At 37.8% G+C, this 72,089-nt stretch overlaps 6 protein-coding genes and 1 pseudogene across 6 annotated transcripts in view; 1 reads left to right on the top strand and 6 right to left on the bottom strand.

The window, feature by feature from the left end:
• Positions 1-390, top strand: part of LOC101103853 (putative olfactory receptor 10D4) — a 936-nt gene extending 546 nt beyond the window's left edge. The window contains exon 1 of the mRNA XM_004019797.4: positions 1-390. This exon is cut by the window's left edge and continues 546 nt beyond it. Within this exon, the coding sequence (XP_004019846.2) occupies positions 1-390 (390 nt within the window).
• A 21,667-nt stretch (positions 391-22,057) lies between these two features.
• On the bottom strand, positions 22,058-22,987 carry LOC101103605 (putative olfactory receptor 10D4). Its single transcript, XM_004019796.5, has one exon. It carries the CDS (start codon positions 22,985-22,987, stop codon positions 22,058-22,060), a length of 930 nt encoding a protein of 309 aa, XP_004019845.2.
• A 9,272-nt stretch (positions 22,988-32,259) lies between these two features.
• Positions 32,260-33,192, bottom strand: LOC101103358 (putative olfactory receptor 10D4). The gene has a single exon (XM_004019795.2). It carries the CDS (start codon positions 33,190-33,192, stop codon positions 32,260-32,262), a length of 933 nt encoding a protein of 310 aa, XP_004019844.2.
• Positions 33,193-39,116: 5,924 nt separating this feature from the next.
• LOC101103104 (putative olfactory receptor 10D4) lies at positions 39,117-40,040 on the bottom strand. Its single transcript, XM_004019794.5, has one exon. It carries the CDS (start codon positions 40,038-40,040, stop codon positions 39,117-39,119), a length of 924 nt encoding a protein of 307 aa, XP_004019843.3.
• An 11,162-nt stretch (positions 40,041-51,202) lies between these two features.
• Positions 51,203-52,126, bottom strand: LOC101102853 (putative olfactory receptor 10D4). Its single transcript, XM_004019793.5, has one exon. The coding sequence runs from the start codon at positions 52,124-52,126 to the stop codon at positions 51,203-51,205; it is 924 nt and encodes a 307-aa protein (XP_004019842.2).
• Positions 52,127-56,944: 4,818 nt separating this feature from the next.
• On the bottom strand, positions 56,945-57,943 carry LOC101102601 (olfactory receptor 10D3-like; annotated as a pseudogene).
• A 10,475-nt stretch (positions 57,944-68,418) lies between these two features.
• Positions 68,419-72,089, bottom strand: part of LOC101102350 (olfactory receptor 10N1-like) — a 4,726-nt gene continuing 1,055 nt past the window's right edge. The window contains exon 1 of the mRNA XM_060404182.1: positions 68,419-72,089. This exon is cut by the window's right edge and continues 1,055 nt beyond it. Coding sequence (XP_060260165.1) covers positions 70,674-71,666 — 993 coding nt within the window. The 5' untranslated portion in view covers positions 71,667-72,089 and the 3' untranslated portion in view covers positions 68,419-70,673.

Raw genomic sequence — 72,089 nt, 5'->3', positions numbered from 1 at the left:
TTACCTCTAGCCTGTGGGGATACATCTCTAGCCCAGAGGGTAGGTTTTACAAATGTTGGCCTTTTGTCTCTCATTTGCTTTTTTCTCATTCTTGTTTCCTACACCCGCATTGGGATTGCCATATCAAAAATTCGCTCAGCAGAGGGCAGGAAGCGAGCATTCTCCACCTGCAGTGCACACGTGACTGCAATTCTCTGCGCTTATGGGCCAGTCATCATCATCTATCTACAGCCCAATCCCAGTGCCTTACTTGGTGCTATAATCCAGATATTGAATAACCATGTAACCCCCATGCTGAACCCATTGATCTACAGCCTGAGAAATCAGGATGTTAAATCAGCTCTGAGGAATGCATTTCCCAAGAGAAGCTTCACTCTGAGGAAAAACTGAGAAAAGCTCAAGCTTTGCTGGACAAAGTTGGAGTCTCCATTTCTCAGGACTAATTCTCTTCCGTAGCTTCCAAGGCATGTTGAAATCAAATGTGCTCTGAATGGATCTACCACTTAACCTCACCAAGTTTTAAAGCCATATCTGCTTTCATATTTTCCTGTGTTTATAATGAAATATAATTACTAGAGGAACTACTGACATCAATCTTATTCTTGGGCTGCCTGGATTCTCTGCCAGAACTGCCATTCTTCCCCAAACATTTCCTCCCTCGTTAAATCTTTGAAAGAGTTCAGAGAACATATTTTGTTTCTCATAATCTCAGTTAAAAGTATTTCCGTATATATCTAAAAGGAAGGGAGAATGGAAAAAAAATTTTAAGCAAGCCCAGCTTAATACAGAGTATCAGAACTCAATATCCTTTCTGTAGAGTATAACCTCCAATTTACTTCCACTCAACACCAAAACTCTAACTTGAGTAATATTTAAGGTAAGATCTATCTCATGCGTAGTCTGGTTTGATTTTAATATTTTCCTTGTGTACACATTCCTTTGGAATCCAGACATTCTTGTATTATTAGAGGACTGGGAGGCTATGAATTTGAATCATGTCTCATTAGCCCCTACAAAAATCAGCTTTAGTTTTTAAAGAAAAAAGGAAACAAAAAGACAGTAAGACAAAAACAATCAAGTTTAAATGTGGTACTACATGTTTTTCTAAAACAACAACATTGATTGATTTGTCTGTTATAAAAAGCAAGCTGGTTAGAATTTTCATTTAAATTCAGGTAGCAATAAACTTGCCTTTCCATTGGAAATAATAAGGTATATATAACTTATTTTGATTCTGCTAATCTCTAGATTTCCTAATGATAAGGGAAAAAATAGGTAAATTTATTATAGAAACTGTGTTAAATTTTATAACATAGTTTCATTCTTCTTTTGCTGATTTTATTTTGTTTCCTTTTATGTTTTACCTATCAGATGTTTATGATTTTTCTTGTAAGCCACCTTATGTCCTTTTGGTAAGAACCAGAGAATAAATAATGCACTAAAACAAATAATAATAATGCTATTAATAAAGCTGTATTTCAGAAGTTAAGTAGTATTTTTCATAATGGATTTATTATTTTCTTCCTTCTCTGGCCTTCACTTCCTGCCTATCAATACAAATGATTGAAAATAAGTTCTCCAAGTAGAAACTGTAAGCATTCACAATGAATGTGGAATGAGCTGTTAGAAAATATTAAATGGGCTCCCATGGCAGGAGATGCCAGTCACCAGTGCTCTGAATTTGCTGTAAAAGAATCTCTAATGTGAGATACTGTAATTGCACCTGACAAGCAATTCTGGAGTCACTAGACATTTCTGGCTAGAAATCCAGAAGACATTAACCAAGTAACCTTAATTACACGGAAGTTGTTTCCAGGTTAGCAAAGATTGAATTGAAATATTAAACATATCAAGTATTAAAGGATGAAATGTAAATAATGGTTTGATTTTCACTCACTATTTTCATATAAACATCAAAAACTCAGTATCTCCCATTACAGCAAGGTTGTTTTTTTCCAATGTTCTCTTAACCGAGAGAGAACTACAGTAGTTCCCCCCTTATCTACAGTTTCATTTTCAGTGGATTCAGTTCTGTGGTTTCAGTCACCCACAGGCCAAGCTTGGTCTGAAACTATTAAATGAAAAATTCCAGAAACAGATCATTCCTAAGTTTTAAACAGCCAGCCTTTCTGAGTAGTGTGATGAAATCTCGAGCTCTGTCTGGCCACATACATGAATCACTGTCCCAAGAATACAGTGTTTATGTTCAAGAAAACTTTCTTTTACTCAGTAAGGACCCAAAGCTCAAGAGAAGTGATGTTGCCAATACAGATAAGCCATAGTGAAGCCATAAAGTGCTTCCTTTAAATGATAAAGTTAAAGTTCTCAACTTAAGAAAAAAATCAGTTCTGTATTGAGGTTACTGATAATGAATCGTATACGCAAGAAACTATGAAGAAAGAAAAATAAATTTATACTCGTTTTGTTGCCACACCTCAAACTACAAAAGCTATGACCATAGTGTGTGATAAGTGTTTAATTAGGATGGAAAAGTCATTAAATTGTGCAGTAAAATATTTTAAGAGCAAGAGGGTGACCACATTCATATAACGTTTGTTACAGCATATTGTTATTATTGTTCTATTTTATTATTAGTTATTGTTGATCTCTTACTGTGACTAGTTTATAAGTTAAACTTTATCATAGGTTTGTATGTATAGGAAAAAAACATATATAAAGTGTTAGTCGCTCAGTTGTGTCCAACTCTTTGTGACCCCGTGGACTGTAGCCCTCCAGGGTCCTCTGTCCACAGGATTTCCCAGGCAAGAACACTGGAGTGGATTGTCATTTCCTTCTGCAGGGGATCTTCCCAACCCAGGGATCAAACCGGGGTCTTCTGCATTGGAGGCAGATTCTTTACACTCTGAGCCACCAGATTCAGGTTTGACACTGTTTGCCGTTCCAGACACCCACTGGGGGTCTTGGAAGATATACCCCAGGATAATGGGCATCTACTGTAGTCACTTCTGTTCTTTAAGCCTTGTCTTGATGCTGTCAGCTGCATTCATACCCTTCCCATTCATTTCATTCTTCCTCTAGAGTCCAGGGATTTATACTAATTGCTTTCCATTTCCCTAAACATAAATACCCATATTTTCTTTCCTGATCTCCCACTTTGATGGGCAGATGCTGAAATAGGTTTATGTTTTACAGCCTCCACTCTTCTGTTCTTTAAACACATGCACACTTTTTTGTTTTAAGGATTTTACTACTTGTCACTACAAAGAAACACATGACGATACTAAAAAAAATAAACATTTGAAAAATTACAATGGTTTAGAACATTTCTTTGTGTTTTATCCTAACAGTTTTCCTCTAATATGTATTTTAAAATGTAATTTTAACTATTCATATCTTTCTACTTACTTCCAAGTCCTTCACCTTTCATTGAAGGGCCAGATTCACAGGCTAAGAGCCTCGATACGTAAATTTCCTTAGTTAATGGTAGAACCAAAAATAGAATCCTGGTCTTCTGGTTTGCAGATCAGTTCTTTTCCTGTTGCACAGACATAAATTCCAACTGAGGAATTTATGAGTGATCTTGATGCTGTAGAACTTTTTATTAATTTCCAGACAAGTCATCATAGCAATAAGAACACTTAAGTAGAAAAATAATTCAGTATTTTATTGTAAGAGGTCACCTCTGATTCAGAAATTTTACCGCTTCTGACACAAAACATATAAAAGCTTTTAAACATTAAAAAAAAATGAAAAAATAATGTCTAGCTTTTACATTCTCTTGATACATTCCTAAAGCTTCATCAGACTTTATAAATTTAGAGATAATTTGAAACTTCCAGAAGAGTTACAAAAGTAGTATTAAAAATCCATGTATACCCTTTATTCAGATTCCAAAAATGTTATCATTATATTTATTACAATTCTTCCTCTCTCTCTCTCCCCATACACATACACACCAACACACACATTTTTTTTTCTAAATCAGAATACGTTGTTGCCATGAGGAGTTGCAGACATAATTCCCCTTTTCCTCACACTCCTTATTTAGAGTGCATTTTTCTGAAAATAAGAAACCTCCTTAAAGTGAAGTGAAGTCACTCAGTCGTGTCCAACTCTTTGCAACCCCATGGACTGTAGCCTAACAGGCTCCTCCATCCAAGGGATTTTCCAGGCAAGAGTGCTGGAGTGGATTGCCATTTCCTTCTCCAGGGGATCTTCCCGATCCAGGAATCGAACCAGGTCTCCCTCATTGCAGGCAGACACTTTGCTGTCTGAGCCACCAGGGAAGCTTAAGGAACCTCCTTATATAACTGTAATAAAGTTATCAAAACTAAGAAGTTAACATCGATACAATACTTTTACCTGATCTGTAGCCTTACTTTAAGTTTTAGTAATTATTTCAATAATATCATTTATAGCAAGAAAAAAAATGTCCAGGATCATGCATTGCATAAAGTCATTTCTGTTCGGTTCTATTCATCTACTATGTTTCCTAAGTCATGCTTTATAATCTAGGATAGTAGAGTTTTTGAAGATTTTATTCTGAGTATTTTGTGGAACATCCATTAATTTGAGTTTGCCTGATATTTCCTTCTCATTAGATCCAGGTTATGCATTTTGGGCAGGACAATCTCAGAAATGATGTTTTGTTCTTCCTAGTATATCATATCAGGAGGTATTTACTATACATTTGTCCCTTTAGTAGTGAGGGCAATACCAATCATTTCTGCCAGATTACTCAAGGATAAAGTTATAATTTTACTTTCAGATTTAATTGTGATCTTTGTGGGGAAGAGGGGTCCTTTGTGATTATGTAAATATCCTGTTACTCCTCAAAGTTTAAACTGATAGTTGTAACCTTCATGGATGATTCCTGTAAGAATTGATTATTATGGTAGTTGCCAAATAATGTTTTTCTAATTTAATCATTCCTACTATATAAGGGAAAGCTTTCCTTTCTCTTTTTAATATAAAATTATATTTAAATGTATACAAAATGACATTTATATTAAAATGTCACTCTAACGAACTGAATAAAATATATGATCTTATCTTGTTGAGAATGTGACAAAGGCTGTTAGCTGAAATCACATGGGGTAAGATAACCATACTAAGACCTTATCTTATTAGGAAGGAGAACTGCTTTTTAGTAGAGGAAATGCAAAAGATAGCAAAACTGAACTAGGTCACGTCGAAGTTCCCTTCCAACTCTGAAATACTAATTCTGTGTCTCTATAGAGCTGCCTCATAACTGTGGACCAACCCTTCTGGTTGGGGAGATGGGAGTATGGGTAGAGGAAAAAATGCAAATGGGAGATGATATGGGACAGAAAAAAAGGCATTTTATTCTTGCCATGAAATCCTTGCTGAATTACCCAACAAATAAAAACAAATAATAACTTCTTGCTGTGTAACACAGGGAGCTCAGCTCAGTGCTATGTGACAACCTAGGGGGTGGGATACAGTGGGAGTGGGAGGGAGGTAGAAGATGGAGGGGACATATGTATACTTATGGCTGATTCACTTTGTTGTATGGCAGATACCAACATAACATTGTAAGGCAATTATCCTTCAATTAAAAACAAATTTAAAAATACAAAGTATTTTTTCTCAGCTAGTTGCTTGATCTCAGCTAGCTGCCAACACTAGATATGAATCAACAGACAAGGACACCAGTCCTCCGAATAACAGGATGTACTGATTGTAAGGATATAGAAGAAAAATGGACCATTAGGATAGACATATTACAGAAACAACAGCAACTTTTTTCAAGACAGAACGCACAAGGTTCTTGGACCTAAATTTCACCATTGAACACAGGGTTGTTTATGATATTATGGGAATGGATAAGTTTACCTGTGGAAACATTATTGATGACCTTCAGACCCAGACTGGTGGGCATTAGAACACAAGACTAGACCATCCCTGTGTATATAAGTGTCATCAACAACCTCAGTCTGGGGCAGAAATATGTCATCAATCTCAGTACTACACAAATACACAATATGATTACAAGACAGAGGACACAGTCAACTCAGACCTCTGAAAAGTCCTCAACAATTGCTCTCAGACTCTGCAGTCCACGGAGTCTCCTATGAGTACATTCCTGAACAAGATGCAGCAGAATTAGAAAGAAACTCTTTCCCAGAATTCTTAGGGGACCACATCAAAATTTTCTTTCTCCATCTCATTCGCCACTTAGTCTCAGTCTACACTCTTACAGCACCTGGGCTGTTTTGGGATTTCACATCTTCTGCAACACCAGATTTTCTGTACTCTGTACTAGCCAGAGGTCCTGAAGACAAATGACCTAGGCCCAGAAGAATTCTAAACATGGTGGCTTTGCCCAATAACATATTAATATTAACTTCATAATTCTCTTTAAACTGTCACCTGTGAGCACATGATAGGAAATAAGTTTGCCTTAAGCTCACTTAAATAAGCAAGGAACAATTAAATAGCAAACCCTTAACAGAGTGGGGAGATTTGTAGTGGGTATGCATGGAGGAGTGTGTTGTACAATCAAATTTAGAGCAATTTAGAGGATGAGATGGTTAAACAGTGTCAGTGAATCAACAGACATGAATTTGAGCAAACTCCTAGAGATAGTGAAGGACGGAGGAGCCTGGTATGCAGTCTAAGGACTGCAGTCTTTGGGGTTGCAAAGAGTAGGATACAACTTAGTGACTGAATAACAGCACCTGTGCAGAGGAGAGGATATGGCTTACAGTTCTCAGGGGAGACATGGCTTAGAGTTATTCATGTGGGTACTCTGTTGGTAAGGTGAGGTAGGAAGACTGTACTTCAACACAAACCTCAAAAGAAATAGAATTTAATAGGTTAAGCATATGCTGGTGTATGTGTTATTAAGTTAACACATATTTACTGATCATAGGTAAATAGTTAAGATCTGTACAATAGTTGGGGCTTCTCTGGTGGCTCAGTGGTAAAGAACATGCCTGCCAATGCAAGAGACATAGGATATGCGGGTTCAGTCCCTGGGTCAGGAATATCCCCTGGAGGAAGAAATGGCAACACACTCCAGTATTCTTGCCTGGAAAATCCCAAGGACAAAGGAGCCTGGCAGGCTATAGCCCATGGAGTCATAAAGAATATAATAGTTAGGAAGTGAATAAAATGCACGTGGTTTCTCTCTTTAAATAAAACCTGGAGACACTGAGGTCACCATAGTAAATTTCTGAATACTGAAAAAAAATACCCAGTAAGGAAAGTCAAAATTAATTAAAAGATTTCATGTTAGGGCAATTAAAATTGGGAAGTACTAAAGGAAGCTCACTCCATTCCATCAGGAGAAAGCCCAGACATTAGGCATGGAAGAAAAAACATGACCCCAAATGAAGTCCCTCAGCCTTAGAATAAGATGGGTATGAAATAATGAAAGAGAGAATTTTGGACCTGCAATTCTTTGGACTTTAACATACAATGAAAAGATATTTCATATTTATATCTAATTCTTTATGAAATTTTAATAAGAAAATTCATATTCAGAATTGGTATTCATATACAATTTAATTTTGTTGGCAGTATATTATTTGGCACTTTTCCACACTATTGTGAGTGCTTACTTTAGAGCTTCTTCTGTTGAGCTATATTGAAAAATGTAGACATAATCTGTGATGAGAAATTGAACAGAAAAGGCATTTGGGGCTGCGAGTACAGTGTGTCCTTGATATTAAATTAATTTATGTTTTGTGCTGAAGAGAGACCAGTGAGATGGGCTGCTGGATGATGCAGGCAGATCTCCCTGGGTTGCCTGGCAACCAGCTGCCTGAACTGAATGTTCTGCTTTCCTCCAGACCTCAGCGGATGGGGGAGGGCAAATCAAGATGCCACTGGTTCCAAGGTTTTGGAGGGAGAAAATTAGGATATTCTCCTGCATTTTTATTCCATCTTTATTAGTGATAAAACCAACATTTTATTTTGACCCTGTTTATTCATCAGTTTTTAGTATCCAGAGACAGGGAAATGGGCAGAAAGGTGATTGTTGAGGCTTCTTCAACATTATTTTATCCTCAGGTTGTTATGATATTTCACAAACCCAAGTTGCTTATAGATGAAATGATGGTTTATGAAATATAGTTCAGTAACTTCTCTTAAAATTCTTCTCAACTTCAGCCTAATAATATGTACAAAAAAGCATCATAAATTCTTTCCAAGTGTATATCAAGCTAAGCTTTCTATAGAGCACAAGACAAACAAGGTAATTCTTCATCAATTATCAGAGCCTTTTTAAGTGATTAAGATATTACCCAAAGGAAATTACAATCTCCCCCGCCTTCCATCTTTTGATTAGTGACTTTGCTACATAATCAGATGCCCTCATCAGCAACCAAGAGCACTCTTTTTTTTTCTCACACTCCACTCGATAGATCATCCATGAAGATCCACTACTCTATTTTTATATATTTTCCCTAATTATCCTTCCTAATGGCCACCACCTTTTTTCACGCCTCAATCACACACTGATAGCCTTCTAAATGGAATCCCAGTCACCACTGCAGCCGAGGACATCTCCCTGTTTACAATGGTTCATATCACATTTTCAGAACAGCATCTGATCCCCACATCTGCAATATGAATGGGTGTATGTGTGTGTGAGCATGCTCAGTCATGTCCACCTCTTTGCAACTCCATGGATGGACTGTAGTCTGCCAGGCTCCTCTGTCCATGGGATTTTCCAGGATGAATACAAAAGGACATATCATAAAAGGCCCTTCCCAGCCTGTCTTTTGCAGACCTTTCTATTCATGGGTCTACATATGAAACTGCTGTGCTGTGGGTCCAGGAATGTTGGTTTAAACCACTTCTAAGCTCTTCTGTCAGATGTCTCCCAAATAGTGCCTCTTCCATGAGGCCATTCTGGGAAGGCTGATTTCTCCTCCTTTAGCTTGCATGCATTTTTTCTGACCGGCCTCTTTCAACAGCGCACTTTGGACATACAATAGTAGTAAGAAATAGACCTGAGTTGAATTCCTACAAATAATACTTTGTTGCCTGTGACATTGGGTGTGTTGAACTTCTTAGACTGCCGTTTCCTCCACTTCAGTTCTGAATAATACCTCCTTCCTGTGGATACTGGCAGCATGAGATAATACTCGTTAAGCAGCCATCATTATTCTGGCTTTTAGAGCTAAAACAGGAATTTTTAATTCTTCCCCCCACCATCCCTGTCCTTTCCACACAGGTTGTAAGGATGGGCTACCTTTGCCTGAACTTTCCTGAAGTTAACCTACTACCTATTCAAATGTGTACTAAGCCCAGAGAGTAGGTTTTCCTAATGTTGGTCTTTTTTCCTCTCTCTTCTTTTTCCATTATTCTTACATTTGCAATGTTATTGTCACACAAAGAATTCTCTCAGCAGAAGGCATGCACTGAGCTTTCTCAGCCTACCTCGCCGGAAGCCTGCTATTCTTTGTGGCCAAGAACAGAACCCCAGGATCAGAGCCTTCTTTGATTCTTTGACTCAGCTACTGAATTTGAATGACCCTGTCATTAAACTCCCTGATCTCCAGCTTGAGAAGCAAAAGTGTTCCAAATAAAAGATTTAAATAACAAACAATTCAAAAAATAAATGAGAATACTCTGAACTTCTAGAGGAAACATGACTATTGTTCCTTTAACCACTTTCAAGGGACTGTGTTTTAATCTAGTACTATGTCTTTAACTTCATTCTTAAGTCCTATGCCCACATGTAGAAATTTGCTACTAATCACACCTTAAAACTAGAGTTTATTATGTAAGTAACCGAATTTAATTGCTGTTTATCATTTGATTTGCCCCTGACCTAAATAATTTTTCATTCTTTTCTTATCTCTATGGAAAAAAACATGGGAAGGGAGACTTCATCACTGCAAAAACATTCACCAAAAAGGATATTTCCCTTATCTAAAAATAGCGATTTTCAATAAATTATAGAAGAAACTCTGCTTACAATTAAATCTTTTCAATTCCTATTCATGAAGTAAAAATAGATGACAGTTTCTAGATAAAAGGTTTTTTTTTTTTTTTTGGAATAAAGCCAAACTACACATAGAAAAACAGGAAATTGGCATAATAGGGTAGTCTTTTGTGTTTACACGGTGAAAATTATCTTACATTATCTTCTATCCAGATGTTTTTTATTAAAAAAGAACAAAATTCAAGCAATATTTTTGTATATTTACTTAAACAATATTTATTGTTTAAATGCTACCTTTTCATGCACACTGACTCTACTATTAAAATAATTTAGCTACTGGTACCAGGGGGTTTAATCTTATATTTTCAAAGCAGCCATATGAGGCAACTGAAAATTTTATGACTCACTGTTAATCATGTTGCTTACCTTCATGGAAAATGAAGAGGCAGAATTTATAGGGAGAAAGCAGGTGGGGGGGGTGCGGAGGAAGGACTAGTGTTCTGCTTGATCATGAAAATACTAACTCTGTTGTGAGAGAGAAAATCTGGCAAATGATCATAGTTTAAAATACCTTTTTTCCTTGTTATCAGTTGGTTCTGAGTAATATTTCTCAGAGCAACCAGAATCTGGTTATTGAGATTCTTTATTGTACAACATAATTAATGTGATCCAGCTGCATAAAACCAACAACAATGAAAAGAAAACAAAACTGAGAGCAAATCACACACCCACAAAGTTTCCACATGACTGACGGGGGAATCCCAGCTTCTTTGTGATAGTTTGGTTTGTGTCTTAAAGACAAGCGTGGCCGTGCAGTGGTGGAGACTGGAAGCCTGTGCTCGGGTTGTCTGATGAATTCTCACTAGGGATGCATGAGCTGTGAATGCTGTACCTCCTCTAATGTGTCAACGTTTAAAGCTAGATCAGCTCAGTACTGAATTCATGGTTTCCTGCAAGTCTGCTTGTCAAACTGTGAAGTCCTAACTAGTGACATCACTCACCCTCTCTCCTCATGGATACCCACCGAGAAACAGCCCCTCTAGGGGGCTCTGCCCAGGAGTTCCAGGTGTTGAAATGATCAGACAGCTCAGGAGCAGCAGGAAGTACATAGCACTAGACTGGCGAGGATGGGCGACAACTCCCAGGGAGATAACTGAGAAGGGATATTTGATAAAACCTGTCCTTCCTAGTACATTCTGGGGAGTGTGTGCTCAGTCACTAAGTCATGTTTGACTCTTTGTGAACCCAAGGACTGTAGCCCTCCAGGCTCCTCTGTCCATGGGGTTTCCTAGGCAAGAATACTGGAATTGTCATTTCCTCCTCCAGGGGATCTTCCTGACCAAGGGATCAAATCTGCATCTCTTATGTCTCCTGCAACACCTGGGAAGCCAATATTCTAGGGAAGATGACCGGAACAGGGAGTGAGAGGGTTGATGCATAAGGTAGGCTGTGGCCTGAGGAACGCAGAGCACAGCACAGTGAAAGAACATTGAAATGAGACTTTCTAGGTCCTTAATTGTCCCTTTTTTCTCTTCTTATCACTTAGTCAACAGATTTTCAATTGAGTTTCTCATTGGAAACCGGATTGCCTCCACTGAAGGAATGGTGAAAACTCAGACACTGTTAATAACAGTCACTGGGCCAACAGGAGCAAATCAACAAGAACTCAGTCACTGTAGCAAAAACTAAAGAGGAACAAATAAACAGAGAGATGATCAGTTCAGTTCAGTCACTCAGTCATGTCTGACTCTTTGCGACCCCATGAATCACAGCACGCCAGGCCTCCCTGTCCATCACCAACTCTCAGAGTTCACTCAGACTCATGTCCATCGAGTCAGTGCTGCCATCCAGCCATCTCATCCTCTGTCGTCCCCTTCTCCTCTTGCCCTCAATCCCTCCCAGCATCAAAGTCTTTTTCAATGAGTCAACTCTTTGCATGAGGTGGCCAAAGTACTGGAGTTTCAGCTTTAGCATCATTCCTTCCAAAGAAATCCCAGGGCTGATCTCCTTCAGAATGGACTGGATGGATCTCCTTGTAGACCAAGGGACTCTCAAGAGTCTCCAACACCACAGTTCAAAAGCATCAATTCTTCAGCTCTCAGCTTTCTTCCCAATCCAACTCTCACATCCATACATGACCACTGCAAAAACCATAGCCTTGACTAGATGGACCTTAGTCGGCAAAGTAATGTCTCAGCTTTTGAATATGCTCTCCAGGTTGGTCATAACTTTCCTTCCAAGGAGTAAACGTCTTTTAATTTCATGGCTGCAGTCACCATCTGCAGTGATTTTGGAGCCCAAAAAATAAAGTCTGACACTGATTCCACTGTTTCCCCATCTATTTCCCGTGAAGTGATGGGACCAGATGCCATGATCTTCATTCTCTGAATGTTGAGCTTTAAGCCAACTTTTTCACTCTCCTCTTTCACTTTCATCAAGAGGCTTTTTAGTTCCTCTTCACTTTCTACCATAAGGGTGGTGTCATCTGCATATCTGAGGTGATTGATGTTTCTCCCAGCAATCTTTGATTCCAGCTTGTGTTTCTTCCAGCCCAGCGTTTCTCATTATGTACTCTGCATATAAGTTAACTAAGTAGGGTGACAGTATACAGCCTCGACATACTCCTTTTCCTATTTGGAACCAGTCTGTTGTTCCATGTCCAGTTCTAACTTTTGCTTCCTGACCTGCATATAGGTTTCTCAAGATGCAGATTAGGTGGTCTGGTATTCCCATCTCTTTCAAAATTTTCCACAGTTTTTTGTGATCCACACAGTCAAGGGCTTTGGCATAGTCAATAAAGCAGAAATAGATGTTTTTCTGGAACTCTCTTGCTTTTTCCATGATCCAACGGATGTTGGCTAGTAAAGTCATGCTCAAAATTCTCCAATCCAGGCTTCAGCACTACGTGAACCGTGAACTTCCAGATGTTCAAGCTGGGTTTAGAAAAGGCAGAAGAACCAGAGATCAAATTGCCAACATCCACTGGATCATGGAAAAAGCAAGAGAGATGATCAGAAATGAAAATTCACCTCATTTAAGTGACATTAAAGGCATTAAAATGTCCTCAGAGATAAAAGATAATATGAAGGAAAGTGAGATATCTTGTCAAACAGTGAATTTTGAAATGAGGGCCGGTTTGCTCTTATCTCTTTAAGATACAGTCAGATGATCTCACAGCCGTGTGATTAGAGCACAGTCATTATGCTTTCCTGTGATCTGCTCTCCGGGACATGTGCTGGCTTCTGACTCATTGGTACTGTCTTGTGTCCAGTTCCAGATCTTGACATTAATTACTGTGTACCCTTTTAAAATTATTTAGAAGTCCTATAGAGTCATCCTGTTGTCAACATTTCTTCCTGTCTCTTACTTTTTGCTTTTTCCCATCTAGGCTTTATCCTCTTCAGGCAAGGAAAGTGAAAAGACACAAATTTTTCAGTGTATTTATGCTCCAGTGAGTCATACCCACCCCTTCCTTTAAAGTTGAAAGGTTTTACCACTGGTCATTACAGGGTGTTCAAAAAGCAAATGTATCAGTAGCTTATTAAGATATATAAAAATAAATAAATAAATCTTGGGCTTCTGATTCTAGAACGAAGAGTAAGTACATACTGAAAGTGTGATCTCTTTCTCTACACACAGAAACTATAGGAAAAATATAGTAAGTGTACGTCTTCAGATGAAAATAATGAAGAAGAATTCTCTGTAAATAAGAAACAACCAGGACTCTCATATTACCTATCTGACCTGGGTCCAGAGCTCTACAACCCAAACAAACTCCAGGCCAGAGCCACATTTCAAAAAGGACCAGCATTAATATTACAAAATCATCACCATTCAGGAAAGAGTCACAATTAAGAACTGTTTTATCAGCTTTCTCATCAGCTATTCAAAGAAATCAATATTCTGAAAAGACATACACAAAAACCTTAAAAATCAGCAGTACTTATAAATTATGAAATAAAAAATAGTAGGGCATCAAAAATAATTTACAATATAAATATCAAAGAGAAAATTAGACAAATAATATTAGGAAATAAGAATAGGAAATTCTAAACAAAGGAAAGAAAAGTTGTGAAAAGAAATCATTAGAAATCTTATATAAATAATATTGTTGAATTTAAAAATTCAATAATATATGACTGAATAAAGGACTAAAGAGAAAAAACTACTGAACCAGAAGATTTAACTTTGAAAATTATCTAAAATATAGCACAAAAAAATTAAAGAAAAGAAAATATAAAAGCTGGTAACTTCTAAGCATTTTCTTTTAGAAGTTATTTCCCAGTTTTCTGAAATTTTTAGGACTGCATCTGCTGTTGTTCTCCCATCCTCTGATTTCAATCTTAGGAATTTTCTTAGAAACCTTTCTTTTTATTTTAGTACTTTTACTGCTGAGAGTAAGTTGAGAGCTCCCCACGCTTCCTTCTCTTTAATCTATCTTTATCTGTGGGCTCAGGAGAGTACAATATCAGGTGTTCTCACATCAGGAGAGAACAATTACTAGAAGATTCATTCAAGAGAATTACTGTTTCTTCCTTTTTAAAAAAACTGCATAAAATAAATAAATAAATTAATTAAAAATTAAAAACTGCATAATGGTCTTATAAGGTGGTAATGATGAAAAAAGTAACAAAAAACACAAAATAATATTTTTAATCCAATAAAAATTCCACTTCCCAGAAATGACCACTGTTAATAATTTTGGTGGGCATCTATCAAGCACACCTATATATGCCCACACTTACACAGATTTACACGCATGAAATAATATTATAGTTATCATCCTGTACTCTAATTTTTCTATTCCTTGAACTATTTTTTTACATCAATAAATCTAGATAGCCATCTTAATTAATATGGTTACCAAAAAATCCATTTTATGGCCACTGAATGTATTTAACTCATTAACAGAAAATGTAGGAGATGCAGGAGACCCAGGTTCAATCCCTGGGTCAGGAAGATCCCCTGGCAAATGGCAACTCACACCAGTATTCCTGCCTGGGAAATCCCATGGACAGAGGAGCCTGGCAGGCTACAGTCCATGGGATTGCAAAGAGCCAGACATGACTGAACATGCACGCACATGATCATGAACTACTACCTTGAACCATCCTCTCAACTGAGACCCTTATTTCATCCATATGCATATAATCTTAGTTTCTTCCCTGCTTTAGAAAGGCAATATAACGTAGCAATACTCTCACATCTTGTCCTAAAGTATTATTGCTTTATCTTAAAAGGAAGACCTCAAAAAAAATTTTTAAGCATTTATTTAGGTTAAAAGTTTGGGCATGAACTTTTTTAAATGCAAAGAAAAGAAACTCATATTTTAAAATCAAGCAGTTGAAAAGAGGTGTTTAGAAGGCAGCCTGAAATAAAGAAAATTACAGATCCCCTTTCCCACTGGGGCATGAGGGGTCAGTCAGTCAGTTAGTTCAATCACTCAATCGTGTCCGACTCTTTGCGACCCCATGAATCACAGCACGCCAGGCCTCCCTGTCCATCACCAACTCCCGCAGTTCACTCACACTCACGTCCATCGAGTTGCTGATGCCATCCAGCCATCTCATCCTCGGTCGTCCCCTTCTCCTCCTGACCCCAATCACTCCCAGCATCAAAGTCTTTTCCAATGAGTCAACTCTTTGCATGAGGTGGCCAAAGTACTGGAGTTTCAGCTTTAGCATCATTCCTTCCAAAGAAATCCCAGGGCTGATCTCCTTCAGAATGGACTGGATGGATCTCCTTGCAGACCAAGGGACTCTCAAGAGTCTTCTCCAACACCACAGTTCAAAAGCATCAATTCTTCAGCACTCAGCTTTCTTCACAGTCCAACTCTCACATCCATACATGACCACTGGAAAAACCATAGCCTTGACTAGATGGACCTTAGTCGGCAAAGTAATGTCTCTGCTTTTGAATATGCTATCTAGGTTGGTCATAACTTTTCTCCCAAGGAGTAAACGTCTTTTAATTTCATGGCTGCAGTCACCATCTGCAGTGATTTTGGAGCCCAAAAAAATAAAGTCTGACACTGATTCCACTGTTTCCCCATCTATTTCCCATGAGGTGATGGGACCAGATGCCATGATCTTCGTTTTCTGAATGTTGAGCTTTAAGTCAACTTTTTCACTCTCCTCTTTCACTTTCATCAAGAGGCTTTTTAGTTCCTGTTCACTTTCTGCCATAAGGGTGGTGTCATCTGCATATCTGAGGTTATTGATATTTCTCCCGGCAATCTTGATTCCAGCTTGTGTTTCTTCCAGCCCAGCGTTTCTCATGATGTATTCTGCATATAAGTTAAATAAGCAGGGTGACAGTATACAGCCTTGATGTACTCCTTTTCATATCCATCCTATTTAAGAAGATGGGAAGAGGAAGATGGCGCCACCCCTGCTTCTTTCCTTACCTGGTTACTCGCATCCTTCAAGAGCAAAAGGAGAAGCATGTAGGACTCCATAGCGACCCACTAGGACTTGTGCTTATTACCAATACAATATTGTAAAGTAATTAACCTCCAATTAAAATAAATAAATTTATATTTTAAAAAAAGAGAGAGAGAAAATATTTCAAAGCCTTTGTTTAAATGGAGAACATATTGGAATAGTAGGTTTATACTATACCTTCATGAATATGGGGAGAAGAAGAGAGCAATTTTGCCTAATAATACGTATCTAGAGTAATTTATATTTCCAAAAGAATAAAAATTCACATTTAAATACAAAAATGAACATAACGACTTATCAACTAAAAGCCAATTAGAAAACCAAATGTTTTAGACATTAAAGGCTGCATTTTAGAGGATAGGAAAATTTCTCCATTCCAGATGGATGTCCTAAAAATTTCCATTATTAAAGTAATGCTTACAGGAGAAACTTTATAAAAATCAAAGACAGAAATGCAGCACTATGCATTTTCTTAAGACAGAATTTTGTGAATGCTTTTATTTAACATTTTGTCAAAAGGAGGTTGACAAAACAGAATGGTATCAATTACTACAGTTAAAGAAAAAAGGGAACCTTTTCTCCCTTTCATTTTTTTGAGATTCCCTTTGCTAGCGATTGCTAATAGAAGCAGCAAGATTTTCAAGGCTAAATTCAAGAATTTAACCAGTTAGCGCAAAGAAAATCTTAAAAGTTTGAATATGAGAAATAGTAGGAGAGTAAAGGAAAATAAATGAAACAAAAATATAATTGTTCATACTTGCAACCAAGGATTACAGTGGAGGAAAAATTATTAAACTGTTTCTTGCATTTATCAGTTTCAAGTCTACTCAGCACTTTGAGCTTGGAGAATAGAAAGATTTATATTTATGTCAGAACTGTTTTAGAAAAAAAACAAAGATGAGTTATGTAAAACCAGCATAGAAAAGGAAAAGAGAATGAGAAAGATAGGAGCAGTTCAGTTTCTGCCTCTGATACTAAATAAGACAAAAGTACAGGTGCTTCTCTCTTTCCAAAACATAAAACTTTCCGATTTAGTATAAATTTTATCAATATTTATGTCATGAAATAGTAATAATATTCTGTAGCTACCAAAGTCCCTCTGTTGTTTCCTTTTGTTGAAATTAATACTCGGTATCATGTCATCAACACAATTTCTATGCAAAGTTAATTCCCTGGGGCTTCTTAATAAAGGAGATCAAGTCCTTTTCTATGACAAGGAAAATGTTCAGTTCTCTTCTCAGTTAGCTGGGAGTTGGAGGGGGAATACATGTATTAATATCAGAATGGGGGTTTTCTGGCTTCTGTAAATGAAATGCAGGGCCCTGTGACCTCTGCCAGCCATTTTCATCAAGACTTTCTCTCTTACCTATATTACCTCTTGTATCTAATCTCTATACACAAACAGTGCATATAGTGACAACAACATGTAACAATCACTTATTTGAAACCACTGCTCCAGCAAGATATTCACACATGATAGTGTCATCAGGAAGCCATGAGCTTCACAGACCTCTCTCCCACAGTTCTAATAATCATTTCAACCATTCTTTATCCTATCAATTCAGTTCTGAGATCTATTTTTTTTTAGACTATCTCCTTTTTTAAAATTTTTCTTTTTTTAACACCAAAAATACTTTGTATTGGGGTATAGCCATAAACAATGTTGTGGTAGTTTCAGATGAACAGTGAAGGGACTCAGCCATCTTTTTTGCAGCCTAAATTGATACAGAGAAGAATCTAGCTCATCAGTGCCCCAACAGTGTCATCTTCTGGCCAATATGAGGAATTTTACCTTGCTTCAGAAAGTGAAAGTCTTTCAGTAGTTGACTCTTTGAAACTCCATGGACTGTATAGTCCATGGAATTCTCCAGGCCAGAATACTGCTGTGGGTAGCTGTTCCCTTCTCCAGGGGATCTTCCCAACCCAGGGATCAAACCTAGGTCTCTCTCATTGCACCCGGATTCTTTATAGCTGAGCCACTAGGGAAGCCTTGCTTCAGAGGCCAGTCTCAAGGGCTGAATTCTAAACAGAGAGCACAGTTGTTCTCACCAGGAAAAAATGAAAGGATAATTAAATGACTTGAGAGAAGTGTTACTTAATGCTGTCGTGGTGATCATATTGCACCATATAAATGAATCAAATCACCACATACACCTTAAGCTTACACAGGGTTGCATGGCAATTATATCTTAATATTATTTTTATTTTTTAAAAAAAGGCAGTACTGCAAATGGCAGTCATTGCCTCGCCAAAATCAGAAACTAGGAGGCCTCTGGGCACCTTTTTCCCCCTTAACCCATGACCACATGCTTCTAAATAATAGTTCCTTTGATGGTACACAATTTCAGATGTGAAAGAATGCTTAAAGATAATCTAGTCCAACAGCTTCATTTCATAAATGTTGGAAACCAAGGTCACAGAATAAAATGACTTGTTCAGGACCGCACAGGGTATTATTATCAGTGAAGCCAGGTAGAATCCAGATATTTTTCTGGGTCCTAATTAAGTGCTTTTTTACACTTTACTATATGAGTAAAGTGTTCTCATAAATTGTTTCTATTCTTTCCTATTTCCTCATCCAGAATGACCTTGAATAAATCACCATTATTATTACATTCTTCTGCCTTAGGAATAGTAATGGGTGTGCACATACACACATTTCCACAAAAGGATGTGGTCAGGGAAAGAATCCATCAAAGTGAGCCCTGCCAATACCAGTATTGAGGATGACTGTGGGCATACTCAGGCTTTTACCTCACCTTGAGGAACAACATCCTGAGAGGTTTAACACTGCAGGGGAAAGGAAAGAATTCATTAAAATTATTCAGTCAGCCTCTAATCAAAAAACTAACATGCTCTGGAGAGAGGCAGGGACTAGTATCTAGTGTTGCTAAAATATATTATCTAAAATATCCAGTTTTCAACAAAAAATTAACATACAAAGAAACAGAAAAGTATGATTCATAGTGCAGAGGAAAAAAGCAGGCAAAAAAGCTGCCTATGAGACTAATGAAATGTCAAATTTTAATAGGAAAATAGTTCAAAATTGTCCTTATAAATATGTTCAAATAACTGAAGGAAGCCATAATTTAGCAAAGGAATGTGTACTAACAATGTTAGCTCAAATAGAGAATATCAATGGCTAGAAATTATAAGAACCAAATGGAAGTTCTGGAGTAGAAAAATACAATTACTGAAATAAACAATTTATTAGAGGGAATCAAAGGTAGAGTTAAATTGGCATAAAAAAGAATGAACAAACTTGAAGATAAACTGATATATATACTGATATAAACTGATATATATATGCATGCAATATATATACATATAATTGTAATATACTTGCCAATAATATCAAACAAGAGTTGGATAGGAGAAAGTCTGTATTGGGCAAAGAAAATGACATGATAACTCAAAAGCACAGAAACGAATGGTGAAAGCCAAAAATAAGTAAGAAGGTTATTATAACAAAAGCTATAAATACACAGTTGCTTTACATACTTCCCCCAGTTTCTTAAAAACCATAAACTTATATAAAGCAATAATTATAACATGTGTTGTTGGAATTATAGCATTCATAGATGCAATATGTCTAACAACAATACCACAAAAAGAGGGGGAATTGAGTAGAGATATATAGAAGTAGTGTCTCTATATTGCTCTGGAATTTATTTAGTATACATTTGAAACTGATTGTGATAAGTTAAGATATAAGATGGTAATCCCAGAGCAACTATTAAGGTAATAACTCAAACAAAATAGTGAAAAACTCATTAAGTAAATCAAAATTCTATTTCATAAAGTCAGTTTTAAAAGTAAAGGAGAAATAGAGGAACAAAAAAGACACAGAATGAAGCATAGAAAACAAAAAACAGGTAAAATAGCAAATATAAATCCAACTATATCTATATTAACATTAAAATGTGAATGAATTAAAATTCAATCAAAAGACAGAGATCGTCAAACTGGAGCAGAAAAAACTTTTCCTAATACATTCTGTCTACAGGAGACACACTTTAGATTCAAAGATACAAACAGAAGGAAAACAAATGCATAGAAAAAGGGATATCATGCAAACAGCAACAGCAAGGGAGTTGAAGTGGTTAGACTAACAGACAAAATAGACTTTAAAACACAAAATGTTACTAGAGATAAAAAGGAATATTTTACAATGATAAAAGGCTTAATCTTCTAAGAAGATAGTACAATCATAAATACACATGTATTTAATAATATATAGTGACCTCAGAATCTGTAGGAACCAGGGACATTCAGACACATAAGATAAGAAATGGGGGCGGGGCGGAAATGAACCTGCTACAACATGGATGAACCTTGGAAACATTATGCTAAGTTAAACAAATCAGTCACAGAAAACACATTTTATGTGATTCTATTTATATCAAATGTCCAGAACAGGCAAACCTATCGTTATAGAAAGTAGATTAATTGTTGCTTAGAGCTGAAATTGATGGAGGTAATGAGAAGGTGATCTGTAAAAGGTATACGATATCTTTTTGTGATGATAAAAATGTTCTGAAAATTGACCATGGTGATGGTGGACACTCTGTGAATATACTAAAAAATACACTGACTCCTATAATTTAAATGGGTGAATTCTCTAGCATATGAGATATATCACAATAAAACTGGTTAAAAATTGTGGCAATGGAAAAGTTTGGATACACTCTTGAAATAAACAAGGATTATATACATATATATATAATATGATTTCAAATGTATAAATACACATATGTAGATAGATATATGGATCACATAGGATTTTAGAAAATTCAGTTCCAATTTAGTCACTCATTAAAGAGATAGCAGAAATGTCAGAATGTTAATGGTGATTATTATTTAGGTGGTAGGGTTAATTTGTAATTTCTAGTCACTTTATTTTTTACGGTTTTCCTATTTTCTTCAAATCTATTTATTTTCAAAAGGAAAAAAAATGATTACTATTTTTGAGGATCCAGGAATTCTGGAAGTCAAACTCTGTCTTTGATTTAATGTAGAAAATCTGCATTCATACTACATAATTCAAAGCATGGTCATAAAGAGCAGATACACCGACCTAAATCTAGAGAATCGATGAAAATACCTGTCACTAGATAGATTAGCACATTTCTGGTTTCTGAAACATAACTGAACTTCTTTATATCAGACTTAAGTACATAACAGTCATCACAGCATAGATGACAAAGTGATAAATTTAATGAAATGAATTGAGTAGACAATGGATTTCTTTTTGGAAAAATGAAAACTACTCCATGCAAATTGAAAAGAAGTTGCTGGAAGAGTAAGCGCGTGTGCTCTAATTATGGCAATACAGAGGCAACATTATTAGCACAAAGTTAAAACCCTTGCATTCACATCCTAGCTCAGCAAATTTCTATCTCTGAGACACTGCAGGAGTGCCTTAACCTCTCAGTGCGTTAAAACACTCCTCTGTATACTGGGATAATAACATCTACTCTATATGAAAATTCTCATAATAACATATGTCAGTGTTTATAAAGTGCATAGCATAGTACCTGGCACATGGTAAGTGCCACAAAGATTTTCTTGAATACAAATTTATATAAATATATACATGTTAATGACCAAAAAAAATCCATTCAACCTATTTATCCCAGATGCCACTTAGCCATTCACCCCAGCTGGTTTCAGAGACCACATGCCCCATATAAAGGCAAGGCAAATCTGTAAGCACAGATAATGACATAGTACTTTATGGTCCACAAGTATGTACTTGGATTAGTGCTTTTCTCAGAGCCAACTTCACGTCCTTATTTCTCAAGCTGTATATCAAAGGATTCAGGGAAGGGTTAACAATATTATTGAACAACGGAACCACAGAATCCAGCCAAGGGCTGGAGGCAGGCCGGAGATAAATGAGGATCACAGGTCCATAGAAGAGCAGGACGGAAGTCAGGTGGGCACTGCAGGTGGAGAAGGCTCTGTGCCTGCCTTCTGAGGAGCTGATTCTCAATATAGAGATAACGATGCGAGTATAAGAAGTGAGGACAAGAAGGAAACACAGGAGTGCCACAACACCTACGTTGGTGACACTCACCCTGTGAGCTAGAGAGGTGTCTGCACAGGCCAGGGGCAGCACAACCGGGATGTCACAGAAGAAATTGCCCACCTCCTTGGGGCCACAGTAGGGTAACTTAAACACAAGAAATGTGAGGACAGACGCATGCACACTGCTCCCCATCCAGGTGCTCAGAGTCAAGATGGCACACACCCTGGGGTTCATGATGGCCGTGTACCGCAAGGGGTGACAGATGGCGGCAAAGCGGTCATAGGCCATCACAGTGTACAGGAAACACTCCGTGCAGCCCAGGAAGTGATAAAAGAAGAGCTGGCAGGCGCAGCCCTGGTAAGAGATGGTCCGGCTTTGCCCCAGAAGGTAGAGCATCATTTTGGGGGAACTCACGGAAGGGAAAAAGATGTCAAACACTGACAGGTTGCCCAGGAAGAAATACATGGGGGTGTGCAGGTTGGAGGAAGTGAGGGTGGCCAGGAGAATGAGCAGGTTCCCCACAAGAGTGAGCAGGTAGAAGGCGAGGAAGAAGACAAAGAGCGCATGTTCCAGCCCCTGTGTGTGAGGGATTCCCATGAGGAGGAACTCGGTTACTGGAGTGTGATTCCTCATCTTCACATCTAGTCACACCTGGAAGGTCAGACAGTGGTCTCACTGAGATGGGCTTTTCCCAAAACAGTAACACCTGCACAAGACCCAGGGGAAAGGGATAACATCTATATACTATACATAAAAAACTTCTAGATGGGAGTCAGTCCTGTCCTTACTAATTAATAAGTGACATTCAGCCATTGTTTCCTCAGAAAAATAAGAGATGACACAACAGGCAGAATAGACTAGAAAGCAGAGAATAAATCTTACACTTGGATTTATCTGAGTTTCAATTCCAAATCTACTCCCCACTCTGTAACCCTGGAAAATTTTGAAAAATAATCTCTAAATCTCCTCTGTGTCCATGTTCATGGTACAATATATCTTATGATTCTTATGAGAATTAAAGCTTTAATGTATATATATAAAGTCCCCTGTGTAATGACTGCTCTTACTCAGTCTTGTTTAAAAATTCACTCAAGATGCTAATATTCTGATATAATGCACTTTTACTCCACATGGAGTTTCTCTTCGGCTGACCTGCACCTACAGGAGTTTGGAATCACCTATTGATTAAAATGATTCACAGAAATGTTTTCTGCATCATCAACAGAAACAATGGAAAACTAAAAATTGTCTGGTAGGAATACAATGAGATAAGACGGAAATGATAATACTTAATCAGGAAAACAGGCACTTAGCAATAGTAAAAACAGCTATCTTATTTCAATGTAACATTCAGTCTCTGAATAGAAATTATGTCTGCAATATGACAACAAATGCCATCCCGATGAAGGTTTTTAAGGTTCAGCATCATTAATTAGGGAGTATCTTAAGAAAATCCATGAAATCTGCAAAGTCAATATTAGTCCAAACTGAAATAGACCTAATTCCCATCTTCTCTCACCTGCCTATGGTATGTATAGCCCATCAGATGAGGAGAAGAGAGTGCTCTAGAAAGAAGGCACCTACAGGTGGAAGGGAAAGAGTGGACGTGGGCTGGAATCCAGGCTCCGCATCCACCCTCCTGTTTCCTTTACTTTAGGTGCTGTGGAACATGATGGCCAGGCTCTGAAACCAGAGAAGTTGAAGACGCCTCTTTGTCACATTCAGTCACTCAGGCCAACAGTGAGTCTGGTCCCTGATAAAAGGAGAGGCATCCATTTCCTGAAGAGAGAATAGATATCTTGTGTGTTCCTTTGGGACCCACTCCCCATGTGGGATGTCTGTATAACAGAGGGAGCAATTAGAGTGGAGACTTTCTGCTCCTTCCTTTTGCCCACTGTCTCTATCTCATTAATTCTTAGATGAAAATGTAATTACCTTAAAAAGTGAGGAAGATGTTAGTCACTCAGTCATGTCTGACTCTTTGCAACCGCATGGACTGTAGCCCCTCAGGCTCTTCTGTCCATGGGATTCTCCAAGCAAGAATACTGGAGTGGGTTGCTATTTGCTTCTCCAGGGGATCTTCCTCAACCAGGGATCAAACCCTGGTCTCACACATTGCAGACAGATTCTTTACCATCTGAGGCACCAAAAGCATTTACTTATTTTCAGTTCTCAAATCCCTTAGATTAACAATGACACTTGGGCATTTTTATCTAGTGGAAAGCCATCCATTGAGTTCAGATTTTTGAAATTTCCCAGTGATCTTGTGTTTGGAAGAACTAGGTTTAAGAAAAAAGCTGAGGATTAGGAAAGGAACCACTTATAGAAATGAGGCAACAATTCCATTTGGTGTTAACAAAACTGCTTTTTTCTGTAATTAGTTGTGTAGTTCCCCAATATCACTTTCTCAACTGCTTCAATTGATATCTTATCCTTTTCTAAAGACTCTGTTCTTCATTTTCATTTTCAAGATCACTACTAGTCTTTCTATTAGCATTCTTTACAGTGGGTGTGTGCATGCCAAGTCACTTCAGTTGTGTTTGACTCTTTGTGAACCCATGGACAGTCTCATGGGATTTTCCAGGCAAGAATACTGCAGTTGTTGCCATGCCCTCCTCCAGGGCATCTTTCCAACCCCAGAATCGAACCCATGTCTCATCTCTCCTGCATTGGCCAGCAGGTTCTTTACCACTGGTGCCACGTGGGAAGCCCTTAACTACTGTAACTAGGTTCAATTTATGTTATAAGAATCAGTCTACTGACTGCTGTGTAAACAAAGGATCAGAACAGACAAAGGTAGAATTAGGTAGGACTGTGAGCACGCTGGGCTTCCCTGGCAGCTCAATGGTAAAGATTCCGCCTGCAATGCAGAAGCCACAGGAGACACAGATTCAATCCCTGGGTCGGGAAGATCCCCTGGAGAAGGAAATGGCATCCCACTCCAGTGTTCTCGCCTGGAGAATCCTCATGGATAGAGGAGCCTGGTGGGCTACGGTCCATGGAGTAGCAAAGAGATGGACACGACTGAAGCGACTTAGCATTCACGTGAGCATGTTATTTTTAATGGCCATTCAGAGAAGGAAATGGCAACCCACTCCGGTATTCTTGCCTGGAGAATCCTGTGGAGAGAGGAGCCTGGTGGGCTGCTGTCCATGGGGTCACACAGAGTCGGACACGGCTGAAGCAACAGGAGCAGCAGGAGCAGCAGCAGCAGCAGCAGTGAAACAAGCACATGGATCTATTTTAAATGTTATAGCTAAAATTCCTTTGATGTAATACAAAATGCACAAAAGTGACAATGCTTTAAGTATTTACAACATTCTAATCATCATTGTCATTTTTTCATGCTAAGGAATTCAGAAGAGTCTTCTGTCTCTCTGGTTTTGAAATCACAATTACTTACTGAGAATATCCTTTTTTTTTTTTAGCCAACTCTTCAAGGACCCTTTATTTCATCCTTGCACCAATCATATGAGTAGACATCACTTTCTTTTTGAAGATAAAAATAAGGCTGGAAAAGTTTAAATAATTATCAAAATTTACTCCAAAAGTCAATCACAGAACTTGGATTTGAATGTCAGTGTCTGCATTTAAAACTTATGTTCATTTCTAACAAAATGAAATAAATAACTTTAGTCTTAATTTTAAAAGTAAATATATTATAGTCTTTTATTTCTACTCATTTTCTTAATCATTCCTTTTGTTTTCAAAATGAAGGTGATGAATCAAATCATCATAAAAGCCTAAATTTTTTTGACAAGCAATGATTTCTTTATATTTTAAACAGTTTTATTGAGACATAATTTCTATGCCATAAAATACCCACTTAAAGTTACAACTCAATGAGAATATTTTTACAAAGAATATGTACTTACGAGAGGTACAACAATCACCACAGGCTAATTTTAGAACTTTTCCTTCATATTAAAAAGAAGTGTCCATTTCCAGTCATTTCCATCGATATCCCAAGCTCTAGGCAACTATTAATCTATTTTTGGTCTCTATGAACTTGCCCTTTTTGATTATGTTTTATAAGTAGTCACAAATTATGTGTTCTTTTTGTCTGGCATCTTTCACTGAATATGTTTTTGAGATTGATCTCTGCTGTTGCATGTATCAGTATTTTTTAAAGCTGCTTCATTTTGGTGAACAATATTTTATCATATGGATATTTTTATGTCCTGAACCATAAGGTAAGATTCTAACTTTATTCCTAGTACCTGCAGACCCCTGAAAGTTTATTGGTGTAACTAGAAATATTTTGCATATCTCAAAATCATCACCAAAATCCAGTCCAAACTGAATTATTTTGGAATGTTACATATTAAACAGTTCAGAATGTCAATTCTGAATTTATATATATATTATATTCACAGTTTTTATTATTTTGTTTCAGCTTACCATCTCAACTTCTTTACTGTGAAAAGCAGTGCTGTATTAGTGAAAATCAGACCAGCTCTGAAATATTTTGTAATTAATAATGTGCCCTCAGTTCAGTTCAGTTCAGTTCAGTCGCTCAGTCGTGTCTGACTCTTTGCAACCCCATGAATCGCAGCATGCCAGGCCTCCCTGTCCATCACCAACTCCTGGAGTTCACTCAGACTCGCATCCATCACGTTAGTGATGCCATCCAGCCATCTCATCCTCGGTCGTCCACTTCTTCTCCTGCCCCCAATCCCTCCCAGCATCAGAGTCTTTTCCAATGAGTCAACTCTTCACATGAGGTGGCCAAAGTACTGGAGTTTCAGCTTTAGCATCATTCTTTCCAAAGAAATCCCAGGCCTGATCTTCAGAATGGACAGGTTGGATCTCCTTGCAGTTCCAGGGACTCTCAAGAGTCTTCTCCAACACCACAGTTCAAAAGCATCAATTCTTCAGCGCTCAGCCTTCTTCACAGTCCATCTCTCACATCCATACATGACTACTGGAAAAACCATAGTCTTGACTAGACAGACCTTAGTCAACAAAATAATGTCTCTGCTTTTTTCAACTACCCTTTCTATTAATTATTTTACTTTGCACCTAAGTAGTAACAAGAATTCTTCATGGAGTTTATGTATTTCATAATCAGTATCTCTATGATTCATTAAAACACACACATTAAGAAAAGACATAAGCCACAGTGAGCCTTATATGTACTATCTCATTTCAACTTTCAGAGGGAGGTGGGAGGGGGATTCAGGATAGGGAACATGTGTACACCCATGGCGGATTCATGTTGATGTATGGCAAAACCAAAACAATATGGTAAAGTAATTAGCCTCCAATTAAAATAAATAAATTTAAATTTTTTTTTAAAAAAAAGAAATGCTGTTCTTGGCAAAATCACAAGACATTAAAGAAACAGATAACCTAATAGCCCCCAACTGTACTGTTCTTTATATTGTATTACTCCTAGATTTTCCATATCATTAATTTATTCAATAAGTATCCACAGTGAAATGCACTTGTCACCCAGACAGATTAAATTAGCTTCACAATACATTCACTTTCAAAACACTTATACATATATATATATATATATGGCATTCATGAATTTATGAATATATGACTTATACATGAGTAAGGGTATATAAATTTGCAAAGAGAAATAAAACACCATATTTACTAGGATGTATGAGTTAGTAGGTTAACATTCTTTTCCAAACAGGAAAATTTTACATTCAAAGCAAAATACTCTCTTAGGAGACTGTTAGTGAGAGCAAAGCTAAAGCAGTGTCAACTAGACGATTATAATCAAGGGTTCTCCTACTACAATAATTTGCCACACTTTTCACTGCTGCATCAGTATACCTGGCAAACAGTCTGAAATGCCTTTTTCATCTGGTATCTCTCTCCCATGGACACTAGAGGTAAAAGATACACTATCCATTTGTTCAACAGCTTTATCAAGGCACAGGCTACATATCATAAAATCCAATGCTTGTTAAAAACACAATTTAATTATTATTTTTTTAATTTATAGAGTCATGCAAACTTTGTCAAAATTCTGATCATATCATATCCATCACCCAAAAGTTTCCCTGGGGCCAATTTGCAATCAATTCCCATTCCCACTCCCCTCCTTTGGAAGCCAACCACTAATTTACTGTTTGTCTCTGTAAATTTGTCTTTTCTAGGCATTTCATACAAATGGAATGATACAACATGTGTTCTTTGAAACTGGCTTCTTTCCCTTAGCATAAATGCTGTTGAGGTTCATCCATGCTATATCATATAAAAGTAGTTTGTCGGAGGCTTTTTCTTGCCAATAGTATTCCATAGCATGAATACATTAAATTTTGTTTATCCTTTCACTAGACATTCAAGACGCTTCTACTTCTGAATATTATGAGTAACACTCCTATGAACAATCACATGAAAATCTCCCTGTGTATCCACTTCCTTTTCATCTACTATCCAAGACTGTATATTTTTTTCTGAGATTTTGATCAAATCCTCATAATATCTTCTGATATCAGTGATAAGCCTCATAAAATCAAACTAAATTGTAGAATGTTTTTGTAGACATCCAATCTCACCCCTCAAATATTTATTCTCAATACTTCTATTTCAAGCGATGCTATTTTCCCAAGTCTTAGTTCAGCCTACTGTGGTGCTCTATAAACACAGTGTATGTAAGGACATATCCAATAGCTTTCAGAACTGAGGTTTTTCAAAATAATTTAAAGGCACAACAATTCTTCAGAAATCTAAATATCTCTCTTCAAAATGGTAGCTATCACTGTGTTGAAAGTTAAGGTGCTCCCTACTCTTCCCCTATATTACTTTTCATACTACAGCAGCAGATGTGGGAGGGCACCTCCATGCCTACTGTGTTTGCTAACAATTGGACTCTCGTGCCACTGTGTGGTTTAAGAACTGATAATCCATCTACTGCTAGTGTAGGATATATGACCCATGTCAACATAGAAGAAAAAGGAAAATCTAAAATAAATGTTTGAGGGAAAATTCTAGAGAAAGAACAAAAGAGATATCAATGGTATTCACTGGGTGGGAGTGGAGAGGGGTGAAGAAACATTATTTGGCCACAGATCTAAGCTTTCAAAAAAAATGCTACAGGATCTTCCTTGTGGCACAGCTGTAGGGTCCACTTGCCAATGCAGGAGACACAGGTTCGATCCCTGGCCCAGGAAGATTCCACATGCTGCACAGCAGCTGAGCTAGTGGACCACAACTGAAAATGATCCAAATACATTCTGTCTATAGGAGACACCGTTCAGAATAGAAAGATATAAATAAAAAGAAAAAAAATAATAGAAAAAGAGATGTCCATCACCAACTCCCAGAGTTCACTAAAACACATCCATCGAGTCGGTGATGCCATCCAGCCATCCCATCCTCTGTCGTCCCCTTCTCCGAAGAGAATTTATCTCTTCTCATTCTCCAAATTGATTTAGTACACAAGGATTGGACCTCCAACTGGAATTTAAGGAGTTATAACTCATGTCTTTGGTGATATACTGTTTTGCTTGTATCTCATTTATGGGGAAAGCAGGATCCTTTGTCCCTTCAAAAGCAGACATAAAAACCTATCAATTCCTATCTTCATTTTCTGTTGCAGTGGGGGGTCTGTATTTAAGGGTTACTTCAAATGTTCACTTATCTTTCCAAAATATTGAAATCCATGCACTGTAGGCTTTAAAATGGTATTATGGAATATGAATTACATATTTACTCTTTAATTAATAGTTATAAGTTTTTGAAGAATGCTTAAAACTCTATATGATTGAAACTATAATAAACTAAACTATCTACAAAAGGATGGAGGATGAAAAACAAAGAAAAGAAAAAGAGATGTCATGCTAACATCCACCACAGGGAAGCTGAAGTGGCAGGACTAATAGACAAAACAGACTTTAAAACAAAAAATATTACTAGAGATGCAAGGGAACATTTTATAATGATTAAAGGGTTGATCTATTATGAAAATAGAACAATTATAAACATATATGCATTTAATAACATGTAGTGACCTTAGAAAACCAAAGTAACTAGGGAAATTCAGGCTACATAAGAAGTTCATGGTTCAGTGAAAAAGACTCCATCTGCCAATGCAGGAGACATGGGATCTATCCCTGGGTTTGGAAGATGGCCTGGAAGAGGAAATGGCAACCCAATCCCATATTCTTGCCCAGGAAATCCCATGGACAGAGGAGCCTGGCAGGCTACAGTTCATGGGGTCACAAAAGAGTCAAACATGACTTAGCAACTAAACAACAACAAAGATAAGAAGTGGGGAAAAAAAAAAACAGAACCTACTACTACATGTTTGAATCTTGAAAACATTATGCTAAGTTAAGAAGACTGTCACAAAAAAATAAGTATTATATGATTCTGTTTATATAAAATCTCAAAAACAAGCAAATCTGTAGATACAGAAAGTAGATTAAGTTGCTTACAGCCAAAGATGATAGGGTAATAAGAAGATGATAGCTACAAAGTATAAGATATCTTTTTCTGATGATAAAAATGTTCTAAACTTGGCCATAGTGATGGTTGCACAGATCTGTGAATATAATAAAAGAAAAAAAAACATTGACTTGTACACTTTGAATGGGTGAACTATTTGGGGACATGAATTATCTCAGTAAAATTAGTTTAAATATTGTGACAATTGAAATTACTTGATACACTATTAAAATAAGGAAATATGTATATATAACTATTACTGTATAAATATGCATATATAAATATATATATTCATGATGTACATTTAGATTACATGATTATAAACAAAAGTCAGAAATTTTAGTTTCAATTTAGTCATTAGTGAGAGAGAGAACTGTCAGAAAGTTAATGGTGATTATCATTTGTGTGGTATGATTAATTTGTAATTTCTAGTCACTTTAGTTTTTTACAGATTTCCTATTTTCTTCAAACCTATTTATTTACGTGAGGAAAAAGAAGATTATTATTTCTAAAGTGCTAGGAATTTTAGAACTCAAACTCAGTCTCTGATTTAATGGAAGAAAATCTGCAATCACTGTTACAGAATTAAAACTACTGTTGTTAAGAACAGATACTGCCCTAAGACTAGAGCATCTATGAAACATATACTAGTAGATATGTGGATATCATCTGGTTTCTGAAATGTAACCGAAATTCTTTATATCAGACTCAGGTATACTACACTCCTCACAACATAGAAAAAAAGCAATGGAAATTAATGGAATGGAACAAACTGAATAGATTACAGATTTTTTTTCTTCTGGAAAATTGGAGAATACTCCATGTAAGTTGAAAAGAAGTTCCTGGAAAAGTGGGCATTTGTGCTATACTTCTGACAATACAAAGCTTTCCAGGTGGCACAGTGGTAAAGAATCCTCCTGCCAATGCAAGAGATGCAACGGACCCGGGATCAATCCCTGGGTCGGGAAGATCCCCTGGAGTAGGAAACTGAAACCCACTCCAGCATTCTTTCCTGGAAACTTCCATGGATAGAAGCCTGGCAGGCTACAGTCCATGGGGTCACAAAGAGTCATACATGACAGGATACCCACACACATGTTTCTGACAATACAGAGGAAGCATTATTAGCACAAAGTTAAAACTCTAGCAGTCACAGTCCTACCTCAGCAACCTTCTATCTCTGTGACACTGCAAAAGTCTCTTAACCTTCTGGTGCCTTAATATCCTCCTCTGTAAATTGGGATGATAATATCTACTCCATGTGATAATTATCATAATATCATATGCCAGTACTTATAAAGTGCATAGAATAGTGCTTGGCCCATGGTAAGTGCTGTAAAAGATTTTGCTCAATAAAAATTATATAAATATATACATGCTAATCACAAAAAAAAATCCATTCAAATTGTTTAGCAGTCACAGCAATGCTAAGAGACTAGTCATCCGTGATAAATACAAGGCAAATTTATAATCACAGGTACTGACAGAAAAGCTTACACTCCACAGATGTGTACTCCCTGGATCAGCGCTTTTCTCAGAGCCAACTTCACATCCTTGTTTCTCAAGCTGTATATCAAAGGATTCAGGGAAGGGTTAACAATATTATTCAACACTTGAACCATAGAATCCAGCCAAGGGCTGGAGGCAGGCCGGAGATAAATGAGGACCACGGGTCCATAGAAGAGCAGGACAGAAGTCAGGTGGGCACTGCAGGTGGAGAAGGCTCTGTGCCTGCCTTCTGAGGAGCTGATTCTCAATATAGAGATAACGATGCGAGTATAAGAAGTGAGGACAAGAAGGAAACACAGGAGTGCCACAACACCTACATTGGTGAAACTCACTGTTTGAGCTAGAGAGGTGTCTGCACAAGCCAGGGGCAGCACCACCGGGATGTCACAGAAGAAATTGCCCACCTCCTTGGGGCCACAGTAGGGTAACTTAAACACAAAAAATGTGAGGACAGACGCATGCACACTGCTCCCCATCCAGGTGCTCAGAGTCAAGATGGCACACACCCTGGGGTTCATGATGGCCGTGTACCGCAAGGGGTGACAGATGGCGGCAAAGCGGTCATAGGCCATCACAGTGTACAGGAAACACTCCGTGCAGCCCAGGAAGTGATAAAAGAAGAGCTGGCAGGCGCAGCCCTGGTAAGAGATGGTCCGGCTTTGCCCCAGAAGGTAGAGCATCATTTTGGGGGAACTCACAGAAGGGAAAAAGATGTCAAACACTGACAGGTTGCCCAGGAAGAAATACATGGGGGTGTGCAGGTTGGAAGAAGTGAGGGTGGCCAGGAGAATGAGCAGGTTCCCCACAAGAGTGAGCAGGTAGAAGGTGAGGAAGAAGACAAAGAGCGCGTGTTCCAGCCCCTGTGTGTGAGGGATTCCCATGAGGAGGAACTCGGTTACTGGAGTGTGATTCCTCATCTTCACACCTTGTCATACCTGGAAGATCAGACAGTGGTCTCACTGAGATGGGCTGTCCCCAAAACAGTAATACCTGCACAGGATCCACGGGAAAGGGATAATATCTATGTATTATACATAAAAAAACTTCTAGATGGGAGTCAGTCCAGTCCTTACTAATTCATGAGTGACATTCAGCCATTATTCATCTGTATCTGCTAAAGGATAATAGCTAGCACAAGAGAAATAGAGCAGAGGGTATGAGATAAATCCTGCCTCAGATTTATCTGAATTTAAATGCCCAATCTAATTCCCACTCAGTGATTTTCTATACTCGTGGCAGATTCATGTCAATGTATGGCAAAACCAATACAGTATTGTAAAAGTAAAATAAAGTAAAAATTAAAATTAATAAATAAATAGATAACAAATCTCCATATATCCTCAGTATCTGGGTTAATAGTTTAATAATATCTTATGATTCTAAGATTTAATAATATGATTCTACTTTGGCCCCGTGATATGAAGAACTGACTCTGATGCTGGGAAAGATTGAAGGCAGGAGGAGAAGGGGATGACAGAGGATGAGATGGTTGGATGGCACCACCAACTCGATGGACATGAGTTTGAGCAAGCTCCAGGATTTGGTGATGGACAAGGAAGCCTGGCGTGCTGCAGTCCATTGGGTCGCAAAGAGTCAGACATGACTGAGCAACTGAACTTGATTCTAATGAGGAATAATGCTTTAATATATATAAAACCCCTAATATAATGCTGCAAATTCCTATCCTCATTAGAAAATTCCCTCAAGGTACTGAATTCTGATTCCAATGCTCCTTTACTGCACACAGCATTTGACTTAGGCTGATCTGCCCCTGCAACACTTTGACATCTATTGATGTCATTGATTCACAAAAAGGCTTTCTCCATCGTCAACTCGAAAAATCGACAACTAAGTGGAAATACAGTGAAACACAATGGAAATGATAATACTTAATTCAGGAAAAAGCAACAGGCAGTTAGCAACAATAAAAACAACTATCTCCTCTCAATGTCACAGTCAGTCTCTCAATAGAAATTATGTCTGCAATATGACAATGTATGCCATCCCGATGAAGGTTTTTAAGACTCAGCGTCATTAACTAGGGAATATCTTAAGAAAACCCATGGAGTAAGCTAAGTCTATGTTTAGTCCAAACTCCAATAGAGCCAATTTCCATCTTCTCTCACATGCCTATGGTGTGTATAACCCATCAGATGAGGAGAGAGCGTTCCAGAACGAAGGCACCTGCAGATGGAAGGGAAAGAGGCAACATGGGCTGGAATCTGGGCTCCACATCCACCCTTCTGCTTTCTTTCCTTTCTTTCCTTCAGAGCCTGGAACAGAAGGTCAGGCTCTGAAACCAGAGAAGCTGAATGCACCTCTTAGATTAAGTCACTCAGACCTGAAAATCCAGACCAACAGTGCCTGTGTTCCTTGGGAAAAGGAGTGGCATTCATTCCCTGATGAGTGAATAGATGTTTTGAGCATTCCTTCGAGACCTTCTCCCCATGTGGGATGTCTGTAGAACAGGGGGAGCAATTAGACTGGAGATTTTCCCCTCCTTCCTTCTTCTCCTCACTGCCTCTACTTCATTAAATCTTAGACTAAAATATAATTATGTAAAAGCATTTATTTATTTTCAATATGTATGTATGCTCCACATTTTGATTATCTATTTGTCATTAATGGGCAAAAATAGCTTCCACCTCCTACCTATTGTGAATAATTCTGCCATGAACACACTATAAGTATGAATATTCAGGACTCTTGGATGTATACTCAGAAGTAAAATTAGTGAATCATAGGGTAATTTTATTTCCAAATTTACTGAGAAATCGCCATACTACTTTCCATAGAGAGTGTACCATTTTGCAATTCCTACCAATGGTGCACAATGTTTCCAAGTTTTCCACATCTCTTTTCTATTTTGCTTTTTTCCCCAGTAAGAGCTATTCTAATGGGTGCAGGTGATATCGCAAAGTGAATTTTATTTGCATCTCCCTAACAATGAAGTGACTTAACAGCAGCAGCAACAATTACAATAAACTGTGGAAAATTCTGAAAGAGATGGGAATACCAGACCACCTGATCTGCCTCTTGAGAAACATATATGCAGGTCAGGAAGCAACAGTTAGAACTGGACATGGAACAAAAGACTGGTTCCAAATAGGAAAAAGAGTACGTCAAGGCTGTATATTGTCACCCTGCTTATTTATATACAGAGTAGATCATGAGAAACGCTGGGCTGGAAGAAGCACGAGCTGGAATCAAGATTGCTGGGAGAAATATCAATAACCTCAGATATGCAGATGACACCATCCTTATGGCAGAAAGTGAAGAGGAGCTAAAAAGCCTCTTGATGAAAGTGAAAGAGGAGAGTAAAAAAGTTGGCTTAAAGGTCAACATTCAGAAAACGAAGATCATGGCATCCGGTCCCATCACTTCATGGGAAATAGATGGAGAAACAGTAGAAACAGTGTCAGACTTTATTTTTTGGGACTCCAAAATCACTGCAGATGGTGACTGCAGCCATGAAATTAAAAGACGCTTACTCCTTGGAAGAAAAATTATGACCAACCTAGATAGTATATTCAAAAGCAGAGACATTACTCTGCCATAAGGTCCATCTAGTCCAGGCTATGGTTTTCCAGTGGTCATGTATGGATGTGAGAGTTGGACTGTGATGAAGGCTGAGCACCGAAGAATTGATGCGTTTGAACTGTGGTGTTGGAGAAGACTCTTGAGGGTCCCTTGGACTGCAAGGAGATCCAACCTGTCCATTCTGAAGGAGATCAGCCCTGGGATTTCTTTGGAAGGAATGATGCTAAAGCTGAAGCTCCAGTACTTTGGCCACCTCATGCGAAGAGCTGACTCATTGGAAAAGACTCTGATGCTGGGAGAGACTGGGGGCAGGAGGAGAAGGGGACGACAGAGGATGAGATGGCTGGATGGCATCACAGACTTGATGGATGTGAGTCTGAGTGAACTCTGGGAGTTGGTGATGGACAGGGAGGCCTGGCGTGCTGTGATTCATGGGGTCGCAAAGAGTCGGACACGACTGAGCAACTGAACTGAACCGAACTGAAGACATAACATGGTAAGCCCTAGAGCAACTATTAAGGTAATAATTCCAACAATATAGTTAAAAACTCCTTAAAGAAATTAAGAATGCTAAAAATATTAATTAAATTAATTTTTAAAGGAGAAATAAAAGAACAATAAAAGACATGGAATGACACATATAGAAAGCAAAAAGTAAACATGTGATATTTACATATCAAATGTAAATCCAATTATATCTATTTTAACATTAAAATGTGAATGGATTAAAATTCAATCAAAAGGCAGAGATCATTGAACTGAACCATAAAAGTGATCCAAATGCATTCTGTCTATAAGAGACATATTTTAGATTCAAAGACAAAAACAGGAGACTTCCCATGTGGTCCAGTGGCTAAGACTCTGAGCTCTCAATGCAGGGGGTCTGGTTTCACATCCGTGGTCAGGGAACTAGATCTCACATGCTGCAACTAAGAACCAGGGCAGCCAAATAAATTAATTAAAAATAAAAACTTTTTTTTAAAGTATTTAGTCTCCAATTAAAATAAATATATTTAAATTTAAAAAAATAAAAAGATACAAACAGAAGGAAAATAAGAGTGCAGAGAAAGAGATGTCATGCAAATAGAAACAACGGGGGAGTTGAAGTGGTTAGATTAGTAGACAAAATAGACTTTAAAACAGAACATGTTACTAGAGATAAAAAGGAATATTTTATAATAATAAAAGGGTTAATCTGGTATAAAGACTGAACAATTGTAAATACAGATGCATTTAATAACATATAGTTGCCTCAGAAATCAAGAGAACAAGAGACAGTCATATCACATATGAAGTGGGGAGAGGTGCAGAGGGAAATAAATAACCTGCTACTACATGGATGAGCCTTGAAAACATTATGCTAAGACAGCCATACATACACGCAAAAAAAAAACACACATTTTATGTGATTCTCTTGATTAAAATGTCCATCTATAGATACAGAAAGCAGATTAATGATAGCTTATAGTCAAAGGTGACAGAGGTAATAACAGAATGATAGCTAAATGGTATAAGATATCTTTTTTGAGATGATAAAAATGCTCTAAAACACACCATGGGGATGGTTGCACATATCTGTGAATATACTAAAAAAACACTGACTCATGTACTTTAAATGGGTGAATTATTTGGTATGTAAATTATATCTCAATAAAACTGGTTAAAAACTGTGGCAACTGAAAATGCTTGATACACTGTTAAAACAAGATTGGTGACTCAGTGTTAAAGAATCCACCTGTCAATGCAGGAGACACAAGAGACTCACTGCAGTAGAAAATGGCAATCCACTCCAGTATTCTTGCCTGAAAAATCCCATGGACTGAGGAGCCTGATGGGCTACAGTCCATGGGGTTGAAAAGAATCTGACATGAATGTGCAAGTGAGCAGTTTATACACTTATTTATAGACATGACTGCAGCTGCTGCTGCTTAGTCACTTCAGTCGTGTCCAACTCGGTGTGACTCTAAGAACTGCAGACTGCCAGGCTCCTCCATCTGTGGGATTCTCTACGCAAGAGTACTAGAATGGGTTGCCACGCCCTCCTCCGGGGGATCTTCCCAACTCAGGGATAGAACCCGGGTCTCCTGCATTGCAGGCAGATTCTTTACCACTGAGCCACCAGGGAAGCCCCACATATGTGACTACAACTGCATAAATATACATATGTAGATATTGGAGAAGGAAATGGCAACCCATTCCAGTGTTCTTGCCTGGAGAACCCCAGGGATGGGGGAGCCTGGTGGGCTGCCGTCTATGGGGTCGCACAGAGTCGGACACGACTGAAGCAACTTAGCAGCAGCAGCAGCAGCAGATAGGTATATAATAATAGAGATATATAACAAATAATTATAAAAAGGAAGTCAGGAAATTTAGTTCTAATTTAGTCACCAATGAGAGAGATAGAGCAAATGCCAGAATGTTAACGGTGATTATATTTCAGTGGTAGCATTAATGCATAATTTCAGGTCACTTTAATTTTCACAGTCTTCCTGTTTTCTTCATATCTATTTACTTATATAAGGGAAAAAAGATGATTATATTTGAAGGTTCAGGAATTCTGCAATTCAAACTCAGTCTTAATTTAATGAAAGAAAATCTGTAGTCATTATTATAGAATTCAAATCACTGTAGTAAAGAACAGATATACTTAACTAAGATTCATGACCTATTAAAATACATGTTAGTAGATATATGGATATCACCTGGCTTCTGGAATGTAACAGAAATTCTTTATATCAAGATGAAATATATAACATTTATTAAAATATATATTAAAAAGTGATAAAATTAATGGAACAAATTTAAGAGACTACAGATTTTTTTTTGGAAAATTGGAGAATACTCAATGTAAATTGAAAAGAAGTCCCTAAAGGAAGTAAGCATTTATGTTATAATTCTAACAATACAGTGGAAGCATTAGCAAAAAGTTAAAAACCTTGCATTCACATCCTAGCTCAGTGACTTTCTATCTCTGAGACACTGCAAAACTGTCCTAACCTCTTGGTGCCTTAATATTCTCCTCTGTAAATTGGGATAATAATATCTACTCCATGTGATAATAAAAACATGTGCCAGTACTTGTAAAGTGCATAGAATACTGCCTAGCACATGGTAAGTGCTGTAAAAGATTTTGTTGAAAAAAATTTTATATAAATATATACACACTGATCATAAAGAATTAATTCAACCTACTTGTCCCACATCGCACTTAGCAGTCACACCAACTATAAGAGACTAGGTGCCCCAGACAAATACAAGGCAAAATTGTAAGGAGAGATAATGACAGAAAAGCTTACACTCCTCAGGTATGTACTCCTTGGATTAGTGCTTTTCTCAGAGCCAGCTTCACATCCTTGTTTCTCAAGCTATATATCAAAGGATTTAAGGATGGGGTAACAATATTATTTAATACCTGAACCACAGAATCCAACCATGGGCTGGAGGCAGGCCGGAGATAAATGAGGATCACGGGTCCATAGAAGAGCAGGACAGAAGTCAGGTGGGCACTGCAGGTGGAGAAGGCTCTGTGCCTGCCTTCTGAGGAGCTGATTCTCAATATAGAGATAATGATGCGAGTATAAGAAGTGAGGACAAGAAGGAAACACAGGAGTGCCACAACACCTACGTTGGTGACACTCACCCTGTGAGCTAGAGAGGTGTCTGCACAGGCCAGGGGCAGCACCACCGAGATGTCACAGAAGAAATTGCCCACCTCCTTGGGGCCACAGTAAGGTAACTTAAACACAAGAAATGTGAGGACAGACGCATGCACACTGCTCCCCATCCAGGTGCTCAGAGTCAAGATGGCACACACCCTGGGGTTCATGATGGCCGTGTACCGCAAGGGGTGACAGATGGCGGCAAAGCGGTCATAGGCCATCACAGTGTACAGGAAACACTCCGTGCAGCCCAGGAAGTGATAAAAGAAGAGCTGGCAGGCGCAGCCCTGGTAAGAGATGGTCCGGCTTTGCCCCAGTAGGTAGAGCATCATTTGGGGGGAACTCACGGAAGGGAAAAAGATGTCAAACACTGACAGGTTGCCCAGGAAGAAATACATGGGGGTGTGCAGGTTGGAGGAAGTGAGGGTGGCCAGGAGAATGAGCAGGTTCCCCACTAGAGTGAGCAGGTAGAAGGTGAGGAAGAAGACAAAGAGCGCATGTTCCAGCCCCTGTGTGTGAGGGATTCCCATGAGGAGGAACTCAGTTACTGGAGTGTGATTCCTCATCTTCACATCTAGTCACACCTGGAAGGTCAGACAGTGGTCTCATTGAAATGAGCTTTCCCCAAAACACTAATGCCTGCACAAGACCCAGGGGAAAGGGATAACATCTATATACTATACATAAAAATGGAGCAGAGAATGAGAGCCCACTCCAGTATTCTTGCCCAGAGAATTCTATGGACAGAGGAGCCTGGTGGGCTGCCGTCAATGGGATCTCAAAGCATTGGACACGACTGCGTGGCTGAACTGTCCCGAACTGACTCATGTGAATGATTCTCAAAAATGCTCTCACCATCATAACTGAAACAGCAGAAAACTGAAAACCATCTAGTGATAATACAGGAGAACAGGATGGAAATGATAATACTTAATGCAGGCAAAAGCATCAAGCAATTAGCAATATTAAAAACAACTATCTTCTTTCAACATAAAATTCTGTCTTTCAATAGAATTTACATCTGCAATATGACAATATGTATGGATACAGTTAAGGTTTTCAAGACTCAGCGTCATTAATTAGGGAATATCTTAAGGAAATCCATGGAGTGAGCTAAGTCAGTTTTAGCCCAAATTCTAATAGAGCCAATTCCCATCTTCTCTCACCTGCCTCTAGTATGTATAACCCATCAGATGAGGAGAGAGCATTCTAGAAAGAAGGTACCTACAGATGGAAGGGAAAGAGTGGGCTTGGACTGGAATCCAGGCCCCACATCCACCCTCCTGGTTTCCTTTCCTTTTAGATGCCATGAAACAGGAGGGCCAGGCTCTGAAACCAGAGAGGCTGAACACACCTCTTTGTCAGAGGAGTGGCATTCATTCCCTGAAGAGTGAATAGGCATTTTGGGTATTCCTTTGGGGCCATCTCCCCAAAGGAGATATCTGTAGAACAGAGGAAGCAATTAGACTGGAGAGTTTCCCCTCCTTCCTCCTTCACCCCTCCACTTCTTTACTTTACTCTATCTCATTAATTCTTAGACTAAAATGTAACTATGCCAAAACATTTGCTTACTTTCAAATCCCTTTGATTAACAGTAACTCTTGAACATTTTTTTCCTTTCATAGAGAGCCATCCATTAAGTTCAAATATTTGAAATTGCCCAGTGATACTGTTTTGAAAGAACTGATTTTAAAGAAAAAGCTGGAGATTAGGAAAGTAACCACTTAGAAATGAGGCAATAATCTCATCTGGTGTTGACAAAATGTCTTTTTTCTATAATTAGTTGTATAATTTCCGAATATCACTTTCTCAACTGCCTCAATTAATACCTTATCCTTTTCTAAAAACTCTTTTCTATTTCCAGTTTTTTAAGGAATCTCCACACTGTTCTCCATAGTGGCTGTATTCCTGGGCACACACCAAGGAAACTAGAATTGGAAGAGACACGTGTACCCCAATGTTCATCGCAGCACTGTTTATAATAGCCAGAACACGGAAGCAACCTAGATATCCATCAGCAGATGAATGGATAAAAAAGCTGTGGTACATATACACAATGGAGTATTACTCAGCCATCAAAAAGAATACATTTGAATCAGTTCTAATGAGGTGGATGAAACTGGAGCCGATTATACAGAGTGAAGTAAGCCAGAAAGAAAAACACCAATACAGTATACTAACACATATATATATATGGAATTTAGAAAGATGGTAACAATAACCCTGTATGCGAGATAGCAAAAGAGACGCAGATGTACAGAACAGATTTTTGACTCTGTGGGAGAGGGAGAGGGCGAGATGATTTGGGAGAATGGCATTGAAACATGTATAATATCATGTAAGAAACGAATTGCCAGTCTAGGTTCGATGCAGGATACAGGATGCTTGGGGGTGGTGCACTAGGATGACCCAGAGGGATGGTATGGGGAGGGAGGTGGGAGGGAGGTTCAGGATTGGGAACTTATGTACACCTGTGGCAGATTCATGTTGATGTATGGCAAAACCAATACAGTATTGTAAAGTAAAAAAATAAAAATAAAAAAATAAAATAAAAACTCTTTTCTTCATTTTCATTTAAGATGACTACTAGTCTTTATCTAGCATGTTTTAACTACTCTATTTTGGTCCAATTTATGTTTTAAGAATCAATCTGCTAAGTACTGTGTAGAGAAAGGATCAGAACACCTAAGGTAGAATTAGGTAGGGCTGTGACCACATTATTTTTACTGGCCGTTCAATGAAACAAGCACGTGGATCTATTTAAAATGTTATAGCTAAAGTCACTTTGAGATCACACAAAATGACAATGGTTTACGTATTCAAAACATCCTAATAATCACTGTCTTTTTTCTTATGCTAAGGAATTCAGAAGTCTTCTGTTTCTATGCTTTTGAAATCATAATTACTTCTTACTGAGAATATCCTATTTTATTTTTTTATTTTTTAATATAAATTTATTTATTTTAATTGGAGGTTAATTACTTAACAATATTGTATTGGTTTTGCCATACATCAACATGAATCCACCACAGGTATACACGTGTTCCACATCTTGAACCCCCCTCCCCCCTCCCTCCCCATACCATCCTATTTTATTTAACTAAACTCTTCAAGACTCCTTTATTTCATTCTTGCACCAACCCTGTGAGTAGATGTTATTTCCTTTTTGAAGATAAATATAAGGCTGGAAAAGTTTAAATAATTACCAAAGTGTACTCCAAAAGCCAATCACAAAACTTAGATTTGAATATCAATCTGTCTGCATTTAAAACTTATGATCACTTCTAACAAAATGGAATGAATAATTTTAGTCTTAATTTTAAAAGTAAATGTAGTCTTATATGTCTACTCATTTTCTTATTTGCTAGCTTTGTTTTCAAAATGAAGATGGTGAATCATGTCATCATAAAACTTAAAATTTTTTGACAAGCAATGATTTATTTAATATTTTAAACAGCTTTATTGAGAAACAATGTCTATGCCATACAGTACTCACCTTAAGTGTACAACTTAATAGAATGTGTTTACAAAGAATATGTATTAATACTTGTACAACCATCACCACAATCTAATTTTAGAACATTTCCCCCATAATATATATACTATGTGTATACTATGTATATATATATATATATATGTATATGCAATATGTATGTATATACGTAAATAAGTATATATACAATATATATAACATATATATTCCCTCATTTTATATATATATATATGTATATATATATATATACACATTTTCAGTCATTTTCATTCCTACTTCAAGCACTAAGCAATCAATTTACTTTCCATCTCTATGAATTTGCCCTTTTACTAGTGGAGTCACAAAATATATGTTCCTTTTTTGTCTGGCTTCTTTCACTGAACACAGCATTTTTGAGACTGATCTCTGCTGGTGCAACAGTCAGTATTTTATTCCTACATTTTGATGAAGCATATTGTAGCATATGAATATTTTGATTTCTTGAACCATAGGTGATGATTCTAACTATATCCTAGTACTTATAGACACCTACAGTTCATAGGGTCACAAAGAGCTGAACACAACTGAGTGACTAACACTTTCAGAAATTTTTTAATATCCCAAAATCACCATCATTATTATCCACACAAAACTGTGTTGTTTTGGATTGTGTCACATGTTAAACAATTGAGTGTATGAATTCTGAATATATATACATATATACACACATATATCCATAGTTTTAACTATTTTGTTTCAGCTTGTAATCTAAATTTCTATACTATGAAAAGCATTTACTGAATTAGTGAAAATCAGCCCAGCACTGAAATGATTTATAATTATGTGCCCCAATCTTTCCTTTCTCAACTTCCCTTACTATAAATTGAATATTTTACTTTGTATGTAAGTAATTCCAAGAAATCTTCAAGGGGCTTGTGCATCTCATAATTACTATCCCTATGATTCATTAAAACACAAATATTAGGAAGAGATATAATCCACTGTTATGGTTGTTGTTGTTGAGCTGCTAAGTCATGTCCAACATTTTGTGACCCCATGGACTGTAGCATGCCAGGCTTCCTTGTGCTTTACTATCTCCTGGAGTTTAATAAAATTCATTATCTTATGAGTTGGTGATGCTATCTAACCAACTCATCCTCTACCACCCTTTCTCCTTTTGCCTTCAATCTTTCTAAACATCAGGGTCTTTTCCAATGAGTCAACTCTTCACATCAGGTGACCAAAGTACTGGAGCTTCAGCTTCAGCATCAGCCTTTCCAATTAATATTCAGGATTGATTTCCTTTAGGATTGACCGGTTTCATCTCTTTGCAGACCAAGGGACTCTCAAGAGTCTTCTCTAGCACCACAGTTTGAAAGCATCAATTCTTCAGCTCTCAGCCTTCTTTATGGTCCAATTCTCACATCTGTACATAGCTACTGGAAAAAACATAGTTTTGAGTATATATTTAAGTTCTGTACCCCTCCTTTAATTATATTATTTGTTTTGTTGATGCTGTTCCTGATGATGCAGTAGATTTTATAAACTGGTGTATGTGTGTGTGTGTGTGTGCATGTGTTCTAAATAAAATTTTATGTTGTGTGCTATACTAAAGTTTTACATTTAGGAAAGATTTAAAGAGCTTAATTTTTTGTTGTTGTTGCAATTCCAGCCATTACAACACTGATTTAAAAGGAGCTTAGAAAAGTGGTTGGAGTTCAGTCAGATTTGGCTTGCATATATCTTCAACTTTAATGAGAATATATATTTACATTAATGTATGTTGTTGTTTTGGAGAAGGCAATGGCACCCCACTCCAGTACTCTTGCCTGGAAAATCCCATGGACGGAGGAGTCTGGTAGGCTGCAGTCCATGGGGTCGCTAAGAGTCAGACATGACTGAGTGACTTCACTTTCACTTTTCACCTTCATGCACTGGAGAAGGAAATGGCAACCCGCTCCAGTGTCCTTGCCTGGAGAATCCCAGGGACGGGGGAGCCTGGTGGGCTGCCGTCTATGGGGTCGCACAGAGTCGGACACGACTGAAGCGACTTAGCAGCAGCAGCAGCATGTTTTTGTTTTGTATCCCATGTTTCACTCATGTTTCTGTTTCATCTAAATACATATGCTGCTGCTGCTGCTGCTGCTGCTGCTAAGTCACTTCAGTCGTGTCCAACTCTGTGCGACCCCATAGACGGCAGCCCACCAGGCTCCCCCGTCCCTGGGATTCTCCAGGCAAGAACACTGGAGCGGGTTGCCATTTCCTTCTCCAATGCATCAAGGTGAAAAGTGAAAGTGAAGTCACTCAGTCATGTCTGACTCTTCACGACCCCATGGACTACATATGCTATTACATGATAATTTAAAAGAATAAGTGGTACCCATTCATTCTCCTAATAAACTCACACACAGTGCTCAATAGGTACTGGAGCACATCCAATACATACAACAGTGAATAAGATAAACATGATGGAACTTTCCATTGCATAGAATAGAAATCTACTGAACAAGCTTAAGTATTAGTCTGATAACTATTTGTCATAATCATTAGCAGGTTTTACAAGATATCATAACATGAGGGTTCTTCCATCAGTATCCAGCATTAATAGGATGGCAAACTAATGCTAGAATTGTTTGAATCCAACATATAGTCTAGGACACACTCCCAAAGCATAGGAATAGGATTCTGTATGATCTTAGATTTTACCTGTCATGTTAGGAGGGGACATGGAATCCTCACATTGCACATCAAACCATTGTCTGCAGTGCAAATGGACTTCATTTTGTCCTTTTTGTATCATGCTTTTTGCAAGGGCAGTAATTTATTTTATTTGGGATTTTCACTTTTTGTTTTGTTTCCATGGTTTCAAATGATACAGATACTTTGGGGAGTAAAAATAGAACACAAACCTATACATCAGTAAAATGTCATAGAAAATAAGGGCTCATGTGTCTGTGGGTCCTCCTGTAAATACTTTCCTTCTTTCTATCTGGATTCTTGAGAAAAGTGAGAAATGATGAACAACTTAAGTATTTTGGGAGGCCAAGTTGGAAATGTAACTTGGTGGGAAAACCAGATACACATGGTAACTGAACCCAATAATCAGGACATCTCTTCAAACAACACTGGACAATATGGCTTTCCCAACCCTTTCACTCTAGAGGGTAATCTGGAATGTTGTCAGTATGATACAGTAGGAAACAGTGATAGCAGGAGTTAAGAGGACTTGAGACTAGAGCTGTATTTACCCTAACTACATGTGTAACGAAGGGCAAGATACTTATTGCTATATCTCAGTGCCGCCAAGTACAGAGGGGTACAATGGGTTGTGGCACAGAATTAATGGAGATAATAAGAAAGTCAATATATGAACATGACCGATGTTTGTGTATATTTTACTGGTTATTTACTGAACAATCTTTGTGTATCATGAGCTCTGAAGAGAGCTCAATAAAGGCCGTGTAGGATAGGCTTAACATTCAGAAAACGAAGATCATGACATCCAGTCCCATCACTTCATGGGAAATAGATGGGGAAACAGTGGAAACAGTGTCAGACTTTATTTTGGGGGGCTCCAAAATCACTGCAGATGGTGACTGCAGCCATGAAATTAAAAGATGCTTACTTCTTGGAAGAAAAGTTATGACCAACCTAGACAGCATATTCAAAAGCAAAGACATTACTTTGCTGACTAAGGTCCATCTAGTCAAGGCTATGGTTTTTTCTATGGTCATGTATGGATGTGAGAGTTGGACTGTGAAGAAAGCTGAGCGCCGAAGAATTGATGCTTTTGAACTGTGGTGTTGGAGAAGACTCTTGAGAGTCCCTTGGACTGCAAGGAGATCCAACCAGTCCATTCTGAAGGAGATCAGCCCTGGGATTTCTTTGGAAGGACTGATGCTAAAGCTGAAACTCCAGTACTTTGGCCACCTCATGCGAAGAGTTGACTCATTGGAAAAGACTCTGATGCTGGGAGGGATTGGGGGCAGGAGGAGAAGGGGACGACAGAGGATGAGATGGCTGGATGGCATCACTGACTCGATAGACATGAGTCTGAGTGAACTCTGGGAGTTGGTGATGAACAGGGAGGCCTGGCGTGCTGCGATTCATGGGGTTGCAAAGAGTCGGACACAACTGAGAGATTGAACTGAACTGAACTAAGGATAGGCATAGACAAACACATAATAATAAAAATACCAAAACCCAAAAAGAAGGAAAAAATGTGGAAAACATTAAGAGAGAAATAACTCATCATCCCTTACAAGGGAACCTCAGTAAGAACTATGACTGACTTCGCATGTGAAACAGTGGAGATCAGAAGACATGAGAATAAGTATTTAAATACTCAAAGGGGGAAAAAAGCCAACCACTAAACTACCTACGTTAAAGGTATCATCAAAATGAATATGAAATAAACATATTCTATGAAAAATTAAAGTGGAAAAAGTTTGTTTACAGCAGATGCAAGTTACAAGAAACACTAAATGAAGTTCTTCAGGCTAAAAACATGTAACACTTCATGGTAATCCAAATCCAGATGAAAAACAAACAGCCTTGTAAAGGTAAACATGTTATTAAAACATTCTATAAATGCCTATTTTCTAATTTCCATGAACTTATTTTAAAACCAAATATATAAAACAATATGTACATAAACTATTATGGAGCATGTAATATATATAAAAATGTAATACACTTGCCAATAAATAGGAAAAAAGAGGTAGATGGGAGCAAATCTGTATTGGGCTAAGAAAATGACATGATAGTTCAAAACCATAGAAACAAATGGCGAATGCCAACAGTAAGTAGGAAGGTCATTATAACAAAAGCTATAAATACATAATTGCTTTACATACTTCTTTAAAAGTCATAAAATTATACAAAGTAATAATTATAACAGTGTGTTTTGGGAATTGTATCATTCATAGATGTAATATAGATTTAACCATTTTATCACAAAAAAGAGAGGGGAAGGAAGAGAGCTGTATTGAAGTAGTGTCTCTATATCACTCTGGAATTAATTTAGCATACACCTGAAGCTGATTGTGATGTTAGGATTTAAGATAGTAAGCCCTAGAGCAGCAACTATGGTAATAACTCAAGGAATATAATGTAAAACTCAATAAATAAATTAAAAATGCTACATGATGAATTAATTTTTTTTAAAAAAAGTAAAGACATAAAAAATAAATAAATAAAAGTAAAGGAGAAATAGAGGAACAAAAAGACATGGAATGAGACATATAGAAAACAAAAAGTAAAATATCACATGTAAATACAATTATATCTATATTAACATTAAAACATGAATGGATTAAAATTCAATCAAAAGGCCAAGATAGTCAAGCTGCACTTTTTTAAACTATCTTTCCTATATTCCTTTATTGATTTATTTATTTATTTATTTATTTGGCTGTGTCGGGTCTTGTTTGCCGTGCAGGCTTTTCTCTCTTTGAGGTGAGCGGGGGCTACACTTCCTATTGCGGTCGCTTTGCTTGGTTTTTGGTTTTATTTTTTTGTGGTGCTGCAGAAGTCTCTCTTTTTTTTTTTTTAAACTGGAGGCTAATTTCTTTACCCTGTACGCTTTGCTTGTTGATAGGCTCTAGGCACAACGGCTCAGTAGTTGCAGTTTCCAGGCTCTAGAGCAGAGGCTCAATAGTTGTGGCTCATAGGTTCAGTGGCTTTGCAACATTTCTGATCATCCCAGATCAGGGATCAATTCTGTGTATCCTGCATTGGCAGGTGGATTCTTTACCACTGAGCCATCTATGGAATCTTACAGGAGACACACACACCCAGAGATTCAAGATGCTCCCTCACAGAGAGAGATACAAATAGAAGGAAAATAAAGGCATAGAAAAACAGAGATGTCATACAAACAACCACCACAAGAATGCTGAAATGGCTAAATTAATAGACAAAATAGACTTTTAAAGTATTACTAGGAGACTTCCAAGAGGACTTATGCCGAGATGCAACTCCTGGGACTGCTGCTGCCACCTCCCCCATCCCAGTGGCAAGCCACTGCCGACCCACGCCTCTGCAGGAGACCCTCACTGCATCTCCCCTTTTGCAGCCCTGTCCTGATACCAGGATCCACTCCCTCTCCCCATCCACCAATGAAGCAAAACTGACTGGAGGCATGCAAACTAGTGCTTCTCAACCCTGGTTGAATAATGGAATTTTCTGGGAACATTTAGAACTATTACTATTTGATTGTCTAGGGTGGAGATTTGGCATCAGTACTGTTTTATAACTTTCTAGATGATGATTCTAGTCCTATTCTCTGACCCTGTCTTCCCTGCTCCACCTTTTTCCCTATCAAAATTGGTGCTCATCTGTGGTTTGGAAAAAGTTGATGTATGGCAAAACCAATACAGTATTGTAAAGTAAAAAAAATTAAAATAAAATAAAGAAGTTCTTCTGTATCTCCCTCCCAAAAAAAGCAGATAAGGAATTTTTTTTTCTTTTTTTGTTTAAGTTTTGGCTTCAAAGATTTTGTGGGGTTTTTTTGGGGGGGGTGAATTTTAATAAAATTGAAGTATAGTTGAAAAAAAAGTTGTAATAAATTCATATGAAATAAGAAATTGATTTTTAAAAGCATTGCTAGAGATAAAAAGGGATATTTTATAATGATAAAGGGTCAGCCCTTTATGAAGATAGTACAATTATAAATATATATGGATTTAATAACATATAGTGACCTCAGAAACCAAAGGAACTAGGGATGTTCAGGCCACAAAAGATAAGAAGTGGGAAAACATAGTAACCTGCTACAACATGGATGAATCTTGAAAACATTATGCTAAATTAAAGAAAGCAGCCACAAAAAGTATACATTTTATGTGGTTCTATTTCTACAAAGTGGCCAGAACAAGCAAATTTATTGATACATAAAACAGATTATCAGTTGCTTAGAGAGGAAAATGATGAGGATAATAATAACAGCTGCTGCTGCTGCTAAGTCGCTTCAGTGGTGTCCAACTCTGTGCGACCCTGTAGACGGCACAGAATGATAGCTAAAAGCTATAGGGTATCTTTTTGTGATGATAAAAAAATGTTCTAAAATAGACTATGGTGATGGTTGAAATTCTAGAATATACTTTAAAAAAGATTAATTGTATAGTTTAAATGTGTGAATTATTTGGTATGTGAATTGTATTTCTGGTTTAAACTGGTTTAAATATAGTGGCAATTGAAAATGCTTGATACACGGTTAGAACAAGAATATATATATAATATGACTACAATTGTATAAGTACACATATGTAGATAGGTATATGGATGATATAATTGAAATAATTATAAACAGGAAGTTAGAAACTTTTGTTTCAATTTAGTCACTAATGAGAGAGAAAGTGGAGAAATAACAGAATGTTGATAGTGATTATCATTTGGGTGGTAGGATTAATTTGTAATTTCGAGTCACTTTAGTTTTTACATTTTTCCTGTTTTCTTCAAACCTATTTATCTACATGAGGAAAAAAATTATTTTGAGGAACCAGGAATCTGGAATTCAAATTCAGTCTTTGATTTAATGACAGAAAATCTGAAATCATTATTCAAGAATCCAAACCATGGTCATAAAGAACAGGTACATGGACCTAAGAGTAGAGGATCTGTGAAAATGCCTATTAGTAGGTATGTGGATATCATCTGGCTTCTGAAATGAAACTGAATTTCTTAATCTCACACTCAAGTATACAACTCATCACAATATAGATGAAAAAGTGATGGAAATAAATATAACAAATTGAATAAACTAGATTTTTTTGAAAAACTGGAGAATACTCTGTATAAATTGAAAAGAAGTTCCTGGAAGAAGTAGGCATTTAAGCTATCTCTGATGACACAGAGGCAGAATTAATAGCACAAAGTTAAAACCCTTCCATTAACATCCTAGCTCAGTAACCTTTCATCTCTGTGAACTGCAGAAGTGTCTTAATATCCCACTGCCTTAATATATTCCTCTGCAAATTGGGATAATAATATCTACTCTATATGATAATTATCATAATAACATATGTCAGTATTTATAAAGTGGACAAAATAGTGTCTCACACATGGTAGTGTGCTATACACAATTTTGTTGAATAAAAATTTATAGAAATACTACATGCTAATGACAAAGAATCCATTCAACCTACTTGTCCCAAATAGCACTTAGCAGTCACACCAACTGTAAGAGACTAGGTGCCCCTGATGAATACAGGGCAAATTTATAAGCACAGGTACTGACAGAAAAGTTTACACTCCTCAGGTACGTACTCCTTGGATTAGTACTTTTCTCAGAGCCAACTTCACATCCTTGTTTCTCAAGCTATATATCAAAGGATTTAAGGATGGGGTAACAATATTATTGAACAAGGGAACCACAGATTCCAACCAAGTACTAGAGGCAGGCTGGAGATAAATGAGGACCACGGGTCCATAGAAGAGCAGGACAGAAGTCAGGTGGGCACTGCAGGTGGAGAAGGCTCTGTGCCTGCCTTCTGAGGAGCTGATTCTCAATATAGAGATAACGATGCGAGTATAAGAAGTGAGGACAAGAAGGAAACACAGGAGTGCCACAACACCTACGTTGGTGACACTCACTGTCTGAGCTAGAGAGGTGTCTGCACAGGCCAGGGGCAGCACCACCGAGATGTCACAGAAGAAATTGCCCACCTCCTTGGGGCCACAGTAAGGTAACTTAAACACAAGAAATGTGAGGACAGACGCATGCACACTGCTCCCCATCCAGGTGCTCAGAGTCAAGATGGCACACACCCTGGGGTTCATGATGGCCGTGTACCGCAAGGGGTGACAGATGGCGGCAAAGCGGTCATAGGCCATCACAGTGTACAGGAAACACTCCGTGCAGCCCAGGAAGTGATAAAAGAAGAGCTGGCAGGCGCAGCCCTGGTAAGAGATGGTCCGACTTTGCCCCAGAAGGTAGAGCATCATTTTGGGGGAACTCACGGAAGGGAAAAAGATGTCAAACACTGACAGGTTGCCCAGGAAGAAATACATGGGGGTGTGCAGGTTGGAGGAAGTGAGGGTGGCCAGGAGAATGAGCAGGTTCCCCACAAGAGTGAGCAGGTAGAAGGCGAGGAAGAAGACAAAGAGCGCGTGTTCCAGCCCCTGTGTGTGAGGGATTCCCATGAGGAGGAACTCGGTTACTGGAGTGTGATTCCTCATCTTCACATCTAGTCACACCTGGAAGGTCAGACAGTGGTCTCACTGAGATGGGCTTTCCCCAAAACAGTAATACCTGCACAGGATCCACGGAATAGGGATAGTATCCATATATTGTACATTAAAAGCGTCTAGATAGGAGTCAGTCCTGTTTTCACTAATTAATGTGCAATGTCACTTTTCATCTGTGTCCTCTGAAGGATAATAGATAACACAAGAGGCAGAATGGAGCAGAGGGCAGAGGATAAATCGTACCCTTGGATTTATCTGAGTTTAAATGCACACTCAGTGGTTTTGGAAAATTCTGAAAAAGTCTCCAAATCTCCTTGCTATCTGGTTAATAGTTGAATAATATGATTCTTATGAGGAATAATGCTTTAATGTATATAAAACCCCTAATATAATGAATGCAACTACCCACCCTCATTAGAAAATTCACTCAAGGTACTAATATTCTGGTTTCAATGCTTCTTTACTCCACATACCACTTGGCTTTAGCTGACCTGTGCCTACAGCACTTTGGAATCACCTGTTGATTAAAATGATTCACAAAAATGCTTTCTCCATCATCAGCTAGAACAACGGACAACTAAGAACCACCTAGCGGAAAAAGAGTGAAACAGGATGGAAATGATAATATTTAATACCAGAAAAAGCAACAGGCAATTAGCAATAATAAAAATAGCTATCTTACTTCAATGTAACATTTAATCTCTCAGTAAGAATTATGTCTCCAATATGACAATATATGCCATCCCAATGAAGGTTTTTAAGATTCAGCATCATTAACTAGGGAATATCTTAAGACAATCCACGGAGTCAACTAAATCAGTTTTAGCCCAAACTCCAATAGAGCCAATTCCCATCTTCTCTCACCTGCCCATGGTGTGTTTAACCCATTAGATGAGGAGAGAGCATTCTAGAAAGAAGGAACCTACAGATGGAAGGGAAAGAATCTACTTGGCTAGAATCCAGGCTCCACATCCACCCTCCTGCTTTCTTTCCTTTAGATGTTGTGAAACAGAAGGCCAGGCTCTGATATCAGGAAAGATGAATGCACCTCTTGGTCAGATTCAGCCAGTCAGAACTGAAAATCTAGACCAACAGTGCCTGTGGTCCCTGAGAAAAGAAGCATCAGTTCCCTGAGGAGAGATGTTTGGGGTGTTCCTTTGGGACCCACTCTCTCCCCATGTGGGACAGCTATACAACAGAGAGCAATTAATCAGAGACTTTCCCCTCCTTCATTCTTTCTCCCCAGTCTCTCCACCTTATTAATTTTTAAACAAAAAAATGTATTATGTAAAAAACTTACTTATTTTCAGTTTTCAAATCCTTTTGATTAACAATAACTCTTGGACTTTCCTGGTGGTACAGTGGATAAGAATCTGCCTGTCAGTGCAGTAGACACTGGTTCGATTCCTGGTGTGGGAAGTTTCCACCTGCCACAGAGCAACTAAAGCCAGCACTCTGGAGCAATGAAGCCCATGCACCTAGAGCCTGTGCTCCATGAAAAGAGAAACAACAGAGTAGCCCCCATTCTCTACAACTAGAGAAAGCCTATGTGCAGCAACAAGGACCCAGTGCAATCAAAAATAAATTTAAAAAAAAAAAAAAAACACTCCGAGTTTCCAAAGTAGGGAGCATGGGCTTGATCCCTGGTCAGGAACCAGGATCCCACACACTGCACAGCCATAAAAAATAAAAAAATAAAAAAATAACTCTTGGGCATATTTTTCCTATAGTGGGGAGCCATCCTTTAAGTTAGATATTTTAAGATATTTTAAATTGCCCAGTGATTCTGTGCTTGGAAGAACTGGGTTTAAAGATACATCTAGGATTAGCGAAGTAACCACTTGCAGAAATGAGGCAGCCAATCCCATTTGTTATTAACAAAACTGCTTTTTTTTTTTTCATAATTAGCTGTATAGTCCCCCAATATCAGTTTTTCATCTTCCTGAATTAACATCCTTCTCTAAAAATCCATTTGTTTATTTTTTCATTTCTTTATTCTTATTAAAGATCACTACTTGTGTTTCTCTCAGCATGCTTTAACTACTGTAACTTGATTCAACCTAACATTTTAAGAATCAGTCTGCTGAGTGCTGTGTAGAGAAAGAATCAGAGCAGAAAAAGATAAAGTTAGGTAGGGCTGTGGGCACGTTATTTTTACTGGCTGCTCAATGAAACAAGCATGTGGAAGAGGTAGTACATACATACATGGACTATACTGAGCCACAGAAAGCAATGAAATTGGGTCACTTGTAGTGTTGTGGATGACCTGTGCTGGGCTAAGTAGTTTCGGTCGTGTCTGATTCTTGGCAACCCCATGGACTGTAGCCTGCCAGGTTCTTCTGTCCATGGGATTTCTCAGGCAAGAGTACTGGAGTGGGTTGCCATTTCCTTCTCCAGGGGATCTTCCTGACCCAGGGATCGAACCCATATCCCTTATGTCTCCTGCATTGGCAGGCAGGTTCTTTACCACTAGTGCCACATGGAAAGCCCTAGAGTCTGGCATACAGAGTGAAGTAAGCCAGAAAGAGAAAAACAAATATCATATATTAATGCATATATATGAAATCTAGAAAAATGGTCCTGTTGAACTTCTTTGCAGGGCAGGAACAGAGATGCGGGTCTAGAGAACAGTCTTGTGGACATGGGTTGGGGTCAGTAGGAGAGGGAGGACAAACTGGGAGATTAGGACTGACGTATACACACTACCATGTGTCACACAGACAGCAAGTAGGAAAGTGCTGTACAGAACAGGGAGCTCAGCTCAGTGCTCTGTGATGACCTGGAGGGGTGGGACGGGAGTGGGACGGAGTCTCAAGAGGGAGGGGATACACACACATATATATAGGTGGTTCATTTTGTTGTAAAGTAGAAACACACAACACTGTAAAGCAACTATATGCCAATAAAATTTTCTAATAGAAAACTTGTTATAGCTGAAATCACTTTGGGATAATACAAAATGCACTAAAATTGTTTAAGGATTTACAGCTTTCTAATCATCATTGTCTTTTTTTCATGCTAGTGAATTCAGAAGAGTCTTCTTTCTCCATGGTTTTGAAATTATCATTACATTTTACTGTGAATCTCCTTTTTTATTTTTTAACCAAACTCTTCAAGGCCCCTTTATTTTATTCTGGCATCAACCCTATGAGTAGATATTATTTTCTTTTTAAAGATAAAATAATGCTCAAAAAGTTTAAATAATTGCCAAAGTTAACTCCAAAAGTCAATCACAGAACTTTGATTTGAATGTCAGTCTGCCTGCATTTAAAGCTTTTGGTCACTTCTAACAAAGTGGAATAAATGATTTGAGTCTTAATTTAAAGAGTAAATATGTTATAGTCATATATTACTACTCATTTTCTTATTCATTAGTCAGATAATCATTAAACCTTAAAACTTTTTGACTAGCATTGATTTTTTTAGTATTTTAACAGGTTTATTGAGATAGATATAATATCTGTATGACATAAAATACCTATTTTATGTGTACAACTCAATAAGAATATATTTGCAAAGAATATGTATTTATAAAATTGTATAGCTATAATCACAATCTAATTTTAAAATATTTCCCTCATACTAAAAGGAAAAAAATGTCTGTTTACAATCATTTCCATCCCTACTCCAAGCTCTAGGCAACCATTAATCTACTTTAGCCCTTTGGGAATATTTTTTACAAATGGAGTTATGGAATGTGTGTTCTTTTTTGTCTGTATATGAAAAATAGAACAGCAAATAATATTCAGAAAGCAAGATGTAAGGATAGCTATAATTATATAGAATTTATTATTCTTCAGTACTTTTTATAAGCCAGTAACCATTCAGTTCTAGATTCAGACTTTCTGGGAGTAAAAACTTCTCTGGCCTTAGTGCTTCACCTATGAAAGGAGGATATGTATGTCTACGTATCTATGTCTTAGGATTTTGTGAGTTAGATTAGTCAATACATGTAAAGCATATACATTGGACTATTTTAAGTGTTAGCTCTTATTCTAGGTGTTTGAGTGGATAAATCTAAATAGATAAGCAACCTGAAACGCATTTGATTAAAGATTAGAATTTAAATGTTGAAAGATTCAAAAACAAGTAAGTTATATTCTTAATGGTTCAATTTTAACTAATTACAGATCAATTAGATTTTCAGGAAATGCAGCAAACCTATAATGAATAGAGAATGCTGGCTCAGGGAGACTTTCCTCTGCCAATTTACGGAAATCCAGTCTCCCATTTTATAAGAATAGATTAATGGCCAACTTCTCACTTGAGACTTATGCATAGAATTTTAATGCCAAATTTTCTCTGATGGCCAAAAGCATAAAGCTTCAAAAGGGATTGTTTTTTACTAAGAAGACATGATTAAAGCCATAGAAGTTATAAACCAAGTTCAAACATAAATTTACCAAACTGTGCAATTCTACTTTAAAATTTCATACCTTGTTGACCTGGTTTTATTAAATGGCCAGAAAGAGATTGTAAGAAGATAGAGTACTGCATATATTTGGGGAAAGAAGGAAGGAAGCCAGTCTGTGTTCTCCAGAACCTTGCTTCTTTATGGTAATCAATCAAAACACAGTTCCAACAAGAACAGACTGTGTAAAGCAGAAAAGATACACTGTTTTGGCAAATTAAAACAGAGAAAGGCTGAGTTAATTTGAAAAGCTTCCATGAAGCAGTACATCATGCCTCAGTCCACCAATCCCCGACCACATGACTTAGGACTCCCAAGAGATGTCACATAGCATCTTCACCCAGCTCACTATTTCAGCAGCAATCCTGTTGTACAAGTAGTGTATCTGAAGCAACTCTTCAAAGAATTTCAGAAAGGAACTGCCACCATACCTTATGCCCCAGAACGTGGACCACTTGAGTTAACACTTTCCTCAGAGCCAGCATCACATCCTTGTTTCTCAAGGTGTAAATCAAAGGATTAAGGAAAGGGGCAACAATATTATTTAACACTTGGATAACAGAGTCTAGCCAGGGGCTGAAAGCAGGCCAAAGATAGACGAGCATCACAGGCCCATAGAACAAGATGACTGAAATGAGGTGGGTACTGCAGGCTGAAAAAGCTCGGCACCTGCCTTCGGAGGATCTGATTTTGAAAATGGAAAGGATGATGCAACTGTAGGAAGTAAGAATAAGGATAAGGCATGTAAGAGTCACAAAATCCACGTTAGTGAAGCTTACCATCTGAGCTAGAGAGGTGTCTGCACAGCCCAGGGGTAGCACCACTGGGGTGTCACAGAAGAAATTGTCCACCTCACTGGGGCCACAGTAGGGTGACTTAAAGACAAGAAATGTGAGGATACTTCCATGTAGGCAGCCACCCAGCCAAGAGCCCACTGTCAAGCTGGTATACACACTGGGTTCATGATAACCATGTATCGCAAAGGGTGACAAATAGCCACAGAGCGGTCATAGGCCATCACAGTGTACAGGAAACACTCGGTACCACCCAGAAAGTGGTAAAAGAAGAGCTGGGAGGCACAGCCCTGGTAAGAGATGGTCCGGCTTTGCCCCATTAGGTAGAGCATCATTTTGGGGAACTCACTGAAGGGAAAAATTCATCAAACACTGACAGGTTGCCCAGGAATAAATACATGGGGGTGTGGAGGTTGGAAGAAACCAGAATGGTGAAGAAGATGAGCAGGTTTCCCATAAAGTGAAGAGATAAAACATCAAAAACAGGACAAATATCAATTTCTCCAGCCCTCCATTGTTAGGAAATCCCAACAATATGAACTCTGACATGGAAGTGTAGTCCTTCACGTCTGTGCACCAGGCAGTCCTGGAAAAGCAAAGCATTCATGATATAAGACCGCAGATAACTGAGAAAATATCTTCCTAGTAGAGTTATTTCTCAAGCAGTGACTGTGAGCAAAGAAAGGTCAAAGACGAAAAGGAAACCAGTAATAAATCCGGGCATGCAACTAAGTAATGTGTTGCATTTGGCCTCAGTATTTTTCACATGCAAAATTACATAGAGTAATTTATCTCTATAGTTGGCAAACCTCGGAGTAATCAACTCTTATTATAGGTTTTAGATAGTCTCTCCCAATCCAGTTTACCATCACACAAACTGGTATATTACAGAAGCATCTTCTCCAAGGAAAATTTGGCATCAGGTGGGAAACTCGTTTTGTATTATAAGCCAAATCATAATTAGTTGCTTAATAGACCAGCTGGGCTTCTCTGGTGGCTCAGCTGATAAAGAATTTGCCTGCAAATCAGGAGACCCTGGTTTGATTCTTGGGTTGGGACGATCCCCTGGAGAAGGGATAGGCTACTCACTCCAGTATTCTTGGGCTTCCCAGGTGGCTCAGCTGGTAAAGAATCAGCCTGCAATGTTGGAGACTTGGGTTTGATCCCTGGGCTGGGAAGATCCCCTGAAGAAGTGCATGGCAACCAACTTCAGGATTCTTGCCTAGAGAATCCCAAGGAAAGAAGATCTTGGTGGGCTATAGTCCATGGGGTCACAGAGTCAGACAAGACTGAGCAACTAAGCACAGCAAAGTGATAGGCCAACTATCCAAGTATATGCATATAAAAATGTGAACCTAAACAGAAATGATATTCACTGAACTAATTATTTTTACTTTCAGCAAGTGTTTTCCATTGTTTAGCATTTACATTCAAGAAAAGATATACCATTCATATTTATAACATGCTCTCACACACACACAGGAATTACACTGAGTCTAGAAGAAAGCCTCATGTAAGTAACAGAAATAATTATTGCATCCCACCAGAAATATATCCCTCCTCAGGAAGATTTTATTTCTGTACCACAATCTCATACATGTAAGTTTCAATGACATTATTATTTTTTAACTTCATTAATTAATGTCAGTCAGATAAGCCTAAAGATCCTCAATTATTTCTTCTGAAGGCCCAATATCTTCTTTTGTTCCTTTGAATCAAATTTTATGTCAGCCCTCCATATGTTGTCACTTGGATATAACTTATTTTTCTCTGCCTGTGATCAATATTTGTTCATAGGAAATAATCTGATAGATCTATTAATATTAATTTATAAATTGCTAATCTCTTACCATTTCCTACATTGTTTCAATTTTATAAGAAAAAAAAAGGCTTATAGCTATACAGAAAAAAAAAGCTCAATAAGTAGAATTTATGGCAAAGAATGAAAAACTGGAGAAAATAAGAGCTTTTCAGAATAATCTTGAAATCAATCTATAGAGCCAGGGCCCTGTATAAAGCTTGTCCTGCACAAAATGTTTGAGTAGAGTGTGATTTTGGAAAAAATACAAACAGGAAAGCAAAAAAACTCCTTTCCAGCCCAAAATATACTTTACACATTGAGTTTAAGCCTCAACAATCAGTTTAATCTCACAAACATTAATTTTATATCCACCTGCTAGAGATATAAAGATGAATAAAATAAAGTATTATCCCCTAAAGAACTTACCCTATTAGAAAACTGGTTTCTAACTCTGACCCTGACTCTATCATTTTCTACCTCTGGGCCATAAGAAACTCACTTAACTTATCTGAGCCTCAACTCTTAAACAGAAGAACAGTGGATTATCATATTGTCTGCCTCATAAAGTCTTTGTGAGGATTGAATGAGATAACAAAAATAAAATTCCTTGCCCAGTGCTTGGCACTTAGCAATAAATGTCCAATATTAAAGACTAACCTCATGCATATAAGACAATGGTAATGTAGTTAAAAGCATTGAAGGTGTGATGAAGATATAATTAGAAATGGACTTGAAAAGGGATCTGCAAGATTTGAAAAAAGTAGAGTAAACACAGTCAACTGATCTTTGACAAAAGAGCAAAGAAAATGCAATGCAATGAGAAAAGATAGTCTTTTTTTAATTTTTTTTTTTTTTACTTTACAATATTGTATTGGTTTTGCCATACATCAACATGAATCCACCAGTCCTAAGATGGGGAGACCACTTTCTCCCACACAAATTAATCAAAAGAACATTTCAGTGCTGAGTAAATTCCACAAAACAATTTCTGAATGCCGGCAGAAAAGATAGTCTTTTAAAACTAATGATTCCAGAACAACAGAATATCTCTTTCTCTCTCTCTCTCTCTCTCTCTCACACACACACACACACACACACACACACACACAATGTATCTAGACATAGACCTTACACCCTCCACCAAAATTAACTCCAAATGACTAACAAACCTGAATGTGAAATGCAAAACTACTGAACTCCTAGATGATAATTTAGGAGAAAATCTAGATGATCTTGAATATGGCAATGAGTTTTTAGATATAGCACCAAAGGCACAATTCATAAGAGAAATAACTGATACACTGAACTTTATTAAAAATTTTTTTAAAAAACTTGTTTTGCCAAAGACACAGCTAAGAGAATGAGAAGATAAGCTACAGAATGAGAGAAAATATTTTGTTTTTATCTTAATTTAAATTTATTTATTTTAATTGGAGGCTAATTACTTTACAATATTGTATTGATTTTGCTTACACAGATGTATAGAACAGTCTTTTGGACTCTGTGGGAGATGGAGAGGATGGCATGATTTAGGAGAATGGCATTGAAACATGTATAATATCATATGGGAAAATATTTTATAAAAGACAACATCTGAAAAACAACTAATGTTATGAAGAACTCTTAAAAATTCAGTGATAAGAAAACCAACAACCCAATTAAAAATTAGCCCAAAGGCCTTAATAGATACCTCACCAAAGAAGATAAATATACAGCTGGAAAATAAGGACATAAAAGGGTGTTCCACATTACATCATCAGGGAAATACAAATTAAAACAAATAGATAACACTACAAACCTAGAATGCCCCAAATCTAAAACATTGACAATATTGAGAGAATGTGAAGTAACAGGAACTCTCATTTATGGTAGACATGCGAAACGGTGCAGTCACTTTGTAAGACAGTTTGGCAGTTTCTTATGAATCTCAATATATTCTTACCATGATCTAGCAGCCACGGTCCTTGATATTTAGGCAAAGGAGTTGAAAACATGTATTAACACAAAAGTCTGCACATTGATGTTTATATAAACTTTATTCATAATTGCCAAAGCTTGGAAGCAGCCAAGATGTCCTTCAGTAGGAGAGTGGATAAACTATGGTACATCCAGACAATGGAACATCATTAAGTGCTATAAAGAAATGAGCCATCAACCCTATGCAGACATGGAGAAATAATGAGGCTGTATTAGTAAGTGAAAGAAGTCTATCTGAAAGAGCTACAACCTTTATCATTCCAACCATATGACATTCTGGAGACAGTAAAAAGATTACTGGTTGGCAGGGGATGGATAGGTGGAGCACAAAGGACTTTTAGGTCAGTGAAAATACATTGTATGGAACGGTAGGTAGATGCTATTATATATTTGTTCAAATCCATTGAATGGACAAACCTGAAAGTGGACCCCAAAGTAAACTATGGGTTTCAGGTAATTATGATGTATCAGGGTAGATTTATCTTTTATAACAAGTGTACCCTCTAAGTGGGGATGTTTGATAATGGGACAGGCTGTACATGTGTACGGGCCTAGGGTATATGAGAAATCTGTACTATAAACCAAAAACTCATCTAAAAAAATAAAGCTTTTTTTAAAATAGCAAAGAAAAACACACAGGTCAGGAAAAACGTTCTTTTCATAAGACCTTCAGCAGAGGATTATGTAAATATCTGGCAGAATTAAAAGATATTTTGTAGGCTAGAAGTGCATAAATTCTCCATTTACCTGAACTTTTTTTTGTTTCTAGCTCAACAGTCAAATTCACAAAGGTGTTTGTTCTAAACGTGTGATCATAAAAGTGTAAATTTCACAAATTACATTAGATTCACTTTCAAAATTCTCTTTCCTCCTCTGCAGTTAGCACTCAATGCCCTATCTCCATCCAAACCTATTCTCAGGAAAAAATCTGACATACCAGGAAAAAAAAATTCTAAGAATAGATAATAACAAGATTTTCAAGCAGAAATTTTTACCCTTAGGGAAACAGAAGAAGGAATTATTTTGCTGCAAAGGAGAATAAACTAGTTATTTTCTTCCAACTCTGAATTCTAAAATTTTATATTATTAGCATTTTATAAATTATGTAACTTTCACTATCACCACACTCAAAGAAATTTGCATTTTAACCTTCAGGGTTCAATGACAGAATGAAAGTACATACGCCTGCTAAAGGAAGTTCTCATACTGAGAAGAGGAGTAGATTGATATTGATTAAAAGAGTAGATGTTAAGAGTGGGGATAGTTTTTATTTTTTATACTAACTGCGAAAGGGAATTCATAAACAAAGAATCTATCTGCTTCAATCTCATCCACCTTCCTCATACAAACCATTCTCCTACTGCATGAGCACACTTATCTAAGTCTCCCCTGCCTCATGTCCTTCTCAGTGCAGACTTACTAATGAATCACAGGACTCAGCAACATATAACAATTTTCATAACCTCCATAATTCTCCTTCTTCAGTTGTTTGAACAGGGACAATGATCAGGACAAACAGAGTTAAAAGCAAGACAGAGAGAGAGAAAAGGAAGAAGCATAGTGTAAGCAGAACAAGAGTTGAATCAGTTCAGTTCAGTTCAGTCACTCAGTCGTGTCCGACTCTTTGCGACCCCATGAATCGCAGCACGCCAGGCCTCCTTGTCCATCACAATCTCCCAGAGTTCACTCAGAATCACGTCCATCGAGTCTGTGATGCCATCCAGCCATCTAATCCTCGGTCTTCCCCTTCTCCTCCTGCCCCCAATCTCTCCCAGCATCAGAGTCTTTTCCAATGAGTCAACTCTTCTCATGAGGTGGCCAAAGTACTGGAGCTTCAGTTTTAGCATCATTCCTTCCAAAGAAATCCCAGGGTTGATCTCCTTCAGAATGGACTAGTTGGATCTCCTTGCAGTCCAAGGGACTCTCAAGAGTCTTCTCCAACACCACAGTTTAAAAGCATCAATTCTTTGGCGCTCAGCCTTCTTCACAGTCCAACTCTCACATCCATACATGACCACAAGAAAAACCATAGCCTTGGCTAGATGGACCTTAGTTGGCAAAGTAATGTCTCTGCTTTTGAATATGCTATCTAAGTTGCTCATAACTTTTCTTCCAAGAAGTAAGCGTCTTTTAATTTCCTGGCTGCAGTCACCATCTGCAGTGATTTTGGAGCCCAAAAAAATAAAGTCTGACACTGTTTCCCCATCTATTTCCCATGAAGTGATGGGACCAGATGCCATGATCTTTGTTTTCTGACTGTTGAGCTTTAAACCAACTTTTTTACTCTCCTCTTTCACTTTCATCAAAAGGCTTTTTAGCTCCTCTTCACTTTCTGCCATAAGGGTGGTGTCATCTGCATATCTGAGGTTATTGATATTTCTCCCAGCAATCTTGATTCCACCTTGTGTTTCTTCCAGTCCAGCATTTCTCATGATGTACTCTGCATATAAGTTAAATAAGCAGGGTGACAATATACAGCCTTGACCTACTCCTTTTCCTATTTGGAACCAGTCTGTTGTTCCATGTCCACTTCTAACTGTTGCTTCCTGACTTGCATACAGATTTCTCAAGAGGCAGGTCAGGCGGTCTAAAATTCCCATCTCTTTCAGAATTTTCCACAGTTTATTGTGATCCACACAGTCAAAGGCTTTGGCATAGTCAATAAAGCAGAAGTAGATGTTTTTCTGGAACTCTCTTGCTTTTTCCATGATCCCGTGGACTTTGGCAATTTGATCTCTGGTTCCTCTCCCTTTTCTAAAACCAGCTTGAACTTCAGGGAGTTCATGGTTCACGTATTGCTGAAGTCTGGCTTGGAGAATTTTGAGCATTACTTTACTAGCATGTGAGATGAGTGCAATTGTAAGGTATTTTGAGCATTCTTTGGCATTGCCTTTCTTTGGGACTGGAATGAAAACTGACCTTTTCCAGTCCTGCGGCCACTGCTGAGTTTTCCAAATTTGCTGGCATATTGAGTGCAGCACTTTCACAACATCATCTTTCAGGATTTAAAACAGCTCAACTGGAATTCCATCACCTCCACTAGCTTTGTTCGTAGTGATGCTTTCTAAGGCCCACTTGACTTCACATTCCAAGATGTCTGGCTCTGGATTAGTGATCACATCATCATGATTATCTGGGTCTGAAGATCTTTTTTGTACAGTTCTTCTGTGTATTCTTGCCACCTCTTCTTAATATCTTCTGCTTCTGTTAGGTCCATACCATTTCTGTCCTTTATCGAGCCCATCTTTGCATGAAATGTTCCCTTGGTATCTCTAATTTTCTTGAAGAGATCTCTAGTCTTTCCCATTCTGTTGTTTTCCTCTATTTCTTTGCATTGATCACTGAAGAAGGCTTTCTTATCTTTTCTTGCTAGTCTTTGGAACTCTGCATTCAGATGCTTATATATTTCCTTTTCTCCTTTGTTTTTCCCCTCTCTTCTTTTCACAACTATTTGTAAGGCCTCCCCAGACAGCCATTTTGCTTTTTTGCATTTCTTTTACATGGGGATGGTCTTGATCCCTGTCTCCTGTACAATGTCACGAACCTCATTCCATAGTTCATCAGGCACTCTATCTATCAGATCTAGGCCCTTAAATCTATTTCTCATTTCCACTGTATAATCATAAGGGATTTGATTTAGGTCATACCTGAATGGTCTAGCGGTTTTCCCTACTTCCTTCAATCTAAGTCTGAATTTGGTAATAAGGAGTTCATGATCTGAGCCACAGTCAACTCGTGGTCTTTTTTTTGTTGACTGTATAGAGCTTCTCCATCTTTGGCTGCAAAGAATATAATCAATCTGATTTTGGTGTCTACCATTGGTGATGTCCATGTGTAGAGTCTTCTCTTGTGTTGTTGGAAGAGGGTGTTTGCTATGTCCAGTGCATTTTCTTGGCAAAACTCTATTAGTCTTTGCCCTGCTTCATTCCACATTCCAAGGCCAAATTTGCCTGTTACTCCAGGTGTTTCTTGACTTCCTACTTTTGCATTCTAGTACCCTATAATGAAAAGGACATCTTTTTTGTTAGTTCTAAAAGGTCTTGTAGGTCTTCATAAAACCGTTCAACTTCAGTTTCTTCAGCATTACTGGTTGGGGCATAGACTTGGATAACTGTGATATTGAATGGTTTGCCTTGGAAACAAACAGAGATCATTCTGTCGTTTTTGTGATTGCATCCAAGTACTGCATTTCGGACCCTTTATTTCATAATTTATTATAGATTCATTGTAAATGTAGCATTACAAGTTTATAAACTATCTGGTAAATAGTCAAGAGTTACATAGAAAGAGGTAAAGTTTTAGACAAACACCAGCTAATGGAAAACACACCTAACATAGGCAGAAGGATTTTTGTCAAGTTTTTAGGCAAGAATATGTTTCTAAAGCCAAAAGTCCATGACACAGAGACAAGGTTCAGCACCTTGTGCTCTTGAGTCCAAGACACAAAGTTTCCACACTCAGCCCTGTCATGTAGTTTGGTCCTGAAATGCTGGATTTATGATATTTTCAAACTGGAGAGTCCCTGTTGAGACACTATCCCCTGTGGCCCAATCTTAGACTTAAGACTCGTGAATCAGCAAAGGGAGTAATTAGAGGTCCTCCTGTCTCTCTTAACACCCATTTCCCATTACACATCTCATTACTTCATACTATATTATAGATTCATTGTAAATGTAGCATTACAACTTTATAAACTATCTGGTAAATACTCAAGAGTGAGAAAAATACCAGTATCTTTCCTTGACCTTATTTAATATGCTCTTTCCAATCACTATAAACCATAGTTATATTTTTGACTACTTACAATCATACTCTATACATAGTTTTGCATAATTCCTTTTTAATATTAACTTTTTGATTAATAATTTTTCTTCTATTTGTAAAAATAAGCACACACAGGTAAGTAGACAGATGTGTGTGTGTGTTAGTTGCTCAGTCATGTCCCACTCTTTGTGACCCCATGGACTGTAGCCCACCTGGCTCCTCTGTCAGTGAGATTCTCCAGGCAAGAACACTGGAATGGGTTGCCATTTCCTTCTCCAGGGGATCTTCCTAAGGATCAAAGGATCAAACCTGGGTCTCCTGCATTGCAGGCGGATTCTTTACCAACTGAGCCACCAGGAAAGACTGAGATAAAGCTTGAGAGCCCATGTAAGAAATGACTACCCAGGGCTGGATTGGTCACTTTCTATATTGTGGTCTCTATATTAAGAAGTTTGAAAAACTCTAAGAGGGTTTTTAGTAGTCTTGTATTTGAGTGTATTATTGGAAAGAGGGCAAGTGCAGAGATAACACCAACTATCATGGGGAGGGTAGCTGGAGGATCTCGAATACATTGAGAAAAACAAATAAAGAAGGTCCTTGGACTGTAGAAGTTTGAGATAATTGGTCAGGAAAAAAAGGAGAAAAAATGGTAACTATGTCAGAGAAATGCTACTGGGAATGTATGTGGATTAATATCCTCCTTTAGCCTAACCAGATGACATCAGAATAGAATTTTTTTGCATTTAAGTTTCTGTACCTGAAATTTCCCTGAGAACTAGACTTGGATTCTAATAATCAGGTAAAGCCTCCACACAAGTGTCTCCTGGGAACACCGAGACCAGAACCAACAAAGGAGAGTAACAGTATGAGAATGAGAATAGTAGAACCCCAGTCTTTGGGATCAGAACCTGTTTTTACAAATTAGTTTAGGCATCATCTATAAACAACATAATATATAATACATCATGGTTTTAGGGGGAAAAAATGGTTCTCGTTTTTCTGTGAAGTAATTGCTCTGGATTTTTTCCTCAAAACTTTCTGTTCAGATATCCCACCTCAATAATTGCATATTTAGATGTCTGTTAAAAAAAGGGGGGGAGTTATTTTTTTTAAGTGTTATAAAGTCACTAAAATTATGAAGGTAACAGAAAAACATGGGCTTCCCTGGTGGCTCAGACAATATAGAATATGCCTGCAATGCAGGAGACCCAGGTTCGATCCCTGGGTCAGGAAGATCCGCTGGAGAAGGGAATGACAACCCACTCCAGTATTCTTGCCTGGAGAATCCCATGGACAGAGGAACGTGGTGTGCTGCAGCCCATGGGGTTGCAAATAGTCAGACACAACTGAGCAACTGAACTGAACTGACTGAACTGCAGATGGAGTTATAAGAAAAAGGGGAGAACTAGCAAACTCAAAAGGAGAATCAATGTCACCCCACTCCAGTACTCTTGCCTGGAAAATCCCATGGATGGAGGAATCTGGTAGGTGCAGTCCCTGGAGTCACAAAGAGTCAGACAGGACTGAGCGACTTCACTTTCACTTTCATGCATTGGAGAAGGAAATGGAAACCCACTCCAGTGTTATTGCCTGGGGAATCCCAGGGACGGGGGAGACTGGTGGGCTGCCGTCTATGGGGTCGCACAGAGTCAGACAGGACAAGCGACTTAGCAGCAGCAGCAAACTAAAAAATCACAGGATATGCAAAAACTAAATAAGTAGCCTAATTTTAAAACTGTGCTGAAAGACATAAAGCACAAAATTTACTGTCAACCATTTTCAGTGTACAGTTACTAGATGGAAGAAACTTGAAGAGATTATGTTAGGTGAAATAAGCAGTCACAAAATAAGACAGATACTAAGTGATTCTGTATGATTTAAGTATACGACATTTATAGTGTTGTCAAAATATAGAAAAAGAAGGTAGAATGGTGGTTGCCAAGGGTGGAGAAAGGGAAAATAGTTTAATGGATGTAAAGTTTCCTTTTGTAAGATGAAAAAGCTGCAACCAAACTTTACATCCATTAAACTATTTTCCCTTTCTCCACCCCTGGCAACCACTATTCTACCTTCTTTTTCTATATTTTGACAACACTATACATCTCATATACTTAAATCATACAGAAATCACTTAGTATCTGTCTTATTTTGTGACTGCTTATTTCACTTAACATAATCTCTTCAAGTTTCTTCCATCTAGCAGCGTATGTCAATTTTCCTCCTTGTAAAGATGGGAGTACTAGTGCCTGTATGTATGCACCGCATTTTGATTATCTATTCATCATTAATGGACACCTGAACTGCTTCCACCTCCTGTCTATTGTGAATAATGCCATGATGAGGAGCATGCTACAAACATCTATTCAAGACCCTTTTGGACATAATTCAGAAGGATAATTGCTAAATCACAGGGCAATTTTATTTTTAAATTTTTTGAGGAACCACTACACTGCTTTCCATAGTGGCTGCACCACTTTATACCCCCACCAATAATGCACAATGGTTCCAACTTCTTCACATTTCTTATCTTTTCCTCTTTTTTTCAGTAAGAGCCATTCTAATGGGTGTGAGGTGATTTCTCATGAATTTGATTTGAATTTCTCTAGGGGAAGAGATTGAACATCTTTTCATATGCTTATTGGCCATTTATGTGTCTTTTTTGGAGAAATGTCTGTTTAAGACCTTGATCTCCTTTTTAATCAAGATATTTGTTTGTTGTTGCTGTTGATGGAGTACAATATTAAAAAGCAGTGTGTGCATGTGTGTGTACACATTATTTAAATAAAATTTTATGTTGGGCACTGTACTAAAACTTCACATATAAGAAAGATTTAAACAGCTTTGATTTTTTTTCAGTGCTAAGTAGTAATTATTAGAAGGAGGCAAGTGGTTGGAGTTCATTCATATTCAGTTTTCATACATCTTCAACTTTAATGAGAATATATATTTAAATTAGTGAATGTGATTTTTACCTATCCTAATTATTTCACTCATGTTTCTGTTTTATGTAAATGAATAGGTAATTACATTTAATTTGAAAGTCTAAGCGGTATCCATTTATTCATGCAACAAACCCACCCACAGTGCCTACTACATCACTGGGCCACATCCTGTGGGTATAACAGTGAATAAGACAAACATGATGGATTTTCCATTGCATAGAAGAAAATCTATAAGTATCTGTCCATAATCCATATCCAGGCTCTATCAGATATCATAGCATGTGGGGTTTCCACCAATATCCAGCGTTAATAGGACATCAAACTATAGTAAAATTGCTTAAATGCAGCATATTGTCTAGAATACATCCCCAAAGCACAGGAATTTTTATTGTGATGTTAGATTTTACTGGTCAGGTTAGGAAGGGCCTTGGAACTCTCACACTGCACATCAAACCATTGTCTGCACATTGTCTGCACACTGCACATTAAACCATTGTTTAAATGGGCTTCATTTTGTCCTTTTTGTCTCATGCTTTTTGTAAAGGCAACAGTGTATTTAATTCAGGGTTGTATTTTTTGTTTTGTTTTTAATGGTTTCAGGTAGAATGGAAACTTTGGGGAATAAAAATGGAATACAAAATAACTACAAATTAATAAAATGTCATAAAAGCTAATGGCAGTAAATATTGCTCTCTCTTTCTCCCTGAATTCTGGAGAAAATTGAGAAATAATGACCAACTTGAGTATCACTGGAAGCCAACTTGGAAAACGTCTTGGTGGGAGAACAGGATAAGCCTGGTCATTGAACCCAGTAATCAGGACACCTGTTCAAACAACACTGAACAGGAAGGCTTTCCCAACCCTTTCACACTAAAGAGTAATCTGGGATGTTGTCGGTATGGTAGAGTAGGAAAAAAATGACAATAGGAGTTAAGAGGGCTTGGGCTAGACCTGGCTTTACTGTAATTAAGTGTGTTATGAATGGCAAGACACTTATTTCTAGATCTCTATGCCACCATGTACAGAGGGGTACAATGAGTCATGGCACAGAATTAATGGAGATAATAACAAAGTCAATGTATAAACATGACCTATGTCCATGCATATTTTACTAGTTATTTATTGAATGCTCTCTGTGTATCATGAGCTCTGGAAAGAGGTAGTGAGTTTGAATAAGTTGCCAAGCAGGTCCTTCAGGGCAGTCATGTGGTAGAGGGATTAAGAGTAAGAGCTATTTAATTAACAAGATCTGAATGTGAGGTCTGATTTGCCACTTAATGTGCAAACTTGGCTCCATTAGTTGAAGCTTCTAATCCTCAAAGTTTTTTTTTTTTATTATTAAAACTCCTTTATGGGGGTGATATGAAGACTACTGTGGAATATTCATCACGGATCATGGTCTAGCAATTGCGATTAATACTACTGTTAGCAACATGGACAAACTGAAATGTGTATAGGTAGAACCGAGGAATGATTACATTCTAAGTGAAGTAAGAAAAACTAATTTGGCACAGACATGGCTATTGAAGGATAATTTTTGGATTGCCATAGATCTTCACTATTTTCAATCAGGCAAAATTGGCTGTCTATTATAAGAAATCTGTCTCAAGATTCTTGCAATTTCCCTTGGATTCCTTCCCCAGGATTAGTGCACTGAGAATAGCATGAATTATAAAATTACTTATGGAGCCCCAGGGTTTATAATTATGCACAAAAGTAGAAAATCTTATTAGGCAAACTTAATGCTTTAGAGAAAGCATCTTCCATTGATATTATTTGATTATTTATCTAATTCCTCATTTGATTAAGAAAAAATAAAAATAAAAGAGTCAATACATTTTAAAATCCATTATAAAACCCTTAATTTAGTGCAGAACAGTAGTACTACATTGTGGAAAATCCTTTTTAGGGAACTTTTCACTTCTTTGTTCCTTAAGGAATAGATTAACGAGTTCAGCATGGGTGAGACAGTATTATTTAATAGTTGCACCATGGCGTCTAGCAAGGGGTTGGGTGTGGGCTGCAGATAGACAATGATTATAGGTCCAAAGGCACAGAGAATGGCAGTGAGGTGGGCACTGCAGGTAGAGAAAGCTTTCTGCCTGCCCTCTGCTGAATGGATCCTCAAAATGGCAATCCCAATGCGTGTGTAGGAGGCACAAATACTCAACCAAAGCATTAAAGCCAGAAAGCCAACACTAGTGGAAGCTACACCCTGGGCAAAGGAGCTGTCAGCACAAGCCAGGGGTAAGATAGCAGGAATGTCACAGAAGAAATGGTCCACCTGATTAGGGCCACAGTAGGGTAGCTCAAAGGTAAAGGATGTCAGGATAGTGGCCTGAAGACAACCTACCAACCAGGCTGCCTCGACCAAACCAACACAGACTCCAGGTCTCATGATGAGCTTATACCTCAGTGGGTGACAGATGGCAACAAAGCGATCATAAGTCATCACAGAATAGAGGCAGCCTTCCGTAGAACCCAGAAAATGATAGAAGAAGAGCTGAACAGCACATCCCTTATAAGAAATGGCTCTGTTCTGGCCAGAAAAATAGACTAGCATCTTGGGACAGAGTACAGAGGGGAACAGCATGTCCAAAATCGAGAGGAGTCCCAAGAAGAAGTACATGGGAGTGTGAAGGGTCGAGGAGGAGACAATTGCTAGAAGGATGAGCAAATTTCCCAGCAGGGTCAAGGAGTAAATGAACGAGAAGATGACAAGGAGCACAGTCTCCAGTCCCTCTGTCTGAGGTATTCCCAGTAGGATGAACTCACTCAGCTCTGTGTGGTTCCTCATGTCCCTGGGAGGAAGGTCTAGGGGAGACAAAAGACAGGAAAGCATGACTGTGGAGGCTGTGACAGACACAACACCGATACATTTATCATCACTAATCTTTATTTACACGTAAACATGAGGTTGAAATTAAGAATCAGAAATTCTGTGTATAATATTTAGGGGCTAGTAAAGCGGATGTGTGCCTTTGTGTCTCAAGATATCACATTCTTTTATGAATAGGGATTCAAAGGAATATGAAGCTTTAGCAAAGTGAAATACTGGATGTACTATGAGAACAGAGGCATCAATACTGAGCAGATGAGCATAGTTTGAATTAAGTCCACAACCAATTATACAACAACAAAAATGTCTTGTTTAAAATCAACCTGAAAACATGTGGAAGCCTCACCCTCCTGATGCTATTACAGAGCTCTATTACAGTTGCTCAAATATGTGTTCAAACACCCTAAATATTCATCAAAGATCAAC

The sequence above is a fragment of the Ovis aries genome, chromosome 21 (genome assembly GCF_016772045.2).
Source record: "Ovis aries strain OAR_USU_Benz2616 breed Rambouillet chromosome 21, ARS-UI_Ramb_v3.0, whole genome shotgun sequence".
In the NCBI taxonomy this organism is placed as follows: Eukaryota; Metazoa; Chordata; class Mammalia; order Artiodactyla; family Bovidae; genus Ovis; species Ovis aries.
Note: the sequence above shows the minus strand (reverse complement) of the source record. Positions and strands in the feature narration are given on the sequence as shown.

Bases quoted from the DNA above. Each gene is read 5' to 3' on its own strand.
- LOC101103605 (XM_004019796.5), bottom strand. From the start codon at position 22,987: ATGAGGAATCACACTCCAGTAACCGAGTTCCTCCTCATGGGAATCCCT.
- LOC101103358 (XM_004019795.2), bottom strand. From the start codon at position 33,192: ATGAGGAATCACACTCCAGTAACCGAGTTCCTCCTCATGGGAATCCCT.
- LOC101103104 (XM_004019794.5), bottom strand. From the start codon at position 40,040: ATGAGGAATCACACTCCAGTAACTGAGTTCCTCCTCATGGGAATCCCT.
- LOC101102853 (XM_004019793.5), bottom strand. From the start codon at position 52,126: ATGAGGAATCACACTCCAGTAACCGAGTTCCTCCTCATGGGAATCCCT.